At 38.2% G+C, this 67,176-nt stretch overlaps 3 protein-coding genes and 1 pseudogene across 3 annotated transcripts; all 4 read right to left on the bottom strand.

Moving 5' to 3' along the window:
- Positions 1–255: 255 nt before the first annotated feature.
- On the bottom strand, positions 256–3,609 carry LOC143588080 (receptor kinase-like protein Xa21). The gene is made up of 2 exons (XM_077069191.1): positions 821–3,609; positions 256–745 (listed from the first exon to the last, which is right to left on the bottom strand). Exons 1-2 carry the CDS (start codon positions 3,585–3,587, stop codon positions 339–341), a joined length of 3,174 nt encoding a protein of 1,057 aa, XP_076925306.1. The 5' UTR covers positions 3,588–3,609; the 3' UTR covers positions 256–338.
- A 3,882-nt stretch (positions 3,610–7,491) lies between these two features.
- On the bottom strand, positions 7,492–8,223 carry LOC143588088 (secreted RxLR effector protein 161 pseudogene; annotated as a pseudogene).
- A 7,660-nt stretch (positions 8,224–15,883) lies between these two features.
- Positions 15,884–18,747, bottom strand: LOC143588069 (receptor-like protein EIX2). Its single transcript, XM_077069180.1, has one exon. It carries the CDS (start codon positions 18,665–18,667, stop codon positions 16,010–16,012), a length of 2,658 nt encoding a protein of 885 aa, XP_076925295.1. The 5' UTR covers positions 18,668–18,747; the 3' UTR covers positions 15,884–16,009.
- Positions 18,748–27,727: 8,980 nt separating this feature from the next.
- Positions 27,728–31,487, bottom strand: LOC143588070 (auxin transporter-like protein 4). The gene is made up of 7 exons (XM_077069181.1): positions 31,294–31,487; positions 30,285–30,470; positions 29,577–29,689; positions 29,219–29,500; positions 28,914–29,121; positions 28,570–28,827; positions 27,728–28,083 (listed from the first exon to the last, which is right to left on the bottom strand). Exons 1-7 carry the CDS (start codon positions 31,468–31,470, stop codon positions 27,874–27,876), a joined length of 1,434 nt encoding a protein of 477 aa, XP_076925296.1. The 5' UTR covers positions 31,471–31,487; the 3' UTR covers positions 27,728–27,873.
- Positions 31,488–67,176: the final 35,689 nt, after the last annotated feature.

The raw sequence follows: 67,176 nt of genomic DNA on the forward strand, positions 1-67,176 counted from the left end.
GTCCCTGGGGTGGTGTTCCAGGCGCTATGGGGCTTTTTCTCCCCTCCCAAAGCGCCCATTGCACATAGTCTAAAGTCGATGTAGAGTATCTCAATCGCCCTTTATCATTTTCTAACACTCATTTTTACAAACAATTTGAGCAAATTAGAGACATAATTTTCAGCCAGTTGTCATACAGAAGAACAAAGCGTTCAGTACTTACGAACTAGAAATCATTAACTATTTGAGTCTCTTCTCATGACTATAACATGAAGTCAAACAAATATTAATTAGACTAGTTGTAAATTGCCCTTTATACTCAAATAAAAGGATGTAAAGAGTAAGGCACCTCAAGCGTTTCAAAGTGTATCCAAAGTACTCTGCAACTCGTAGACAACATTTCTGATATTCATCCGTTGTGCGGGGGAATCCAGTGAGCATAATACTCCAATCTTCAAAAGTGAAGTCACACAATGCTCTATATTCTTTGTGTTTGGGTTCTTACTATTCATAGCAATTTCATCTTTTTGATCACAATTTAGAACGCCACAATCACTTTCATCATCTTGATGATAATTTAAAAGGTCACCATCAATAACATCAGTTACATGGTCATCTTGCAAGGCCATGCTCGCAAATTTATGGAGGTTGAGACCATCATTGAAGATGTCGTATGTCGGCCTTTTCCCTGTCATCACCTCCAACAATAATATTCCAAAACTATAGACATCCCCACTACTTGTCATCCCACTCCCAAGACCATACTCTACAACGTGTAAGCATTTATTAGAGAAAAAAAGGTAAGAAAAATACAAGCATTTGTGTATGCATGAATTTTTACCTGGAGCTGCATACCCAATGGTTCCTTTAATAGCTAAAGAGTTGTTTTTGTTTGAATCATGATTTCCAAGAAATCGGGCCAAACCAAAGTCTCCAACATGAGCCACCATATCACTATCAAGTAAAATGTTGCTAGGCTTCAAATCACCGTGAACAATGGTAGTTACACAATGATTATGAAGATAATCAAGTGCACACGCTACATCTATGAGAATATGTATTCTTGCAATAATGTCAAGTCTAGATTTTCTTGCACTTGAGTGCAACCAGTCATGTAAATTCCCATTAGGCATGAACTCGTAAACCAAAGCTTTGAAATCATTGCCTTTAAAGTCAATACTTGAACATGAAGTTATTATCTTCAATAAATTTCGGTGTCGGATACTCCGCCATACTTCACACTCTGCAAGAAAGCTTCTATCGGCTCCTCGAATTTGGAGATGTACAACTTTGACTGCAACATATCCACCATGAAGGATTCCTTTATAGACAGAGCTGAATCCCCCCTCTCCAATCAAATTTTCTTCAGCGAACCCATTGGTAGCCTCAAGAAGTTGACTATATGTTAAGTTCGAGAGTGGTTCGCTCGCCGATGATTGAGGTTGTCGGGCCTTGGGTCTCTTCTTAGACCAAACGTATACAAATAATAATACAGAGAAAAGTAGGAATCCAATTAAAACAGCTAGCACGATTAATAAAGGAAACCTTTTTTTGTGTTTCTTCATCACCTTGCATTTTGGTAACCCGAGTTCAACTAAGCCACCACAAAGCCTATTATTACCGGAAACTGAGAAGGCATTTGTTTTGGAAAACACTCCTGCAACTGGTACTTCACCCTCAAAATCATTAAAAGATAAGTCCAGATATTCTAACGAAAAATGTTCCAAGAATCGAGGAATTTGGCCGGATAAATTATTATAAGAAAGATCTAGTCTTGCCACTCCTCTCATGGAACTTAATGATGGTGGTATGATTCCTTGGAATGAGTTTCTTTTGAGTGATAAAAACAAAAGGCTAGTGCAACCACCAAGGCTGCCAGGAATGTTGCCTGATAAATTATTATGCGATAAATCTAGATAAGTTAGCATCTTAAGGTCTCCAACCTCTATTGGAAGTGAACCAAGCAGGTTGTTGTGAGAAAGATTTAGTATTATGGACAGAGATGAAAGTTGAAGAATCTCTTTAGGTATTCTATCACTGAGTTTATTGTCACTAAGGAACAACCCTAGTAGTTTTTGACAATTTCCTAGGCTTAATGGAATACGCCCTTCCAATCTGTTGGAGTTTAAAGCAAGTTTATTCAAGGATGATAAGTTTCCTATGGCATCTGGAATCAAACCTTCAAATTGGTTTCCATACATAGTAACAACTCCAAGATTTTGAAGCTTACCAATAGCAGAGGGGATTTTTCCGGTGAATCGATTACCTCCTAAATGCAAATTGGTCAAACCAACTAGATTACCTATACTTGAGGGGAGGTTTCCATATAACTGATTTTCACCAAAAGATAGATAATATAGTTGATAAGAAAGATTACCAATTGATCCGGGGAGCACCGCTCGAAAATTGTTGTAAGGAATATCCAATATTTGTAACTTGCTACAGTTTTTCAAAGAATCGAGAAACTTCATTTCATCAGCTTCACCGCTTCCCAAAAAATTTCCACCTAAGGTTATTTGATATAAATTTATAAGTTTTGCAAAGTCGACTGCCAACTCCCCATTAAATTTATTGTCAGACATTTCAATAAGTTCTAGTTTTGAACAATTAGATATGGAGAGTGGTAGATGTCCAGTGAGGTTGTTATCGCTTAACTGAAGGTTAACGATATTTGGAAGTGTTGTACCTATGGTTGAGGGAAGGCTACCGGTAAGTTGATTATCAGGCAATGAGAGATCCGTTAGGAGCGAAAGGTTATAAATGGAATCAGGTATGGTTCCATTTAAGTTGCATACACCCAAGTAAAGTACTTTCAAACGTTTCCAATTGCCTAAGGTGTCTGGAATGTTCCCACCCCATGGGATTCTCGAGGCTGAGAACGATTCGACAAATGTAAGATTACCCAAGAAAGACGGGATTCCACCTGTAAAGTTATTTCTATGAATAACAATAAAAACAAGTTTTGAGAGGAAACCAATCTCCTTGGGTATGCTTCCACCTAACCTGTTTTCAGAAATGACAAGCGTATCAAGGTTATAACAACCAGACAAGTTAGTTGGAATAACTCCCTCAAATTTGTTACGGTCAAAGTTGAGCAAGCTCATCCTAGATAAACGACCGAGTTCCTGAGGGATGGTTCCTTGAAAGCTATTGTTGAATATTACAAGTGCACGAAGGAAGCTAAGATTCCCCACATGAGGAGACAAATAGCCTGCTAGACCTTGGGAATACAGTCTCACACGAGTCACTCGCTTGTGCTTCTTCCCACATAAAACACCATTCCAATCACAATAATGAAAGGAAGTGTTCCATGAGGCTAGAGCTCCGTGCGGATCATGGGTGATCATCGACTTAAATGACAACAACGCCAAATGATCAGTCTCGTTTCCTCCATAGGAAGCAGAGGTGGGAGTTGTAATTAGAAATATAACAAGGCTAAAAAGACGAAAAGCGAGATGAGAGGAAGATGGAAAGAAAATTGGCTTGTGTGGTTTCATTTTTGGAACTACATGAAAATAGTAGGACAGGCAGTGGTTTTGTATATTCATTAATGTAAGATAGATGAAAATAATGAAACGAATGCCATCCACAAATTGAGTTGAGGACATATGCCTGCCAAGTCTTTATAGCAATAAATGTCTATATAAAGATTAGAGAGTAAAATTTATATAGAGAGTCCTAAATTATTGAATCCATTAAAGCTTCTGGAAGATCTTAAATACAAAGACATTGCCTTGCAAGGATCTTAAACTAGTTACTTTGCTGATTAAATATATACTAAAAAAAGTTAAAAATGCAAGTAAAAATATATAGTACACTGATCTAATCAGCCATTAATCAAAAATAAAACTTACATGAACACAAAATAAACACATCATTTTTGTAAACACCCAAATGGCCAAATCATATTATATAAAACATCAAGATCATAAAACTAAGAATTATAAACTAGTAAGAACACTGGACACGTATAAGACAATTGTCTTTAAAAATGAAAGGAAATTTGACGCCTGAACATGATAAAGAAGTGTTTTCGACCAAAAAAATATATTTTAAAAAAATGCATATAAATTACTTACATTAAGATTGACGTTGACGTTTAATATAATTATGTCGTAATCATGAAAGACTTCATGATCTTGAAAGAATTTGATCTCAAATATAACCCGAGCAATAAGAGAGAATGGAGAAGATGCTATATTTTTACAATATTGATGCAATTCTAATGATCCCAAGCATATTATGAAATTACGGGAAAAAAATATTTTTCATGAATGTGATGCAACAATAAATATAACGATATAATGGATTGAAAAAAGAAAATTTCGTTCAATGATTTTCAAATATATTAAAAGCTTGATGTGGAAATATTAAATGATAAGATATAATAAGTTGGTTGATAGTTATATTCGTGAGTGGACCAACAATGGACGGCAGGTGGGGTTGTGGGGTTGGTGATGTGACGAAGGGGATTATATTAAACTTTTTAACAAATTGTTACAGAAAATAATATTAGAAAATACCGGCCTATTCAAAAGTGAATGGATGTAAACGAAATAATACATCTTGGAAAGTGTATGGGTTGTGTTTTTAAAACTGTATGGTTGATATATAGTAAAGATATTTCAACTAAAAGAGTGTCAGAGACTCGACTGAGAATATCATTTGAAAAATTAATACACTGAAATTTTTAAAAGTGATTGTGTGTATTTAGTTTTTTTTTTCTAAGATGGAAATTTATGGATCCATGAATGACGTTTGCAGTTCTCTGTTAAAACTTACTATAGTTGGTATAGAGATAGGGTAGTGAAAAGACCCAAATACCCATAAAATATCACCTGTGGGTCGTCCAGGACTTCCCCAAAAGTCACCTGCGGAACAATCTTATCACCCGCATAACTCAAGTCAGAGAAAGAGTAAGAATAAACTCCAGAGATTATCTGCAGGTTGATCAGGACGTCCTTAGAAATCATACGCAAGGAATTCCCTTCATGCGCAAAGATGACTAGAGGGTGACGTCAGAGAATCAGCTGTAACTAACTTCTTTCTAGAAGATTTACGCGAAGATCTTTCTTTGAAAAGCACGTGATGTAACAGCAAATTAAAAAATGACAGCTGGTCAGGTTGTTATAACCGTGCACATGGCCACCTAGCTCGTCCTATCACATACGGACACGTGTCCAGGTTGTTACAAATACATCATCTAGAAAGGGACATTTGTACCAATATTATTCTCTTACCCTTCGGCTATAAATACTTCCTTCGTCATCATAAGTTATTCATTCACTCCCCACTTATCACTCGAATTACTTATTACTTTTCTTACCTTAAGAACGGTACTTATTCTCACGCCGGATGGTGGTTACGGGAAGACCCCCCCCCCCCCCGGTTCCTTCCCGTAACGAACTCACGGTGGTTGTTTTGCAGGTTTTCGTCATCGGACTTGCAGGATTGAACTCGTATCACCGAATTGTTAATACTCGACCCGTATCCTGTGGAATCGCAGGTCAAACCTATTGGGGATTCGATCCGTGTTCTTCAGCCAGTTAAAACAACACTAGAGTAACCCACTTTCGTGAATGGAGTTTACGAATCTTGGCTAACATTCTGGCATGTGTCGCCGCGTTAGACACTTCTTTAAATGGCATTTACGGAATAACCATTAACCAAAAAATGTAACCTTAATTTTACCCGCAAACTGAAACCACCATCAAATGCAAAAAGTCCCCATTTTAAAAATATTGCAAAAAGGTTATCGATTGAAAGTTACAACTGAAATTTGATATTATTTTTTTGTAAATTTTGGTTTTGTGTTTCGTTTCTTTGTTTTTCATGGTGTGAGGATATTGCCGATTGGATGCGTAATTGGTATTGGAATGTGCGTATACGGCATTAAACACGCATAGCAATTGTCACGCGTAACCAACGCCTGAACACCCGTAACCGTCATCAAAATGTGCATAACTGGCATTAAACACGCGCAGCGACGTCAAGTGTCATCGGCGCTGGTTACTCGTACAGAGCTTGTCACATGCCAGGTGCTTAGTTAAGCGCGTACCAAGGCCGGTTACGTGCATTACGTGGCGCCACATGCGCGTTTCCCGGTCTGATACACATGATGCTCTGCCCGGGTAACCGGCATTTAAACACGGGTGACCAACGCCACACGCATACCTGGCGTCTGAATGTGCAACCAATATTAAACAAATGGAACCAATTTCGTGCACATAACCAACATTAAGCACGCGTAACCAACATGGATTACTCGTGGCGCTGGACTCACGTTTGTTAGCCTTCGTATGCGTAACCAACTCTGCACGCATGGGCGGCACTGGAATGCATGTAGCAAGCACTTAAGCACGTGTAACCTACGCTGTCCGCGTAGCTAGGGCCGAAAACTATGAAACTATAGGCAACGGTGAAATGTATAACAATTTCAAACAAAACAATTTTTTAAACCCATTTGTTTTGACCATAAACCCGTTCCAACCCAACCCCAATTAATTTAACCCGAAACCTGTTTTAACTCGACCCTCTTTGACCCAAACCAAATTACCCTTTTTTTATCAGTCCATTTCAACCCTAACTCGTTCTGACCCGTGACTCGAACCCGCCTGGCCTGACATGTTTGTCAGTCCTGCCTTTCGACTAGTTATAAGTGGAGCCAACTTTGTATTGGTTACCTGAATGATCCTAGGCGTGCAAACAAACCGAAGAATTTTATGTGTCTTTGTAATTTTTGTTTTAAATTTATAGTTTTAAAGTTTTAATATGCTAAAAAAAATTCAGAATTTCATGTTAAACTAGTTGTGTTCGTGTCAACTAGCGAAAACTTGTGTCGTGTTAGGTCTACTGTATCTTACATTATTTTTAAATCATTTTGTGTTCGAGTTCTTCATAAATTTGTTGGTTCGGGGCAGTTCAATCTGTGAGCACGACACATTTAACTCACTTAACTGTGAATATACAAATCAGAGTGAAGTGGTTGCATTGCTAGACGCCGAGACAATCGTGATGCATTACGTTTTGGTTCAAATGTTGGAACTTGATAAGGAGTTGACTTTGGGTGATGAATGAACTGGAAAATGAATGTCATAAATACTACTCACAACTCACAAGAATGAGTATGATTTCAATCTACACTTTTTATGCATGAAATTTTACTTGTATATGTTAATCCAAACTAAAGCACATTCTAAACTAAATGAAAACTCTCAAATTAAAACAGTACATTCAATTAAATTAAAACAGTGTTTCGTCTTAACAATGGACAATGGTGAACAAGAGGTAGATGGCTTTGACAGGGTCGCAGGAGATCTATATATGCAATAACTATAAACGGAAATTGAATATATTGTAGTTTTGTTATTTCATTCAAGGGTCCATATACATGCTTATAAACTAGAAAACAAGAAAAGGAAACCAATAATCTAGCCATGAATTAAGGCATGAAAACGGGATCTAGAATAATAACCATAAAGAGGAAAATACTTTCTATAATAATATTCCCCCTCAAGTTGGAGCGTGAAGATCCCGAACGCCTAACTTGCTGAGTAGAGCCTCCAACTGTTTCGATCCGAGGGCCTTGGTGAACAAGTCTGCTACTTGATGTTTGGTGTTGATGTAGACCGGTTCAACTTCCTTCGACTCGACTCGTTCGCGAACGAAATAGCAATCCATTTCGACATGTTTAGTACGCTCGTGGAAGACCGGGTTATTCGCGATGTGTTTAACAGCAATATTATCGCAAAAAACAGTAGTTGGAGCTGGTTGGGCAGTGTCAAGATCCTTAAGCAGCCATCGCATCCAAAGTATTTCACTAACGGTGGTGGCCATGGCTCTAAGTTCGACTTCAGCCGAGGATCGAGATACGACCGACTGTTTCTTTGACTTCCAAGATATAGGACCACCCCCGAGGAGGAGAAGGTACCCGGTTCTTGACCTTCTAGTGAAGGGACAACCCAACCAGTCGGAATCGGTATAAGCCACGAGATTGTTTCCCCCTGTCTTCGGCAATAGGATGCCTTGGCCCGCGGTTGCCTTCAAATATCTTATGACCCTTGTAGCGGCTTCGAGATGACTTGTTTGAGGATCCGCCACAAATTGACTTAGAGTACTAACCGAATAGGCAATGTCGGGACGGGTGGCCTGGAGATAGAGCAACCACCCGACAAGCCGCCGATAATGACTCGGATCAACCCGATCTTCCTCCTTTCCTACTTCCAACTTTAGACTTTGCTCCATAGGTATCGGACTTGGTCGACATCCAAGCATACCGGCATCTTCAATAATGTCGAGAGTGTACTTTCTTTGACTAAGTACCATACCTTCTTCCGTTCGAGCAACCTCTATCCCCAAAAAAATACTTAAGATTTCCACGATCTTTTATGCTAAAACGTTCATTCAGAAACGATTTTATCTCGCTCATTCTTGTAGCATTGTTGCCGACCAAAATCATGTCATCAACGTAAATTAAGACTGCAACATATATCTCCTTCCTCCTGAAAATAAACAATGAATGGTCGGCTTTTGACTGTCTAAAATCGGCTTCGACAAGTCCTGTGGTAAACTTATGATACCAATTTCTCGAGGCTTGTTTGAGCCCATAAAGAGACTTTCTTAACCGACACACTTTGTTTTCCTTTCCTTTATCAAAACCTTGAGGTATCTTCATGTACACCTCTTCATTCAAATCACCATGCAAGAATGCATTGTTCACGTCTAATTGATGAGCCATCCAGTTTCGTTTGACTGCAACTGCCAAAATGGTTCGAACGGTGACCAACTTGGCAACCGGAGCGAACGTGTCATGAAAATCGATCCCTTCTATTTGTGTGAAACCTTTAGCGACCAAGCGAGCTTTGTACCGTTCAATGTCTCCATTGGTCTTGTACTTAATCTTGTAAACCCATTTGGAATCGATGGCCCTCTTATCTTTTGGTAAGTCTTCAAGGGTCCATGTTCCGTTCATTTCGAGTGCCTCTATTTCTCGTTTCATAGCTACTCTCCAGTTTTCATTATGCGCAGCTTGTTTAAAGGTTCTTGGCTCATCGGTTTTATCGATGGCCGACAAGAAAGCTTTGTGAGAACGTGAGAAATTAGTATAGCAAACATAGTTAGACATGGAATGTACCGTGGAGGAGCGTTGATCGGAAGCGGATGCGGCATGGTCGAGGGACGGTGGTAGTGAGACATCATACCCATCTAGTCGTTTCGATCGAGCACGTTCCCTTCTTTCTCTCGGTTGTCGTTGAGGAGGTTCTGCCTCGTTTGATTGTTGAGCCTCGGTTTCCATGTCGTTGGGTTGTTGGGCCTCACCATTTTCTGGTTTGGAACTCACGGGCCCGGTTGGATCCATGTCATCCTCAACCACATTTTGTTCAGCCACTAGCATCTCATCATTGGTCTCATTTTCATTTTCTGCAGTGGTAGTTGGTGTTTGATTAACATTGCATTCTTCATTATGGTCTCCATAGTACCAAGGTGGGAACCCGAAAACACCATCGTCTTTTGACACACGGTTGTGTTGGCCACCTTTGTAAGGAAAAATGTCCTCAATGAACTTGACATCTCTCGAAATAATGATCTTACCCTTTTGAACATCAAATATTTTGTAGCCTTTTGTTCCGACAGGGTAACCGAGAAATACCCCCGGCTTCCCCCTTTCTTCGAGCTTGTCACCACTTGTGTCGGTATTTCTATAGTAGGCGAGACACCCAAACACCCTTAAAAGATTAAAATTCGGCTTTTCATTGTGGATTATTTCATATGGCGTTTTGTTATTTATGACTTTGGAAGGAAGACGATTGATGATGTGTGCAGCGGTTAACACGCACTCCCCCAAAATCTCTTTGGTAGGTTAGCCTCGAACCTAATAGAACATGTTGTTTCAAGAAGATGACGATGCTTTCTTTCCACAACGCCGTTTTGTTGAGGCGTGTGTGGACATGTGGTTTCAAGAATGATACCATTTTCGGCATAAAACTTGGTCATGCGGTTAGAGGTAAATTCTCCTCCATTGTCACACCGAATACGTTTGACCAACCTTGAAAATTGGGTTTTGATATATTGGTGAAAGTAAACAATACAATCGCTCGCTTCACTTTTATGTTTCAATAAAAATACCCAAGCGCCCCTGCTATAATCGTCAACAATGGTGAGAAAGTATCTTGCTTGAGTGAGTGAAGGCGTTCTATACTTTCCCCATATGTCACAATGCAAAAGCTCAAAGCAATCTTTCGTTTTAATAGAACTAATAGGAAACGGCAATCTTTTATGTTTTGCTTTAACACAAGAATCACAAAACAACATACGAGTTTTTGAAGGAAATTCAATAAAATCAAAACGAGAAAGCTCCTCATGTGAAGCGTGCCCCAAACGCCTATGCCAAGTATCCATAGTTACCATTAGCGCCTTCCTTTCACTACCCACCATGTCCACCTCGTAAAGACCATTCGTGCATTCACCCGCTCCAATCAACCTCCTCGTTGCTAAATCCTGCATCACACAAAAGGTTGGGAAAAAAGTTACTGCACATTGTAGATCTTGTGACAACCGGCTAACCGATAATAGATTACACGTGAATTTTGGAACGTGCAAAACATTATCTATTTTTAGACCATTTGGTAAAGTGCAAGTCCCTCTTCCTTCTACGGGAACGAGTGAACCGTTAGGAATTGAGACTGGCATTTCATTCAAAATTTTCACTTTGTTTTCAATCCATTCTTGCCTGTGCGTTATGTGCACCGAAGCACCCGAATCAACGAGCCACTTACCTTCGTGTCTAACGTTACCTGCAAAGTTTTCTGTCAAGGGGGTTTCGATCACTTCTTTCTTCCCAAACATGTTTAAAAATTGTTGGTATTGCTCGTTGCTTAGCCCCGGGAGAGGGCTCTCTTCGACATAGGCTGCTTTCGGGCTTGGCTTCTCGGTTTTTCCTTTCCCGGGCCACCATTCCGGGTAACCTACAAGTTTGAAGCAACCTTCGCGTTTGTGCCCATCTTTGTTACATAAATCACAGTGGCCCTCCTTATCATTCTTCCCTCCTCTAGCATTTCTTGACTGCCACTTGTTGGAATTGCCGGGCCCATCTCGTTTAACATGTGTTTGGAAAGCTACTGTGTTATCGGGGCTTATCTTTCTTCCTCCGGTAACTGCCTTTTGCTGCTCGTCCTCGGAGACGAGACGGTAAGCCTCTCCGAGTGTCGGGGTTGGCTTCATGACGAGCAGTTGGGTTCTAATGGTGGAGTAATCACTATCGAGCCCAAGAAGGAATTCATATAACCTTTCTTTGTCTCTCAAGTCACAAACCGTCTTACTAACATCACATTTGCATTCTCCACAAGAGCATCTAGGCGCGGGGAAAACCGAGCGGATCTCGTCCCAGATGGCCTTCAGCCGTGTATAATAAGCTAAAACGGAGGTTCCGTCTTGTTTTGTTAGGCTGAGAAGCTGTTTCAACTCGTATGCTCTCGGTGCGCTTACCTTTCCAAACCGCTCCCGCAAGTCATTCCACATCTCTTCACTGGTAGTTGCATATTTCACGCTTGTTCGGATCTCCTTTTCCATGGCTGTGGTGAGCCACCCCTTTATCATCGCGTCACACCAAAGCCATGTATTGTAGTTTGGGTCGGCCGCCTCCGGTTTTATTAACGAACCGTCAACGAAGCTTATTTTGTTCTTGGCAAATAGAAAGTTCTCCATCTCTTGAGACCAATCCAGGTAATTATTGTCATTGAGGGGCTCGTTTACCTGCATTTGTCTTGGGTAATCGGAGGGATGGAGGTAATACGGAGAGGAGTGATCGGTATTTTGGGTTTGGTTTTGAGTTTTGGCTGTCGTTGAGTCATCTTTTCCGGCCATTATTCTCGGTGGTCGGTGTGTTAGGGTTTGATGGTAGAGCAGTATATTACCTGCTCTGATACCATATAAACGGAAATTGAATATATTGTAGTTTTGTTATTTCATTCAAGGGTCCATATACATGCTTATAAACTAGAAAACAAGAAAAGAAAACCAATAATCTAGCCATGAATTAAGGCATGAAAATGGGATCTAGAATAATAACCATAAAGAGGAAAATACTTTCTATAATAATAATAACTAACTTACCAAGTAAACCATGGTTTTCATCAATTCATACTTGTTCCACATAACAAATAGAAAGTAATTGCACAAGCCTCACCTTCTAAACTTTCTTTCTAGTTTACCAAAACGCACAACCACAATTACATATATCCAATCCTTCATTCGACTCAACGAAGCAAAAAAGAAATATCAGCATCGACGGCTTAAAACTAAAGCACCACAAATTCCCAAAAATCCAACCGCAAACCCTGCACCCATACCTGTGTAATATGATTTCCAAAAATCATCATCTTCTTCAACTTCCTTCTTTTCAGCAACAGGTGGAACTCCACACATTTGTGTAATTGGAGGTCCACAGAGTTGAGGGTTACCAATGTAGGAGGTATTATCGAAGCTTTGAAGTTGAGTCCTTACAAAAATAAGCCTTAGGGTTACCAACTCACAATACCCCCCTTAAGCACCCAAAAGGAAAATAGAAAGAACAAGAGTGAAGCTCTGCTGGATGTACACTTTCTTGTGATAAAAAAAGTGTTTGTTGCTAGGGATCCCCAGAGCGAACTCCTCCTGCTTAGGTCTTGCATGGGGGTTGCTAAGTTGCTTTTTGGGTTACGAACATGCCACCCCCATATGATGGATGATGCGGTATCCTGTTTTGATAAGGGGCTACGAGAAGCCATCGAAGACATAGTTGTATGTGGAGGCCCGTTCTTTGGTGATCTTCAGTGGCGACTTGCATCTTTACCGATGCGCTTAGGGGGTTTAGGCCTTCTTTCGGCTCATGATGTCGGGGTTTACGCTTTTGTAGCGTCGAGGGCTCAGTCTTGGAAGCTACAGAATCACATCTTAAGGAATAGCGGAGTTGTCGACCTGGACCCAGACTACGTGCAGGCCCTGGAACGCCTAAATGGCGCTCTCCCAGACTTTGACATTGGCGGTTTCTCTAATATGGACACCGCCCCACCAAAGCCTCAAAAAACTTTGGCGAATGCCCTTTTTGGAAAAATCGCTCAGAGCCTGGGAGAAGTTTTTGGATTGTCCCCCCGACAGAAGGCGGTTTTTGAATGCTTACAAGGTCCTCATGCCCAAGATTTTCTGACCGTTATCCCGATTGATGGCTTGGGCCAAAGCATGTCTGCGGTTGAGTATAGGGCCATTCTTAAGTACCGTTTGATGGTCCCAATGTACCCCGAAGACGAAACATGTCCGATCTGCCGTAAGGCCTGCCTGGATAAATTCGGAGAGCATGCGGTTCATTGCAAGGAGATGCCTGGGTTCAAATACCGACATGATTGGGTGCGGGACGTTCTTTGGGACATCTTAAGGCGAGCTGGGATATCAGCTAAAAAGGAAGCCCCCGTAAACTTCCTTACAGACCCCACGGAAGGGAGATCCACTCTACGACCGGCAGATTTGCTCGTCTTTGGTTGGGCCGGGGGAAAACACGCTTGTGTTGACCTCACAGGGGTATCTCCCTTAGCTGGTTTGAGGGATAATGGGTTTGTAGCTGGGCAAGCAATAAAAAGGGCTGAAACGAAGAAGGTGGAGAAACATGCTAAAGCCTGCGAAGAGAACCAACATGTTTTTGTCCCTCTGGCTTTTGATACATTTGGCTCCTTGGCACCGGAAGCTATCCGTTTTCTAACCAGGGTCCAACAGGTTGTGCATAGCAATGTGTCGACTCCAAAGGGGCAGGGGTATGTCTTTAGCAGGTTAGGGTTTGCAATTCAGAAAGGGGTGGCGGCGCAGCTTGTTGCCCGCCTACCTGCTATATTGATGTAATATCTATGTTTCATCAGTAGAAATAAATAAAATTTTGGATCAAAAAAAAAAAAAAAAAAAAAACAATAATAGTTGGTTTTGCTACATTTTCTATATATATAAGAAACAACCCACTATTTTCTTCTTTATTTCAAGACCAAACGTTCAAAACTACCCATAATTAATGATTTGAATTTCACACCTACTTTTGAATAAAACTAATTCAAACGATATTTTCCACACCGGCCTGTAACATCATAAAAATAAATACAACAACAACAACAATAATAATAATAATAATAATAATAATAATAAGAGTGATTTTGTCAATATATAAATAAACGATAGAAAGTATATATTGGTGATTTAATAATTGTTTAAAACTTTTAATAACTGAGTTAATAAATATCTAAGTTTTCAAATATACATAACTAATAAGTAAAATACAGATAAATTCATCATCATCATCATCATCATCATCGTACTCAGTATATCCCACCAATAGCAATGCTATGGTAGGGTCTGAGGAGGGTAAGATGTAGACAGCCTTACCTCTATCCCATAGGGATAGAGAGGCTGCTTCCGGTGAGACCCCCGGCTCGATAGTAGTTTTGAATCAAGCCTTGGACATAAGACACATAACACTCAATCATCGGGACACCGGCTGATTGGTGCATGTGCCATTGTCTTTCGGCTATCAACGCCACCACATGATGCCTGATTAACCTTCCGCCACTTTTAACGTTATTTTCACGTGATTAGTAAAATAACGTCAAAATTAGTGCAATTTTACTTTTGCCAACCCAAGGGTTCACACATATATACATTATATGTGCGCACCGCAAGCAGGGCGTAAAAATACAGATAAATTAAATTATATAAAAAATAAATAAATTAAAATATATTCTATGAAAGAAATAGAAATAGAATAAATTAAATAAGTAAGGAAATAAAAACAGAAACGAAAATAAAATGAATTATGTAATATTGTTTGGACCTGGTCATGACTCCGCGTCTCCGCTTCCAGATCACGGCCCAGTCAACCGGTCCGGTCAAAAGATTCAAATAAAAGATGTCATTTAATTTTGTATGTCATTAATTGGATGGGCAATTTTCTTTCTGTGGTTTTTTAAAGCAACAAAAAACATCGTCTATATTGTATTAACTTTAGCTTAAGTTACTAAATCCCAAGGGTACAAATACTTATTTACCAATGATGAGTCATGAAGCGATACCGTATCATTTCTTGTCGATCGATAAATTAATCTAATTTAAATTAGTCTTTTTTTTCTTTGGATGAATGTGTGATTAAAACTTTAATGATTAATCCAACATTTGTTTTTCATTGACATTATGAGATTTTTATGATTCCATTATGATGTTATATATATTTATGAATTTTTTTATTCTATATATGAATATAATAATTTTAAATAAGTTTGTAAAAGAATTATGATTATATTGTTTTACTATATATAAATATATAAAGATCTAATAATATCCATATTTGCAAAACTAAGACACTTGCCTCTTAAATTGGAGGTCTTACACACCGGTAACTTAGGATTACTGGTGTAAAATAGGTGTAACGTTTGCTGTTAAAAAAAGTGATTTCGTCGATATAAATCTAGGCTAATTTATTAGTATGAATCAAGAGAAACATTATTTCGGTAACCACAACATTGCTAGATTTGTGTTTATGGAGTGGTTGGGAATCTTTTTTTAACATAGGGTGTTCATTATCCGATGTTTATAAGGTCTATAGCAAGAATACATAGGTGTCGAGGGTACTAATAGATTCGATATTCATTTCGTGTGGATCATTTGTGTTCGTGATAATTCAATTCTAGGTGGAATACAAGTGTGTAAATCGATCAATACTATCTCAGTTATCAAAGGGTGGGGGGCTACAAGGTATAATGCCTTGGTGTGTGTGAGTTTGGACAAGATATGGATGCTGGAAGGGTTAGTAGGGGAATGGGTTACACATTGGCAAGGTACAATCCTCATTCAGCATTACATATTCATTTGATGTTCGTGCCACTCGGTTCGATGGCTTTGAAAGGGTTACAGCCTACTAGAGGTTAATATATGAAATAATTAACTCACAATTTGCCATCACACTTTTATTTCCACACTCTAAACAACTTGCAATTCATACATTTTATACATAGTTACACATTGCTCACCTTCTAAAGTATCTTTTAAGCTTGCCAAAATGCACAACCACGATGACATGTATCCAATCCATCATGTAACTCAATGATGCGAAGAAGAAATATCTACAGCGATCATTTAAAACCAAAGCCCCACAAATTCCCAAAAATCCAACCGCAAATCCAGCACCAATACCTGTGTAATATGATTTCCAAGAGTCGTCTTCTTCAACATCCTTCTTTTCAACAACAGGTGGAACCCCACACATTTGGGTAAGTGGAAGTCCACAAAGTTGAGGGTTACCAATGTAGGAGGTATTATCAAAGCTTTGAAGTTGAGTCCCCGTTGGTATTCTTCCTGACAAGTTATTATATGAGAAATCAAGGTAACTTAGAGAATGTATTTGTGCCAAACTCAAGGGAATATGTCCAGAGAACTCATTACTTGACAAGTCAAGAGATTCAAGAGACTTCAACCGACCCATATCTTTCGGGACTTCCCCATGCAGTTTGTTGACGGAAAGATTTAACGAAACCAATTCAAAAAGATTAGTGATCTCATATGGAAGTTTTCCAGATAAGTTGTTTCTTGAAAGATCGATGCTCTTGAGTAGCTGCAAACCAGTTTTTCCAAATGAACGTTTTGTTCCTTTCCATGTAACCCATGCACTGTCTAAAAATTGTGCCTCTTTACTAGGCGGAGAACATGAAGCTCCAGAATACATTCGACATGGAGCTGATACAGTAGATGAATAAGTATGGCTAGTGATCATATCATCCACAAAACTTCTTCTAGCCATAGCCGTGAAGTTATCAAAGCATCTAGGAATACTACCTGACAATCCATTATTAGACAGGTCAAAGACATGAAGGTTATGCAGCCAACATAACTGGGACGGTAACCTCCCATAGAATCTATTGGATCCTAAATCAAGAACATATAACTCTGAAAATTCTTCACCTATCCATTTTGGTATGACACCAGATAACTTGTTTTCCCCAAGATCCACAAACCTTAGTCTTGTGCAGTTTCTCAAGGACATTGGCACTTCACCCACAAATGCATTTTTTCGCAAATCCAAAGCCTCCAGGTTAGACAAGATTCCCAAATAAGGGGGAATTTCCCCGGACAAATTGTTATTCGATAAACTAAGAATGACTAGATTTTCTTGGAATTTCATCAAACAATCAGGCATGTGCCCTGAAAACAAGTTGTTGGAGAGGTCAAGATAAGTTAAACCGGTATCAAAGTTACACAAGAAAGAAAGTGTTTCTGAGAACTTATTTCCAGAGAGGTTTATTGCAGCCAGACTAGAAGGCAATGATGGTACCCTTCCTTCAAGATGATTATTACTCAAGTCCATTCCCGGATAATCATTAAAAGAAGACGTGATATTTGGTATCATACCTTTTATTCCATTTGAAGAGATGTTAAGAAACTTCAAATAAACAGGTAGGTCCCAAAACCAGTCAGGGATAGTATCTGATATACTAGCATTCGAAATATCAATGTACTCGAAATTCTCTTGAGTTTTAATCCACAATGGGAATCCAGGTCCCAGCTTGCAGGATTGCAATTTTATTGTCGATAATTGGAAAGGGATTCTCCCGTGTAAGCTTAAAGCTAAAGAATTGAAAGACAAGTCCAAATAATCTAGTTTGGTGAGATTGAGAAAATGAACATCCGAGATAACACCTTCAAGGGAGTTGTATGAAAAATCAAGATGTGTAAGCTTTGAAACCTGACCCAAACTGTTTGGCACATTACCAAAAAACTGATTACTAGACATGTCTAAATATGAAAGGGAGTGACACCCTATGAAGTTAGGAATGCTTCCATTCAAATAATTGTGATTAACATAAAGAAAGTCTAGATTTGAAAGCTGACCCACACTGTTGGACATGTCCCCGCTTAAAAAATTACTAGAAAAATCTAATATCGACAAGGATGTACATCCTGCGAAGTCAGGCACGCTTCCACTCAAAGAATTGTTAGCAAGGTACAAGGTAATCAAGGAAGAACAGCCAACAAAGTTGGGCAATGACTCATTAAAAAGGTTTTGTGACAAATCCAAGTGAGCTAAAGATGAGGAGTTCCCAAAGGATTTTGGAATGGCACCTCCGAGCTTATTTTTTGAGAGGTCTAAGCGGATAAGAGATGTCAAATCTCCAGAGGTAAAAGAAATGCCCCCCCATAAAAAATTGTCACTAAGATCAAGTTCAAGCAAGTTGGAGAGATTGGCAAGCTGACGAGGAATAGGTCCACTGAGATTAGCACCGGAAATACGCAATTCTTGTAAGTTGGACAAGGAACCCAAAAAGATGGGTAAAGGATTGAATTGAAAATCAGTAAAACTCATATCAAGATATTGTAGTTGATTTAACACTTGTAATGACGGACTAATTTTACCCGTACCTTCCAAAGAAATTAAAAGTTTGATTACATGACCGGTGAGGCTGTCACAAGTGACACCTGACCATTTGCAACAATCCGTTTTTTCTTCTCCGCTCCCCCAATCATCTAGATATCCCTTTGGGTCAGTTAGGTTGGCTTTAATGTCAAGTAGAGCTTGCCTCTCCTTCTCAATGCAAGAACTTATGTTGGCATCTTCTTTAAGGCCCAAAGTAAGAACACCATCACTCATAACTAATGGGTATAGCAGCATATAAGCAAGAACATGCATCATTGTATCTATTGCAATAGGAAAGTGAAGAGCTTAGCTTAGTTTAATTATCAAGAATATGTGTTTGATAACAATAATATTAAATTGGAACAACCTAATGCAGGCCGGCCTCAACATCCTGCCTGTCCACTATAGACGTAATGTTATTAATATTGTTGGTCAATTTTGAGTTTTTTTTACTCCATAGACCAAGACTTCCTAGTGACAGATTTTCCGCACGCTATTTTTACATTAAATATTCTTTCATAAAGTTACGAGGGAATTCCACTTAACAGAAATGAGTTGTTTATCTATTTGTATATGTTTTTTCGACCAAGTTATTTAAATCCTTGAAGACAGCCTGAATTTCAGATAAAAAGGTCATAGCATGAGTTTACTTTTGATGTAAAATAATCGTACATTACAAAATAACAAAATTGGTGAATGGAAATATTAGTGGGCTGCAAATTAATTCACATGGTTTATACTTTAAAATGGACATTCAAGTGGTCTTCACTCCTCATGATGTTTATTTATAAATTAGTATATGGGCTGTAATGAAATTAAATGATTGGGCATTTGGGCTAAAGAGAGAGGTTTTCGAGGATTGGGAGACTACAAAACAATTTAAATTCGAATATAACCTCAATGAAGTGATGGACTATATTAATTGGGCTAAGGAATTAAAAGAGCATCGGCCCAACAAGAAAGAGAAGCATAAGAAAGTACTTATAGAGGTGCACAAACAAACCCAAACTCATAACCGAACCCCAAAAAAATACCCAAAATCGAAATATTTTATACCCGGGTTTTTAATACCCGAACCCGTTCTCGACCTACCCGTAGGGTACGAAAAGGGTATGCATTTAAGTACCAAAGCCCGTACCTGGAACCGGACCTGATTTATACACAGTAATAGCCGAAAACCGGAAACGGTTCCATACTGGAATCGGGTTTTTCCAATACTCGAAATCGGGTTCTTAAGATACTCGATCTATACCCGACAAATACTTGCAAAATACTCGAAATTATCCCTAAAAGGTGTAATTCCTTAACAATTCCAATCTATACCCGGAAAAAAAACCCGAAAAACCCAAAAATAGGGGTTTTTCAATACCCGAAAATAGGGTATTCAAATACCCGGTTTTAGAATACCATGTTCTATACATGTCAAGAACTCAAACGTAATCTTCTATAAATTTGATAAGTCGATACAAACCCTAACAGACCAATCTTTATCAAACAACTGAAGAACAGAACCAAGAACAATTACAACTAACTGCGATTGAGATTATCACAAACAAGAACTCAAATCAACAGATGAACAATACTGAACTTCACCAACACAGTGAAACCCTAAGAGAGAACTTGGTGTTTTTGAGAGAAAAAAATAATACTGCATAAAACTTGAACCGTCTTTCTTTTCTTTTAAACTGATACAAATAGCAGCCCATCCAAAAAAGCCCGTTCATCCAAGCTCCAAGCCCAAACCAGCTTCCAACCACTAGGCCCAGCAACCAGTAACCACTCGGCCCAGCAACCAGCATATTTATTCTCAAACAAAAAATATAAGAACCAATATAAGAAAATTGAACTAATGAAAAAGAAAATTAATAAAGGATGGATATAAAACTGATACAATATATATATATATATATATATATATATATTTTAACATCCCCCCTCAGGTTTATATCCAAAAGCATCAAATAATCCTAACTGTTTGCACATAAAAACATGTTGACTTACCAATAACCCTTTTGTAAGTACATCTGCAAGCTGCTTGTCCGAACGAATAGACACGGTTTTGATAACTCCTGAAGTTATCTTTTCACGCAAGAAAAACAAATCAATTTCAAAATGTTTTGTCCGGTCATGAAAAACCGGATTTGCAGCAATAGATATAGCTGCATTATTATCACAATTCAAGGATACTGGAAGAGAAACAGTAACTTTTAATTCTTTTAACAGATTTTTAATCCATATGATTTCTTCAGCACATGCACACATAGCCCTGTATTCAGCCTCAGCTGATGATCTCAAAACCGTTAACTGTTTCTTACTTTTCCAAGCAACAAGTGACTGGCCCAAAAAAACACAAAACCCAGTGACATATCTTCTTGTATCTAGACACTTAGCCCAATCAGAATCAGCGAAGGCTGTGAGATTAAAAGTATCACCCTTTTTGAACAATATGCCTAAACCAGGAGCTCCTTTTAAATATCTTAACAACCTTAGAGCTAATTGTAAATGAGCATTAGATGGACTATGCATAAACTGACTCAGAAACTGAACAACATAACAAATATCAGGTCTTGTATGGGAAAGGTAAATCAATTTACCAATTAATTTTTGATAACCCGTGATACTTTTTAATAAAGTTTTATCTTTATTGGACATATTCATAACAACATAGTTTTGTTCAATAGGAGTACTAACCGGTTTGCATGCACTCATGCCATACTCGGTTAATAACTCCATGCAATATTTTCGTTAAGATAAACACACCCCAAAATCAGACTTTAACACTTCGATTCCCAAAAAATATTTAAGTAGACCCAAATCTTTAATCAAGAAATTTGACCTTAACATTTCTTTGATTGACTCAATTGCACTAACACTGTTACCGGTTATCACAATGTCATCCACATAAACTAATAATACAATAAACACAGAATTATCAGATTTAATAAACAAGGAATAATCACATGTTGACCTTCTAAGAGGTATCTGATTTGAGGTGCCCTCAGAATTATTATTATTTTCATTTTCAACGCTAGGCTGATCTACCTCACTAGAGCCATCAACACAACTAGCATTATGTGATCCAGTTGGATCATTAACAGTCCTAGAGTTGCTACTAGGTGGCTGATCCTCGCTAGAGTGATCATTTGTTACCCTCATTTCATCATCGAGACCTAATTCATTTAAGGACACTTTGGAAATATCATTATCATAAAGATCAAAAAAATTCAAGTTATTAACAGAAGCATCGATGTTAGAATCAAAGACTTTTAATGATATATTATCTTTAAAAGGAAATATATTTTTATAAAATTTAACATCTCTAGAAAAATATAATTTGTTTAGTGTCTAAACACCACAATTTATAACCCTTTTTTTTATATGAGTATCCTAAGAAAACACATTTTTCAGCTCTTTTTTCAAACTTATGTGACACGGTTAAAACGGTACTAAAACATAAACATCCAAAAGTCCTTAAATGTGATAATGAGGGTTTAAAACCAAAAAAACATTCGTAGGGGGTTTTACCTTCTAACACAGAAGATGGAATCCTGTTAATAAGATATGCAGCAGTTAGGACACACTCGGACCAGAAAGAAAGAGGAATACCTCCTTGAAAAAGTAAAGACCTGGCAACATTTAAAAGATGTCTATGTTTTCTATCCACAACCCCATTTTGTTGTGGAGAATATGTGCAAGAAGTTTGATGCAAAACACCATTATCTCTAAAGAAATTCTTAGTTTGGTTATTGACAAACTCAGTGCCATTATCACTCCTAACAACCTTAATATTCTGACTAAACTGATTTTTAATAAGTTTAAAAAAACTTTCAATATTATAAAAAACTTCATCCTTGTTTTTCATCAAAAAAATCCAAACAACTCTAGTATAATCATCAACAACCGTTAAAAAATACTTGTAACCCTCTTTGCTTTTAACCTTATAGGGACCCCACACATCAATATGTATAAGATCACCTATAAATTTTGATTTGTGGTCACTTAAAGGATAAGGTTCCCTGTGTTGTTTAGCCAAATGACAAACCTCACAGGGATGATAATTTTTTTGAAAATTAAAATTTAACTCAGTTTGTAAAACATTTAAAGCATTATCAGCAGGATGACCTAACCTAGCATGCCACAAATTAATCATATCATGACTATTCATACACACCTTTAGAGAGCTAGTGACACCACCACAGAAGTATAGACCATCTAACTGACTATCAGTTACCAGGACTTTCCTTGTGAGTAAATCCTGGAGATAGCAATTATTTTCATCAAAAATAACTTTGACTTTGTTATCCTTAGCAAGTCTATGAACAGATAGTAGATTTACTTGATATTCAGGAACAACTAAAACATCATTTAAAATAATAGAGTCACTTAATTTTATATTTCCTATTTTAGTAACTATGGCATTAGACCCATTTGGGTGTTTAACAGTTACATTAAATTCAGAAATATCAATTTGATCAAAAATATTTTCATCATTTTTTACCATATGTTGGTTTGCACCTGAATCTACTATCCATTCATTATTGGTTAAAAAAGGAAAACTACTAGCAAAACAAAACATCTTAGGACTAAAAATACTAGCAGAAAAAGATCCTTGACTCTTACCTCCTATATGAGAAGTAGGAGCACTATCTCCTTGCTTTTCATTCAAGAGACTAAGAAGTTTTGTAACTTGCTCAGAAGTTAATGTAGCTCAAGAGCTAGAAGTGGACTGATCATTTTTACCTTGCACGGCATTATTTGAAACCACAGACTTAGATCCTTGATTAAAAGACTGGCCCCCCCTTGGTCTAGGACCTTGGGGGTATCCAACAATCTCAAAACACCTTTCAACAGTGTGCCCAATCTTATTGCAATATGTGCATTTAAGGTTAGGGTTGGGCCCTCTGTTGAATTTTTTTCTTAGTGTCAAAAGATTGACTCGACTTAGACACGAACCCCATATTTTGAGTTTGTGCCTTAGAAGTCCCACTAGAGTTTCTATGGGACTCTTCCCTAGACACAATTGAGAAAGCAATTTTAATAGTAGGTAGAGGATCCCTAGTTAACAAAGAAGTTCTAACAGATTGGTACACATCATCTAAGCCCATTAAGAATTGCATAAGTTTTATTAACTGGTTAAAATCATTAAATTTTTCTGATGCATTGCAACTACACGACGGGAGTTGAACCATAGCATCAAATTGTTTCCACATAGTATTAAGTTTATGATAATATTCAGACACAGAAGAACCATTTTGATTAAGAGAATTCATTTTTTGATAAAGGCCAAACACCACAGACCCATCCACTTTATCATAAGTTTCTTTTAAATCTTGCCAAACATCTAAAGCTTTCCTAGAAAAAACTTGTCCTAAGTATAGTTCATCAGACACAGAATTAAGAATCCAAGACAGAACCACAGAATTACATCTATCCCATTGTTTCCCAAGAACTTCGTTATCAAGTGATCTTTTACAAGAATCGTCAATAAAACCAACTTTATTTTTAACTTGCAAAGCGAGAAACATAGCATTAGCCCATACAGTGTAATTTTCTGTCCCTTTCAGTTTTATATTCACAATAGTTAAAGTGTTAGAGTCACTTGCATGCAAATACAACGGATCACTAGCCTCTAACTTACTAACAAGCGTTTCAGTATCACCCATAGTAACAATCAAGAAAATCAAGTATGAATATCACACAAGTATAAGCACATAAACTGGCCCGACTAGTCCAGCAACAACAAAGGCCTATTGCTAAAAAAAACAAAAATAAAAGCTAAAATTATCAAAGAGAAAAATAAAGACAAAAAAAATAAAAAGGAAGGAACGATATCACAAAGGTATAAGCAAGAGTATTAGAAGAAACCAGATGATCCTCAACTCCCAATTTGCCGCGAATCAGACTAATAACCCGAACTAAACAGCCTTTCAAACAGATCGTCACTTGCCGAACAAACCTAGGGTTTCAAATTGGAAACCCTAAACACATCAACCAGAGAATAAACGCGGAAGAATGGTAGATCAGAGCCTCATATGCTCTGATACCATGTCAAGAACTCAAACGTAATCTTCTATAAATTTGATAAGTCGATACAAACCCTAACAGACCAATCTTTATCAAACAACTGAAGAACAGAACCAAGAACAATTACAACTAACTGCGATTGAGATTATCACAAACAAGAACTCAAATCAACAGATGAACAATATTGAATTTCACCAACACAGTGAAACCCTAAGAGAGAACTTGGTGTTTTTGAGAGAAAAAAATAATACTGCATAAAACTTGAACCGTCTTTCTTTTCTTTTAAACTGATACAAATAGCAGCCCATCCAAAAAAGTCCGTTCATCCAAGCTCCAAGCCCAAACCAGCTTCCAACCACTAGGCCCAGCAACCAGTAACCACTCGGCCCAGCAACCAGCATATTTATTCTCAAACAAAAAATATAAGAACCAATATAAGAAAATTGAACTAATGAAAAAGAAAATTAATAAAGGATGGATATAAAACTGATACAATATATATATATATATATATATATATATATATATATATACATATATATATATATTAACAATACCCGAACCCGATGCATATGGTATGGTTTTTAGAGACAATACTCGGGCTCGAACCCGACTCGGGTATTGCTATTACCGATATTCTAATATCCGGTCATACCTGAACCCGATTTCATACCCGGAATCGGGTATTTGAAAAACCCGATTTATGCACCTATAAGTACTTACGTAACGTTCAAGACGGCATTTCATATTTTCATGAAAGGAGTAATAATTATATTTGACACTTAAATTTATATTAAATCGTGACATGAAGGTTCCTATTTATTCTGGTAATATTGTTTGGTTGGGTTGATCATCGGGCTAGCTATTTAATTGTTAATTCCATCACAGTTAAGTTAGTACATATTTTAGAAATTTACATAATTTGTGCCCGACGTTAATTAACAGTGGCCTACGCCAATGATAAGATCAAGATAAGTCAGTGAGATATTTAGATTGGGACGGGGTTTGCATAATTGGCGAGGTATATAGATTGTGGTCTACATCAAATGATATGATCAAGATAAGATGTGTCTTTGTAGTTGATTCAACATTGTTATCACCAATAAGTTTTGCAACTAAAATACTAAATAACCAAACCCAAAACCGGAAGTGATTGCTTGTTCCCTTCTCCATAAACTTTTAAGCTATCTCATGATATCTTTGTGTTTTGTTGCTTCATAATTTGTATTTTAACTCAATCTCAATCAAAGCTTTTTACGTTTGCTTTTAGTCAAACAAAACATATAGTATTAACCGCATACTCATGGATACGATACCCTATTTACCTTAGCTATCTAATAGGTTTTTGCATAACTTAGCTATGATTATCAACCTAGTTTTTCGGTTTTGTTTTAATTTTTGTTTTTGTTCTTGTTTTTTCCGCATGTGAATATAAGGATACAAATATGGTTTTACAAGACATTAGTAGAAACTTTTAGCATTATCCACTTCAAGAATATATTTTATTATATTCGAGTAAACAACAAGACTAAGGAGGTGTTTGGGATTTCTTATTTTAACCTTCTTATAATTTATTATCATAAGTCATAAGTTATAAAAGTGTAACTTATGACGTTAACTTATGACTTATTTCTCACACAACTTTTAACTTATCCAACCACCTTATAACTTTTGAAAAAGTTATAAGTAGGGTAAAATTAAATTAGCAATTTCAAACGCCCCCCTAAGAGTGTAATAAATGAAACTTATACATCAAAAACAATATGGCTATAACACGTAGTGACCTAAGTAATAATCCGCGTAATTTATTCCAAAAATTGAAAAAAAAAATCCTAGATCAAGATATGAAGTAGCAAAAGCCCAACCATATTTCTTAGTGGCCCACTACACTTGACCCAATTGTTTGGTAGAGGGATTTGATTGGGGAGAAATGGAATTAGAAATATTTCTTTTGTTTGTTTTCCACTTTTCATTTCTATTTCTCTTTCTATTTCTCTAAAACTAAAGAATTCCATTTCTCTTTAAAACAAAGAGAAATCCATTTCTCAGCAGCCTCCTCATAGCATGTCACCACCTCGTCTCCGGCCACCACCTCGTCTCCGACCACCACCTCGTCTCCGGCCGCCACCTCATCTCCAAGTCTGCAACCGCCACCTCGTCTCCAAGTCTGCAACCACCACCCCGTCTCCGCCGTTCGCAGTGGTGAACACAGAGATGGTAACCGGTTGTAGGTTGCAGGTGGTACGGGTGAACGGAGATTAGGGTTTCAAGTGGTGGTTCGTGGTAGGTTAGGGTTTTCAGATGGTCGGGTGATTGTGGTCGCAGGTGGGTGACAGTGGTGGTGGAAATCGGCGGTGGTTGCAGGTGGCTTCTGATTATCATCATCATCATCGCCACCACAACCACCACCACAAAATCTCCAAAGAGGCAGTGATGACAGATCTGAGCCTCCTTTTTCTATATCTTATGTTCCAAAAATTTGAATCTTTTTAATTTCTTGTGTACTGTGGTTGAAGAAGGGGGTTTGGTGGCGGTAGCCGGTGGTGGTGGGCTGTGGTTGAAGAAAGGGCTGTGGTGGTGGTGCTAGTGGTGTGGGGCTGTGGTGGTGGGGCTGGTGGTGGTGGTGGGGCTGTGGTGGTGGGGCTGCGGTGGTGAGTGGTGTCAGGTTGGGTGGAGGTGGGGTTGGGTATGGTAGAGTTCTCTGTTTATTTTCTCGTGTACCAAACAAGAGAAATGATTCTCATTCTCCATACCAATTCTCTTTCTCTACAATTCCATTTCCATTTCTATTTTCTCTCCATTTCCATTCTCTGTACCAAACACCCCCTAAGGTTGAGAATGATATTGGACCATGGAGCCATGGAGGTGTACAAAACCAGTTCTTTTTTCCCAAACCGGTTTAGAAGCAAGAGAGGCCGACATGGTCCAGTTCAGTTCGGTTTATAATCGATTTAACTGATTTAAAACCGGTTTTTCTCAAACCGGTTCTGTTTACAAACCGGTTTGATCGTTCAAAAGGGATTCATGAACCGGTTTGGTCAGTTCATGAACCGGTTTGGGTGAAACTGATTTTTCTTATCAAATCGGTTCAAGTCGGTTTGCCATGAATCAATCTTAAACCGGTTTTTTGGTACACCTCTATTTTGGACCATATACATGCTTGCAATATACACACATTATACATATGTTTTAAGTGTTTTGCACATGTTTTTGGTTGGTCTTATGTTGTTTACTATTATTTACCCATAAATCATAATCAATCTAACTATCAAAAGGACTTTAACTTGATATATTCATAAAAATGTCATAACAAAATAAAAACAAACCTATGTTTATATTTCAACATGACTAAAATTCATCATCCACCATTTTGCACACTACTACACCATATATTATCACTAGACTAGAACCAACACCATGTAAAACAAAAACAACCAACCAACCAAAAACAATCAAACTTAATGGTTATGAGGCGCCGATGGTGGCGGCTTGCATTGGTAACACTTCGCAAACAGACCGAATGTGTCGACTTGATTGATAAAGTTTGTCATGCTGGCCCATCCTCCAAACCCAAAACCGACCACAAACACCCAAACCACAATGAATATGTTGACTATGTACATGGCGGTCCAGCTTGGTAGAAAGAACGGTGGCTTCTCCGCCGCATTCTGCAAAAAAACAAGTTTAATGTATTTAAAGTGAGTGGGTCAATTAGCCAGCCAACTCAATGTTAACTGTTGAGAATGATACAAAGTGCAATAATAGCAAGAGTGTGACTGATGCATCTAAGCTTTATAAATCAATGATAATGAAATATCACCAAAGTTTGTCATACACCTTATTTTAAAATACAAGGTACATTTCATTATCTCAAAAGTAATCATGTGAAGTAGTCTAATTATTTGAGAGTTGCATTGGTTTTGTTTGGTACAAGTTGATGTCAGTATTGTCAATATAAGGTCGTATTCGTTGAAAGGAGTCATTAGAGGTTGAAACGGGCCGACCCACAAAACACTTTTTTGTCCTTTAAAAATATATATATATATATTTATTATTACAAATAATAATTTAAATCTTTGAACAAAAATATTTGACCAGTTTGATACTTTGATAGTGTTTTTTTTTTAATTCGTTTGAGACTGTGAAATGATTACCTGGCGAGCGGAAGCCTTTCGGTAAGTGAGCATATGTGCTAGAGCTGGAATAATGTAGACGGTGAAGCTAACCAACAGAGCCCCAACAGCCGAATTGATAGGACCAAAAAACGGGAAGATAATGGCTAGGAACCATATCGGTATCACAACAGGCAACCTAGCTAAGGCCCGTAAACATATGCTCTTTGTATCATGCATCCCCACCACTTTCTCCCACACAAAATACAATGGTGTACACGCGAAACCGAATGTTATAAACTGCCAAAATAAAATAAAAAAGGTTCAATACTAGAATTAAAACTTTAGTAAGTCATATAGTCAATTAACAGTTCAAGGAACCGCACCTGGTGGATTAGCATGAGGATAACAGCTGCGTCACGAAAACGAGTTCGTGGCAGAAGAGCAAACGCGTTAGCGTGAGTTAAAAGTTGATCACCAAAGGCCCAATACATTGCAGCAGCTGATGGGAGCGTTAATGTGAATACATATAATGTAGCAAACAAATATATGTACTTAAATTTTTGCGGCTTCCACATCGCGTGCATTATTTCACTGCAAAAAACATGTAACTCTAATTATTAAAATTATCCATTTACCCTCAAGTAACTGAAAAAAAAATCTAGTTTATACTAGGGACGGATTCACTAACACTGTGACCGCGTGTCCACCAAAAGTATAGAGTATGTTTGTGGCTCCGGTGAAGTACAACACGAGCTTTTGGGGGCCCGAATGAACCACATGTTCAGCCTGACCATGGACCAGGGCTGCAACGGCTAAGTACCAAGCGGTGTATGTTGTCATACCAAGCCCGAGAAAAGACCAAATTCGGTAGTTGTGGAAAGAGGGTATGAAGACAGTTGTAGCGCAACAAGCTCCAAATATATATGTCCATGTCCTCTTGTCCAAATTATCATTTATGTAGTATATATTGCTGCATACATGTACAATATTTAAGTTTTAACATCCAAATGTCACATAAAAACAATGTTTAAAACAAAATAACTAACCTTGCACAAGCTATGAGTTGTATGACAGAGCCAAATAGAAGGAAGGTGCAGTTAAAGGCTAACCCCACAGCCTTCCAGTGTGGGCCCAAAAGCCCATCTAGCACTTCAAACCACTGCATAAAACTAATGTGTGTAAGTATGTATGTGTCATAAGAAAATGAATCATGTAGGGCATGTAGGAGCAAGAATCACATGCATCAGATGAAGTTCAAATTGTTTAATGCATTTGTCTAGAACTAAAGTACAAATTTAAGGCCATGGAAACAGATTGTAGACAACACCCATGATTAGATACTGATTTTTTGTTACTGGTTAATGTTGGGTTTATGGAGGCTTAATTGGGCCCGGGTTAGAAGACATCTCTAGTGGCAGATTAATTAAATTGAACACTGATGGCAACCTGGCCCGTTTATTTAATTAAAGTCCACCATTAGTTTTCTTAGGTAGTAAGTTGTAAACCCTAGTATGATCTCTATTAATATTCCTTGTACTTGTAATTCCTCATCACGAGTGAGGCAGTAGCAATAATAAAATACCCTGGTTGCAGCCTGTGGACGTAGGCCAGTTTAGACCGAACCACGTTAAATCTCGCGTGTTCATCTTCGTTTTTATTTCTCTTGCAGATTATATTGTGTTTGTGTGTGTGTTGAAATACCCGAATCCCTAACAGTTAAATTATTAAACTATAAAAAAAGATTGGATTTTGACCTGAATCACATGGTTCTTGAAGCTAACATTCTCTTTCTCCTTTCTGGCTCTATACTCCACATAGAGAACACTGATGAGATAAGCAGTCCAGCTTCCAAGAAGACCATAAAACACTTGTAATATGATTCCTGAAAGCATACCCAATTGAGAGAAAGAGTATGGCAAAGTCAACAGCACTTGAGCCACCTGAAATCCCAAATCAAGAAACAAAAAAAAAATAAAATTTTTAACAACCTGTTACCCGAAAACTCACGGACCCACCAATACTCTGCTAATCATTTAACCAATTGCATTAATTTTTTTTTGTAAAAAGAGAGCACAAGCTCTAGTGTATATTTTGGTAAAAGAATCCTTTTTCTTTAACCTAAGGTTAAATTCATTTTTTTGTATTAAGAGAGTACAAGGTCCAGTGGGTTTTTAATAAATTCCCCCAAAAAAAGAATCTATTTTTCCAATAAGATTGTGTAGCGGTTTGACTAAAAAGTTAAAAAAGGTTACAGCACGTCACTACCACGTAGGCATGGAGGCTTTTACTAACTTTTTAATAAAAGAAAGTAAAATGTTTTAACTAACAACACAATTACTGTTTAAACATTTTTTAATAAAATGTGTAAAAATGGTTTGATTGGTTTAAAAAAAACTGACCCCAACATATTGAGCCATTGAGCCCCTATCTCCGTTAAAGCAATAGTGACCGAAAGGGCAAACTGCCCTCTGGCGCCCTCTATCACAAAAGTGTAATAGTGTATAGCGCGTTCTTTGATTATGTGGAGCGAGTGGGCGTTAACCCATGACACTAGGTCTACCCATGACAACCAGCCACCTGACCACCAATACATTATTAACTAATATAATATTCTAATTTTTAGTAAATTCCCAATAAAAGATTCTACTTTTACATGCTCAACCATAGTACCCTGCTAACCATTTAGCTCAAAAGAATTAAAAAAAAAAACTAGTAGAAGCAAGATTCGAACTTGGAATGTTTTTGGGTATTTTAGTAAATTACCTGGTTTGAAGCACAACTGAACCAAGCATCATAAGCAGAACCACCATGCCAAAGAAAGTTCTTGAAACCAGACATTGACTGATCTACCCCTGCCTCTCCTTCACCATTTTCTTGCTCAACTGAACCCTTCATTTCCCCTGGAACTATGGCTTCTTCAGCTTGATTGTTAGGAACCATTTTTGCTTTGTTTCTTACTTACTAATGAAAGATACCTGCAAACTGTAAACACATCACAGTATTTAAAGAGAAGAAAAAGCCTCCACCTTTGCCATTATTATGTTTGGTGGCAGGAACTATGTGAATCAATGCAAGTATGATGGAATAAAGTAACATAAAGTCAGAAACTACTCATAGTTGTCTGCTTACACATGTACAAAACACCCCAAAAATCTTGAAAAAAATCATGAAACAAAATCTTGAAAAATTGAGTGATTTTAGCATCAAAATTGTGCAAGAAAATATTACATCACATGTTTCTTGACTATATTTATCCAAAGACAACATTACCCTGAATCTGTGATGATTGTGTTGATTCCAATTTCCCAAGATTGATACAACTTTAACTAAAACACTAATTATAACTAAACCCCTACAAAACCCTCAAGTAAATCATGATAAAAATCAAAACTTTATGAGTTAAAGAAGCATACCCAAGTGAGAATCTTGGTTCTTGTTGTGATAATATTTTGTGCTATCTCTCTCTGTCTAGAAATGATGTGTTTGGTGTAAAGTGAAGAGATATTGAGGGAAGCATGAAGAGGCATTTGATGAGGTTTTAAAGAGGGAAAATGTGAGTGGCTTTTTGCAGGGTGGGAGAAAAGTGAGCTATTTTTCATGTTTATTTGTCTCTGTAAATTTTCTGTTATAATGACTGCTGCATACAGACAGAATCTTGTGCAGTTTTACTTTGTGGAGTAAATGAAACTGATGTTACATAAACTTTACTCTGTTTTTCCAACATAATAAAAGAATATAAAAGGTTACATTTTTTTTAAAAAGAAACTTCAAATTTTAGTTTGTTTTTTTTTTTTTTTTTTTTTTTTTTTTGTATTTAATAAGAAGTTGGTTAACACTTAACAGTTTAAATGTATTTTACTAAACTCAAACTTCATCTTATGTAATGTCTTGTAAATGAATTTTTCTGTCTAAAATAATTTTGATAATACATTTATCTGCTGATTAAGATAAAGAAGAAAATATATTCATGACCACAAAATATGAAATTTTAATCATCTCAATTGATTTATATAATTTATAGGTTATGTGTAATAGGTATTATAAAACAGTGTACTATTACAAATTTGAACATCCTTCTATGGTAATAATGACCTTTATGGGTCGACACCAATCATCGATAATATGTTAATAAAATTTCCTTAGAAATCCAGTAATCCGTCGATTTAAGAAAACCTTATTGGAATGATTTTAGTGTTTTTCTTACTTAAGAGCTTTAAAATCTCTTTTTTCTTTATGTTCTAGAATTAAATGTATAAAGGTCCAACATAGATCCACCGGTGATTGTAGACTAAATAGCCAATAAATATTTAAAACTTACAATATATTTTTAATGTTGGGTAAATTGTTTGATTCGACGGTAATTTGTCAGTGTTCACCGACGAACTACAACAAATTGGATCTTTTGTTTTTAGAATTTTTTTTTATGATAAATTTTTCATCTAATGAGACTAAAGTGTTTGATAAGGTTTTGTATTTTCAAATAATGAGATAAAATCTCAAAAAGAAACATTAAAAATGCACTTTAATACACACCCAACCAATAAATTCTCTTAATAATAGTGTTATCCATATTTGAGGGGAAGAAAACAGTTTCAAGACATTAGTGATCAATTAAATATAGGACAGTATAACGTAACTTGAAGCAATAACATTGTTTGAAATAAATGATCTTAGCTAACTATAAAATTGATCATCACCACATAAAAACAAATAAATTTCAAGTTCAAACTTTGGTAAATCATGTATGATAATATGAAGTGTCAAAATCAGTATAGATTATTGACATTTATTCTTAAAAAATTATTCACTCTAATTTTAAGGGTGGTTTCAAACACATTATTCCAAAAAAATTAAAAGATTTGGTGTAATTGGTATATCTCTCAAACCTTTAAAACAGGCCAACAATATAATTTAATACTTTTTGTGACAGATATGGATATTAAATTCTCTCTGCACATGCTAAGTGTGTTATTAAATTTGTAGAAGGTAGATATTCTTATTCTAGACAGGATTTAAATATACGATATACTTGTATTTATGACTGTCATTACATACATTGATTCTTTTAACAGTAATAATATTTGTTTGTTCGAAAATAGTAAGTTGATAACTATCATTTTAATCTTCTTTTCATATATTTTTATTTTTAGTTGGTTAAATTTATAAATAGAAATTAAATTTATAAATAGAAATTTATTATTGTTATACTTTTACACAGGGTAAAGTTACATTTTGTTAAAAGTTGGTGACTAAATTAAACTTTCCATAAATATAGCTTTTAGTAAATATAAAGAGCTCACTATGGCGGAATTTTACGCTTAAAATATATTTTTGGTTTAATAGTTCCATAAATCTATAATATCAAATGATAGGGGTGTGAAAAACAGAAAATACCGTTCTAAAAATCCAAACAAAAAAAAACGGTTTGGTTTTATTTTTTAGTAAAAAAGAATATTTGCATGTAATAAAAACCTAAAAAACCGACCGGGTTTCTAGATGTTTATCTTTTTATATTTTATTTAAAATAATTTATAATAATTTAATTGGTATGTAACTCAAGTATTTTTGTCAAATGCATAATAATCAATTAGTTAATAATTAACAAAATTATTTATACTTAAATTCATTATTTTTGGCCAACTTTTTTTATGTCAAAAAATTTCAAGCTCAAATAACAAAACCAAAAAAACCGAAACCAAAACGATAATCAAAAAATTAAAAACGTACATTTCAAAAATCCAAAAACCGAAAATACTGTTCCAAACTGAACCGTATAGACCTAACAAAATGTATCAATTGTTTTTATACCTTACCAAGTGAAATCATGTCATATATGTTTATGGATATATTTCTTTTACTTTTTATAACACAAATATTTGAATTTAAGCAAATGAAACATAAGATGATAAAAGTTTGAAATTTGTTTTTAAAGAAAAGACAATGAATGTGATATTAGGCATGATGACATAAGTAATGTTGTTTGGTGAGTGTGGGAGGGAGGGGCCTCCATCTCACTTACCACCAAAATTTTGCTCAACTTTTCCATAATTTCATACCACCCCTCACCCTTTGTCTCTTTGACTATTGACTCCCACCACCACTACACATAAAATACTATTGCATGTTATTAGGAATTCTTTCTATTTATTCTATATTTTTTGTTTTAATCTTTTTAATTATCTCCTTCGTTAGATTAAAAATGAATTTTTTTTTGGTTGATTATTGCATTAACTCAACAGTAATTTATATTTTTAGTTTCAAATCATACTAAAAGATCTTTTGGTGTTAAGTTTTAAGAATATCATATCATAAATCTTTCTTTCTTTTTTTTTAAGATTATTCAATTTAAACCAAAACCAAGTATGATATTTAGTCATAAAATTATTTAAATGTATGTATTAAAAGATATATATAAATGTTTATTATACAAGTATCATATAAAGTTGTTTCTTAATTTATATTCCACTAGTATTGTTTGAAATGAAGAAATCATTTCCAATCATAATACTCCACACACTCTTTGACATGCCTTAGTTGGATTAAAGATTGGTATAGGTCACAATTAAGGTAGTCATCCATTCTTTTCATGTCATGATGTGTTTTAATCCTTTGTTTTTTTTTTTTTTTTTGTTGTTGTTAAAGTTGTTACTAAACCAAGTTTCCTGAACTTTGTAATTAGTGGAAGACCAAATGATTAAATGATAAGAGAGTATTTAGTAGGGTTTAGGTATGAATAATATCTTTACTTCAATGCCATTCTAACATAGAATCCTAGATTACTACCTTCAAACTATTTTATTGTATTTAATTTATGCATGCTCTTGGTGTTTAGCTTTGTGGCCCTTACTTGAGACAACTTTCTTCTTTAAATCACATTATTTTAATATAATCTATGTCATCCACCCAACCTTTCATTATATTTTATAAAAGTTGTGAGTGTGCTAAACAACGAGTAAAACCTACTTAACTATTAAATTTTTTACATCCAAAACCTACTAAACCTTACGTTTATAAGAATATAAGCGTTCATCACTTTTATAGGAGCTAAATTCCATATTACTTGACGTCTAGGTCATAAATAGAAAAGAATATATCTGAGCTAATAAAATCAACAATCGTAATTGTAAACAAAGAAATTTATAAACGTTGATAAACAGAGAGAAGTACATTTGGTAGTCTTAAAACTTAATAGGTTATAAAAATTATGTTTAGAAAAAAAAGGAAAAATGTATATTTGGAAGTACATTTTGCTATGAAAAAGGCATCTAGCGCTGTGGAACTAATGAGCTGTCTCCCAAGACTCCGGGATCCTCAATGCAAGCTTCTTTTACTTCGAACATGTATGGGAGTCGCAAAGCTTTTTGTTCGGTTTGAGAACGTGCCAACCTATGTATGTCGGGGAAGCTGTTACTATATTTGACAATGGCCTTCGAAGGGCGATTGAGGACATCATGGTTTGTGGGGGTCCGTTCTTTGGGGATCTCCAATGGAGGTTGGCGTCACTTCCGACCCGTTTTGGGGGATTGGGTCTATGTTCGGGCGAGGATGTATCTACATATGCTTTTGTGGCTTCGAGAGCACAATCGTGGTGTTTGCAAGACCATATTCTTCGGGGTTGTGATATTTATGGGTTGGATTCTGATTATGGGTGTGCGATGGATCGTTTACGTGGGTTTGTTGTGGGTTAGGCTGCGTTGAAGGCTGAATCAGGCAAAGTTGTTAAACACGAGAAAACTTGTTTAGAGAATCAACATGTCTTTCTCCCATTTGCTTTAGATACATTTGGTTTCCTGGCCCCAGAGGTTGTAAATTTTTTGAGTAGGGTTCAATGTGTCGTACACTGAACCTCTTTAACTCCTAGGTCTCAAAGCTTCGTTTTTAGTAGGATTGGCTTTGTTATTCAAAAGGGGGTAGCGGCGCAGCTTGTTGCCCGTTTGCGTGCCACTTTATTGTAAATGTTTTCTAGAAATGAAAGTGGTTCGGAAAGGAAAAGGAAAAGAACCCCTTCTATTTCTTTAACACGGAAAACGATATTAAGATTAAACGAGTCGAGCAGTTAGATACTTAATAACGGCTTGCTAAACACTCAAATCAAGTCGAGAATATACGAAATCGAACTGAATTAAAGTGCAAATTGAAGTCCTTTTACTAAATGAGCTCAAGGTTGAACTTTTAATGTTGTAGACTCTCAAGCCAAAATAAACCTATTTACATGATCTAATACATGATTAACGATAAATAATGTCATTATATATAATTATGAAAAAAAAATAAAAATTATGTACCATTATATGTATAAGTAGGATATATATATAATAAATATGAAAACTAATTATGTATATACATATATATATAATTAAATAGTAAATAAGCTGAGCTCTAGCCATCTAGAAGATTATAAATTTATTCCACAAGCTCAAACTTTAAACAGGGCTTGAGTTTAGTCGAACTCGAGCTTCATCAAATTAAATGAGTCAAACCTACACTTCATCCAACTCTTTTGCATAAGAGACAAGTTTTGTGGCTTTGTTACTCGTAGAAAACATACTGTTTTGTAAAAAACGAACACTGTTTTATATACATTTAAAATTAAAACAAAAATGCTTTATTCCATACGTATTTAAAAAAAATCGAATGAGTAGTTTAAGAAATCAATCATCCTATCATAGTATCATATAGCCAAAATTAGTTTCGTATTTTAGGGCTCGTGAAATATAAAACTTTTAAGAAGTACATATTTGGCCCTTAAACAAGAAAGAAAATTAATGGACCATACCAAACGCTAATTATGAAATTCAATTGTGGGGTGAGTGGAATTTGTTTTCCACACTCAACAATGATAATAGGGTCAATCATATTATGATTAGAAGGAATCCTTAGTACCCACAAAAATAAAGAATATTAGATTTAACTAATCATCTTAAATTCCAAGAAAATAATGGATTTGTTTTGCTTTTTCACCAAATCTTTCAAAACAATCTTTAATAATGTGATCTTGTTTTCAATTTTATTACGGACCATGTAAAGCATACCTTTGGAGTTTCTCGTGAACAAAACTACTACTACTACAACTACGATTGTATTAAAAAAAATCCCACAAATAACAAAAAATATTTAGAGTATGAGGGTGTAATGTAGACAGATTCATGCATAGGAGTGTTATTCGGTTTAATTTTTTGAGTTTTGAGTTTTTTGGGTCGAGTGTTCGGGTTTTTGGCTAGGAAAAGTGACCCGATAACCGACCCAAATAAATTTGGGGTGGTCGGGTTCGGGTTAGTTCGGGTCAAGTTGTTCAGATTTTGGGTTTAAATCTAAAATGAAAATATATATATATATATATATATATACAAAATATCATCATACTACAAAATAAATATCATAAAAACTCAAACATCATATGATAATCTTCAAAAGTCACAAAACTAACTATAAAACATAATATTTTAAATACCAAATTACTCCAAACCAAACTAAAACACGTCCATAAGAAAAAGCAATAAATATTCAGGTTACTTTCGGGTTTCGTGTTTGGGGTTGCTCAGGTTGGGTTATTTTTATTATTTTTTTATTTTTTTTTGAGAAAAAATGACCCGATACCGATCCATTTAAGGTTCAGTTCAATCGGGTGCGGTTTCGGGTATTCTCTAATTCGGGTTCAGGTAGCTTCAGGTCGGGTTCAATATCCAGGTACGATTAAAAAACACAATCCTAAGAAACCCTTGCCTCCAAAGCAATTTCTCATGATTAAAGAAAACCAAAATTATATAAGTTTGAAAATAATTTTTTTTTCTTTAAATTCGTCATTTATTTTTGAGGGATTTGAACATGCTAACTTACAAATCACTATCCAAGTGCTAAAATGCTACCAGTTATTTATGGATTGAAGTGAGTTTTAATTATTTTAAGTAAAGTGATTATTTATATAAAAAATATTAAAATGGGGAATTCTTAGAACAAACTTCAAAGCTACTTTGTGAATGATTATTAGAGGAATATTAGTATGGTTATGATGAGTTTGAGAATCAAGGGGGTAGCATACTAATTTGCACTTTGCATATAAAGTAAATTGAACCTTTTTAAGCGATTTAGTAGCTCCAAAGGTGAAGAGGTAGGTTCCCACAAAGCCCAGTTGGACCCACAAGACTCACCTTGAAGAGGTACGTCTACGCAAAGACCAACTGGATCCGCAGGACCCACCATGCTCAGAGAGATGAAGACCTTACACGCAGTAAGCCAGCTGTCCCCGCAGGAAAGCCTCCCTTGGTACAGTACCCTGCCTGTCCCCGCAGCTGTGGGTACAAGCCAAGAATGAAGGCTACCCGCATTAACAGTAAGGCTACACGTATAAGGCACTAACTCTTAATACTTCAGTAATGTCACCTGAAGAAGGAATGAGCAGGGCGGGAATATTCCCGCCCAAAAGAGCCAGTCCGTACGCTTCTAGAAGATCTTTTGTACTATACCTACCAAGGTATGGACAAATAGACAAGATCTGACAAAAGCAACCCATGAACCAATCACAGGGTGACAGCTCACTGACAATAGTACGAGGAGGAGCACGCTCCAGTACAAAATGTCACTATCAGCCGCTGCCTACCCACCAACTCCCATCATGGCACGAACGTAGCCCATAGTTGGTGGAAAAGAAATATTATATACAGCTGGCCGTACCTGCTTGGAAACCTACCTTCGGCTATAAATACTCCAACACCCTGGAACGGTATCATCATCTTCTCTCTAGCTATTTCTCTCTATATACACTTATATTTAGAGTAACCTAGACTGATTCTCACGCCGGAGGGTGGTCACAAGGAGGAACCCCCCCCCCCCTTCTCAGTAACGAGCTTACGGTGTCTATTTTTCAGGTTGAGAAGAATAGCCATCTTTGCCGGACCTAACCCTCGTGGGAAACATCTACTTAACCCTAAGATTATCCTTAATCTGTCGGGGTCATTTAGTGTTTCTTCATTGGCGCCATTCGTGCATTAAGCTAGAACTTACTCTTCTTTTTCTCAGTTTTTTCAAACTTCTGGAAAGATGGTTAAGGTTACTCTGATGCCAAAGCCACCGGGTAACCAAGAAACTCCGGTAACCACAACCCCAGCTACTGGGGGGAACACCGGTGAATACACGATTGTTACGAACACTACCCCGGTTACCCAAGCCGGGGCAAGTGCAGTAAACAATCCTCTCCTGGGATTCATTGATACCCAGTTGGGGAAACAACAGACGAGACTTCCCCGACAAACACCAGAACAAGTTAAAGCTTAGGCGGAAGCACGTCAAAAAGAATTCCAAGCCGAGTTGGACGAACGTTTACGTTCACTCCAACAGGCCAATGACAAATTCGGAAGCACTCGACAACAGCTCAACATGAGCAATGATTGCGAGTATGTGGATGATGAAGATTGGGAAGAATCTGACAGTGACGCAAACCCACGTCATAAGGCGAAAGGGAAGCGTAAAGAAGCAGACTTCCACTCGAGAAGAAATTTCGAATAAACTTTCAAACCAAAGAACACGGGGGGAAACCCACGTGACTTCTCCAAAACTTTCAGACCAACTGTTGCGAATGCGGGAACGTCCAAATTTGCAAGGGACATTGTGGAAGCAATCGCTCCAAAGAGTGCCAAACAGATGTCCAACATAGGCACTTACGATGGCATATCTGACCCGGACGATCACATGAACAGATTTATAGCGGGGGCAACCGTCAGTAATTGGACGGAACCCACATGGTGTTACATGTTCCAAACGACGCTCGTCGGGGCAGCCAGAGCGTGGTTTGATCGTCTACCGGTCCACCACATCTACGATTGGGCAGACTTCCAGCACAAATTCAACCAGCACTTCAGTCAACAAATAAAATATACTGAAGAGCAATGGACGATCCTCAACTGCATCCGAGAAGAAGACGAATCTTTGCTAGACTTCATCACTCGCTTCAACTCAAAGAAGCTAAGTCTGGGCACTATTAGCGAAGATCTTGTTCGCGCCGCTTTCATCCAGGGCGCTGAGTACCCAGAGCTCATCCGCACGTTGACAGGTAAAGACGGCATGCCACCCACGTGGGATGCCATCATGACGACAGCTAAACGCTTTGCTGAAACGGAGAAGCAACTGGGTAGAAATCTTCCCCAGAGCACAAACCTCTACACCCAGAGAACAAGAGAAAATAACGTCTGTACCGCCCGACAAATCAAAAAGAGGAAGCTTGGTATTTGGCAGTCAAGGGTAAACTTTGACACCTCATCCAGCTCTCGCCCTCTCTTAGGCGGAAGGGACAACATGCAGTCGTCGAACCGGAATCCCAGATGGACGCCACTCACCAAAAGCGTCACCGAGATATTTGCCACCGAGAAGCTCCCATGGCCAAAGGCTCCAATAATCCGACAGCGTCAAAACGCTGATCAGAGCAAATCCTGTGACTTCCACGGAACAAAAGGCCACACCACGGAGGAATTCACATCCTTGAAGGATGTCGTCGAAACATTCGTCAAAGATGGGACACACCTCGTGGCGTCAATCAAGAACGGAGGGAGGAAAGACAATCGGTACAAGGGCAATGGACGGAAGCCCGTCGACATCAGCATTCACATGGTTCACGGCAACATCAGAGAAAGAAAACGACGAACAACAGAGCCAAGTGCGTGGAAGGAAGCAGAAGTGCGCTTCCCGCGTGTGCCAGGGGGGCCCAACAAAGAAGGCCCCATAGTCATCAAAAGCCAGCTGGGGCACTAAATCACCTCCCGCACCCTTGCTTATAATGGCGCTTCATCAACGGTCATGTATAGGCAGTTCTTCGACAAGCTAGACGACGAAGACAAAGAACGCCTAGAAACAGTTTACGCCTCGATGGAAGGGTTCGACGGCAGCACAAACACCCCCTTGGGAATCCTATCTTTCCCCGTCACTCTCACGGACGGGAAGTACTCCCGCACAGAAGACGTGGACTTCGTTGTAATGAGGAAGCCACACCACACATACGACATTCTCTTCGGGAGAGATGGGATGGCAAGATTTAATGCCGTGGTGTCTTCGGTCCATGGTATGATGGGATGGCCAACAGCTGAGGGCGTCGCTATGATCACGGGCATTCCCCAGGTATGCATCGCATCTGTCTCATCTAAACCCAAACCAAAAATGGCTAAACCAACCACTTCTAAGCCAGAAGAATGGTCCTTCAATGGCAAATACCCTGACCAGGCCGTTACCATTGGCCCAACGATCACTAATCCCACACGCACCTTACTCAAACGCTTGTTGCAAAAAAATGCCGACATCTTCGCGTGGACACCAGCTGACATGACTGGTGTACCTCGAAGTAAGGCTGAGCATAAGCTCAAGTGTGACCCGGCGTTTGCGCCGGTCATACAAAAGCGTCGCGTAATGGGTGCTGAGCAGGCTAACGCGTGTAGAACCCAAGTCAAGGAACTCCTTGATGCAGGCATCGTACGCGTTAGTAAATATCAAACATGGGTTGCAAATCCCGTCATGGTACCAAAATCCAACAAACAATGGCGCATGTGCATAGATTTTAAAGACCTAAACAAGGCATGCCCCAAGGATTGTTACCCGTTACCCGAAATTGACCTTAAGATAGATTCATTAGCACCGTTTCGCCTTAAATGCTTCCTTGATGCGTATAAAGGGTACCATCAAATCCACATGGCTGTTGACGATCAGGATAAAACCGCATTTCAGACGCCCGATGGCACATTTTGTTACCAAATGATGCCATTCGGACTAAAGAATGCCGGATCCACATACCAACGCCTGATGGACAAAGAGTTTCATGCCCAAATCGGGAAGAAATTGGAAGTTTACATGGATGACTTGGTCATCAAAAGCCTCGAGCCAGAGGCGATGTTGAAATACATCGAAGAAACTTTCAACACGCTCAGAAAGATAAACATGAAGCTCAACCCGAGCAAGTGTCCTTTGGGATGGAAGATGAGAAGTTCTTAGGAGTCATCGTTACCAAAGATGGCTTCAGAGCGAACCCCGAAAAGGTTGAAGCCATTATGAAAATGGAATCACCTACTAACATCAAACAGGCTCAGACACTGAATGAACGACTAGTCGCACTTAACCGCTTTTTGGCAAACCATGCAGAAAGGTCGTTCCCATTCGTGTCAACATTGAGAAATTGTTTGAAGAAAACGCACTTCCGCTGGACACCAGAAGCGGAAGCAGCCTTTCAAGAGATTCGGCCACGCTTGATCGAACTCCCAACACTCACAGCACCAGAAGTGGGGGAGGAATTAATTCTCTACCTCTCCACCACAGACAGAGCAACTGGGGCAGTCTTACTAGTAGAATGAAAGGGCATCCAGATGCCCATCTACTATGTAAGCCGCGTCTTAACAGACGTGGAAACCCGGTACTCCACCCTGGAAAAATTAGTCTTAGCGCTTGTACAGGCTTCACGCAGGCTAAGACGATATTTCCAAGGCCACCCAATCACCATTCTCACCAACTTCAAACTTGCAAACGTTCTAGGCAAACCCGAGTTGTCAGGGCGCCTAGCCAAATGGACAATTGAGTTGGGAGAATACGCGATAAAGTACAAGCCAAGACCAGCCATAAAAGACCAGGTCTTGGCCGACTTTATTGCAAAAGTCCCCGCTTCGCGGGAAAAAGAGTGCCAGGAAGAGGCTCAACCCTCTCCAGCACAAGACATTAACGATGTCTGGCGACTCTATACTGATGGAGCAGCCAACAACGAAGGTTCAGGCGCAGGGTTGAAACTAACTAACCCAGCAGGCCAAGAATACACTTACGCTATTCGGCTGGATTTCCCAAGTACGAATAACGAAGCGGAGTACGAAGCATTCTTGGCCGGATTAAGAATTGCGCGTAAGATGGGGGTAAAAAACTTGGAAGCCCACGTGGATTCCATGCTAGTAGCCAACCAGATAAACGGGACGTACACGGCCGTGAACGACACAATGGCCCTATACCTCGCACAAGCAAAAACCCTTATGCGCGATTTCAACGATTGCAAAGTTGTGCACATCAAGCGAAGCGAAAACAAATCTGCGGATGCGCTAAGCAAGCTTGCATCGTTAGCCTTAACCCACTTGGGAAAGGACATCCGCGTTGAACTTCTTGGAGCACCATCAGTCCCGCACAAGGAAATTTGTGTCATCCAAACCGGCACGGAAACATGGATGACGCCAATCATAAATTACCTTGCGACGGGTGTACTACCAGAGTCAAAGACACAGGCAAGAAAGATACGTTGTAAATCACTGAACTATCAACTTGTTGATGACATACTTTACAGGCGTAATTTCCTTGGCCCACTCCTCAGATGCGTTGACGACCAAGATGCCGACTACCTCCTAAGGGAAGTACACGAAGGCATCTGTGGAGTACACGCAGGTCCACGCGCAGTTGTAGCTAAGCTAAACAACGCGGGATACTTTTGGCCGGGGATGCACACGGATGCGGTGGCCTACATCAGAAAATGTAGGTCCTGCCAGCTTTACGCACCCAACACGCATCGCCCGAAGAACGAACTTGTTCCAGTCACTTCTTCATGGCCATTCCAGAAGTGGGCCATCAATGTTACAGGCCCATTTCCCACAGCAGCAGGGAACGTTCAGTTCCTAGTGGTAGTCATCGACTACTTCACCAAGTGGATAGAAGCAAAACCCCTAGCCCAAACAACCGCAAAACATATCAAAAAATTTATTTGGGAATTTATTATTTGTCGTTTTGGACTACCACAGAATTTGGTGAGCGATAACGGCACCAACTTTGCTAACCAGAAGCTACAAAAGTGGCTGAAAGAGCTTCAAATCACCCACACCTTTACCTCAGTGGCACACCCGCAGGGTAATGGTGAGGTTGAAAGAGCAGACAAGAGCATCGTCGACGGCATAAAGAAAAGACTCTTGGAGCATAGATCCGGCTGGGTGGACGAAGTTCCACATGTCCTTTGGGCAAACAGAACGCTGAAAAAAGCAAGCACGGGCGAAACCCCATTCAGCCTCACCTATGGCACTGAAGCCATGGTCCCAGTCGAGATCGGTCTACCCTCACCAAGAGTCATAAATCAACCAGAAGACAATGATGCGGAAAGACGGTTAAACCTTATGCTAACCGAAGAGCGCAGAGACTTAGCCGCAGCGCGTGAAGAGAACTACAAGCGACAAATGCAAAAGCACTACAACACGCGGGTGAAACTCTGCAACTTCAATGTCGGAGACTACATACTGCGTAACAACGAGGCTTCGAACCAGGAGCGCCCACGAAAGCTGGCCCCGGTCTGGGAAGGGCCATACATTATTAAAGAAGTTCTGGGAAAGGGCGCATACCGGCTCGAAAGGCTCGATGGCACCCCCATCCCAAGAACATGGAATGGAGCTCAATTACGCAGATGCTACATGTAGATCAATTCCAAACTTGTAACGAACAGGCCTAGAGCCACTTCTAATGGAAATGATTCTCCTTATCACATTGATGCTGATAGCCTTACCTTTATACTTATGATCTGACCACACTGATATGCCGGTATTCACCGCATAAATAAGTGAGGAAGGAAGTAAGTCGTTGCGTGTGGAAAGCGACACAACCCGCATAAACACAAATAAACAGTAAAAATTTCTAAGGAAAAGATGAGGAAAACCTTCACGCATGTCAGATATAGATGAAGTTTGGTCATCCTACTAAGTGAAAGTGACGGTCCTACCCGCACAATCATGATAGAGGAAACAGAACATTAACCTATTATCTGACACGCGTCGAAAGGTTAACTTATTCAAAACACTTAGAAAATTGCTAAGATAAACTAAAATATGCATGAGCAAATCATATAATGTTTATAAGGCAAGGCATTAGCAAAGCATTTATATTCACGATAAAAGCTGTTCAAACATTACAAAATGGCTAGGTATCTACCCGCCTACAAAAAGTGCAAATCTATCCTAACGGCTTGGAGGAATCTCAAGATTCAGGCTTCGGGACCACTCCCTCCAAACCCACTTGAACCCGCACCATCAGTTGGCTGCGGCTGTTCAAGGAAAGCTTTGAGAACAGCTAGCCCGTCATCAGCAGCAGCAACTTCATTCACCTTTTCCGCGACCGGATGAGAGAAAGCAGCATACTGGTTCACAGCTTGGTCATAGGCAGCCTCAGTATCAACATCGTGTAGAGGGAATCTGGAAGGCGAGATACCTTTCTCTGCAAATCCTAGGCCAAGTAAGAAACCAACTTTCTCTGCATCCTCATGAGAAGCGTTGAGGGCTGTGCTCATGGCATCATCATAGGATGTGTTCGCGAAAATCCGATGCACAACCTACAAAAAAAAACTTTTCTAATTATAAAAAGCAAAAAGCAAAGAATAATTGAGCTATGCGTACCTGCGGCAACGCTTCTCGTAGAAGCCAATCCTTATTGGACAGAGCCTCTTGAAGGGTGGCTTGAGCTTGATCGCGTGTGCGTTCGGCCTCATTCTTATTTAGGTTGGCAAGCAACACTTCCTTGCAGTAGCCTCCTCAACGCCTTTAAGCTTGCGCTCAGTGCGATCAAGCACACCCCTCTGATCCAAGAGCTCCTGTAGCTTCTTGGCGTCCTCCAAAGCCAAAGCCTCATGAGCCTGCTAAAGCTTCTCCAGTTTAGCTTTCAGTTCTTCATTCTCAGTGCGTAGAGGCTCAGCAACAGCTTCAGCTTTTGTGGCCCTTTCAGTCGCGTTACGTACAGTTTCCTTAGCCAACCTAAGCTGTTCATTAACAACTTGAGAAGCCTTGGAACGGGCCTCATGCCTAGCTTGCATTTCGGCCTCAAGATCCTTGAAAGCCTTTTCTCTCTCAGTAGCGATGGCGGTAAGCTTCTTGTTTTCTTCCCTCAGCGATCGCACCTGAGACCCCTCCAAGCTACGCGCAGTCCTTAACTTATCGTTTTCACGACAAAGTAATTCGACACGCGGCTGCATCCGGGCGAGTAGAATTCGGAGCTCGGTGGACAACCTGCCTTCCTGGTAACTAACCATTGCCTCCCCCAATGCACCACTTGGAGCGGCATGGCGCGTCCAATCGACGCAGTCTGCAGCCGTCCTGAGAGTTGTTCCTCGGCGGATATTCCACCTTGGGGCATAAACCTCATTGGAATCCGAAACTGCAACAACAAAAAACAGTCAAGAAAAAATGACTAAGGAAGGATAACAGGCCAAAGTAACCCCACACACCTGTAGGGTCGATAACAGGCCGATAGCCGCTAAACCCATCACCCGAACCTAAAGGATATCCATCCAAGAGGTCAAGGAGATGGGAAGGAGGCAAAGATCGGACCCCCTCATCAACAGAGGTAAGTCTAGAGGTCCCAACTCTAAACATACCTGAAGAACGGGCCAAGGACGAAGTAGTCGTTGACGCCGAATGTGACACCGTAGAAGTCACAGAGATAGAGACCATTGGAGATGAACTCATAACCGTTGCAGTCGCTGCAGATGAGCTCATCGCAGATGAGCTCATGGAAAAAGTCACCGCCGGTCCGGTGAATGACGTGGTAAATATGGCACTGACGGCTGGCGAAGAAGTTGAACTGCTCAACGCAGCAACGAAAGTGGACGCCATCGTTGGCACAGCAGCCATGACAGACGACGTCATAACCGGAACAGTTGCTTCAACAGTAAAAGCAACAGAACCAGTACCATAAACAGACGCAGCCGCCTGGGTCATCGCCTCGGATAGGTTGACCAAACCTATCGTCGTGGGTCCTGAACCAACTCCTCCCGCACCACTCTCCTCAAAAACAGATAAGTCTACTTCTGCATAAAGAAAAACCTTAAGATATCAAAAACGAAGGCGGAAGGAGATGCGGAAAAGGTACACAAAAAGTACACTTACTGGTTTTCTTGATCTTGAAAGTCCTGTTAGGCGGAGATAGACCCGATGAAAATGGCCTCTTCATGCCAGTTACCTTCGCAATGCTTAGCGGCTCGGAAGTGACAGTCGTTGTCTCAACCTTTGAGACAATGGTCTCGTCACCACCACCAAGGTTCCTCGCCGCCTCCTCACTCTCAGTCTCGGAATCAGACTGATCCCCCAAGTCAACGAAGGTAGCAACCTTCGTTTTGCCCTTCACGCTAGCCGCCTTCTTTTTCCTTACAACAAAAGGCCCATCTGCGGATCCCTCATCAGAAGATAACAAGATCAGAGGAATTCCAGCAGAAGTGTGAGCATGAAGAGGACGAGGATTAAAGAACTCATTACCTGGCCGAGTGGCGCTTAAAATCTCATGGCCTGGCGGGTAGACCTCTACGAACCTATCCGCAGTTTTCTCCAAAACGGGCAACTCGTTCTCATCAAGATCACGAGTACCCAACCGTGTTGGACCACCAGTCTCCCGTGGGTGCAAAAGCGACTGTAAGTCGTTCCCTTCTGAAATAAAAATGATAACAGTGTTAGAAGGAAAGCCCTAAATCAACACAAAAGACGGGGCGTACCATAAGGAATATAGTTCAAACCGTATTCAAGAATGATGGGTATTTGCGGCGTCCCAGACCCAGCGTCCTTCCACACGCGACTCATCCCAAGCATGACCATCCCAGATTCCGAGAAGCGATAAACAGGAGTCTGAATCTGGGAAATCTTGGTGAACCACTCCGTCTCCTGGTAATTGGAAGCCGGAAGATTAGGAAGTGCCCTCCCATTCTTGAACGTCATCGCAATGGGAACGACACGAGCGGAAATATAGAAAATTCACGCTTCCAAGAACGAAGACTACGCTCAGTAGTACATATCTTTAAACCCTTGATCCGAGTGACAAGGGTATACCAACCCTGGATGCACCTCCAAGTATAGAAGGTCATCAGGCGGTCGACTCAAGGCTCGATATCCAAAATACGGCACATCCATTCGAAATGGCGAACTTTAGCAATTGCCATTGGGTGCACCTCTGTCAAATGAACACCGTGTCTCTCTAAAACACGATATACGAACTTCGTTAATGGGAATCTTAGATTCCCATATATGAAGAACGAAGCGTAAACCCCTATCTTGCCCTTAGGGGCGTCGTATACCTTCTGGTTGGTCTCCGGCAACTCCGGCTCATAGGGCTCCAGCATGAATTTCTTGACGATGTAATTGTATACATCGAGAGAAAGAGTACACTGAAACTCGCCAGCAGTACTCTTATCGTCCTTATCGAACGTTGACGTCGGGTTTTCGGGGAAAACGTCGGACTCTTCGACGTTAACCTCTGGGTCATGAGAAGAAGAAGACATTTTTTAATGTTAAGGATGAAAGAAAGCGGTTTCAGGAGAATGCTCGCCGGAAAAGATGAGAATTCGCCGGAAATCGCTTAAAAGAAAAAGAAGAGTGAGGTGAAGATAAAGGACGAAATACACCCTCTCCACCTTATATACTCATCGCAATGAATGCGATGAAATTAATGCGAATGAGAGAGAAAGTGTAGGAGCAATGACACAGCAACACGTGTGGATAAAGCAAGCTGGCAACAGATGTCAGAATGGCGCGTGCCATGAAACTCGCGCCCACGCGCCTGAAAAAGCGTTTAGATTGACCACATGCTGTCACGTCGTCACAACTTCCTGCACATCCTGAAACCGTCAGAAGACGCCAACGTCCTTTCAACCGTTTGGACTGTCCTTATCCTTTCACCAACCCTCCGAATTTCAAAAAGATTCAAAAAGATTCAAAAATAAGAAGGAATATACCCCTTTACCTTGGAAAGCAAGAAACCATAAGACAAGTGCGGGTACAGTGTCAAGGCGAAACCCTTCACATACTTAGCACTTGCAGGGAATTGAAGCCAAGAAGATCGATCTTATGGGCCATGCTTGCGGAAAGAGAAATAACACCCCCGCATGGCGGGAACGTTGAGAACTAGATTGTTTGAAGCTTCAAGGTGGAATTGGTTGTTTAACATAACTGATCACTATGTCTAAAACTACCAAAACCTCGTGGAGAATCTACACAAGTGAAACTCAACGCTCCCGACTTGCGAAGAGGTTACACACCTACCCGCATCATACCCAAAGATCAGGCAGAAAAGTCGGGAATTTTCTGCAAGTGACATTAGGAAAACTGCGGGAAGAATCCCCACGGAGAACCTTAAAAAATGAAAACCCCTTTTTAAAGCCCCTTGCTTAAAATCCAAAAGTTCCCCTCACTTATTAACAATTCATGAGAAGAACAATGGACTGGGGGGACTTGAAGAGGTAGGTTCCCGCAAAGCCCAGTTGGACCCACAAGACTCACCTTGAAGAGATACGTCTACGCAAAGACTAACTGGATCCACAGGACCCACCATGCTCAGAGAGATGAAGACCTTACACGCAGTAAGCCAGCTGTCCCCGCAGGAAAGCCTCCCTTGGTACAGTACCCTGCCTGTCCCTGCAGCTGTGGGTACAAGCCAAGAAGGAAGGCTACCCGCACTAACAGTAAGGCTACACGTATAAGGCACTAACTCTTAATACTTCAGTAATGTCACCTGAAGAAGGAATGAGCAGGGCGGGAATATTCCCGCCCAAAAGAGCCAGTCCGTACGCTTCTAGAAGATCTTTTGTACTATACCTACCAAGGTATGGACAAATAGACAAGATCTGACAAAAGCAACCCATGAACCAATCACAGGGTGACAGCTCACTGACAATAGTACGAGGAGGAGCACGCTCCAGTACAAAATGTCACTATCAGCCGCTGCCTACCCACCAACTCCCATCATGGCACGAACGTAGCCCATAGTTGGTGGAAAAGGAATATTATATACAGCTGGCCGTACCTGCTTGGAAACCTACCTTCGGCTATAAATACTCCAACACCCTGGAACGGTATCATCATCTTCTCTCTAGCTATTTCTCTCTATATACACTTATATTTAGAGTAACCTAGACTGATTCTCACGCCGGAGGGTGGTCACAAGGAGGAACCCCCCCCCCCCCCTTCTCAGTGACGAGCTTACGGTGTCTGTTTTGCAGGTTGAGAAGAATAGCCATCTTTGCCGGACCTAACCCTCGTGGGAAACATCTACTTAACCCTAAGATTATCCTTAATCTGTCGGGGTCATTTAGTGTTTCTTCAAGAGGTTAGATGGGATGTATGTATATGCTGTTTATTTTGTAAAATACATGTTAAATGCCTACCAGTGCTACTCATAATTTGTATTTCTACTTTAAAGTTTAAGTATGTATTGCTATGATATCCCACAAACCCTTCATAGTTCGAGCAAAATATTCTTGAACGCTTAGACCGAAGTAAAAGTAAAACAAACAACAAAAGTGAAATTAGGTTTTGAAAACGATTTCCAATGACATATTGAGAGCATTCGTTATACAAAGATCATAATTAAAATTGAGTCCTTAGCATACCAAGCCAATATTAGTGACCGACCAAGGATAGGGTTATGACAATCTAAGATGTGGAACATAAAGACAATATCAAGCTTAAGGGATTATTACATTGTTGAGTCTATTCATAGTTTATGCGGTGATGAGTGACATCGTAGTTAGACCATCTCGACGTGGATGTGGCTTTGTTGGAAGCTTTAACTCGTTGACGAGGGCCTTTGGTATTTGGGATGGAGGTATTTTTGGTAAAATCTAAGAAAAAAAGTTTTTCTTATCCTAGATTTTTATTATTTGTTTTCTAAGTTGTATATTTAATTTACACTTTGGCACCTAGTTAATATTGCATGATCATTTTATTTTAAATAAAAGCGTTACTGTTAATTATTTTACTTTGACTATTAATTTAGGCGTCCGGTCTACCTTGTATGAAATGTAAAATGGGAGATATAAACACAAATAATTGATAGATCATAATGTACAATTCTCCTCTTGCATGTAGAATTCATATATGTCAAATCGTGAGAGCTGGGTTTCATCATATATCAATATTGTGTAAGTTATGTATATGTTCGGATTATATGTTATTTTCAAATATCACATTTATTCATCGTAGGTTCAGGTATTTGAGAAGTTACTTGTGTGTTTATTCTTCAATCCTTTTGTTTTGTTTCAATCGTGTGACCATATTAGGAAAGCAGAAACAAACTCAAGATTTTGTTATTTTGATAAAGAGGATAAAGTCACCAATCCCACATCAAATGTGATTTAATACCTCAAAGAAATCATGTGATGCATAAATGTATTTATTTTGTTTCTCAATGTTTAATGTAACGCAATACATAATTCAATTAGCAAGACATGATAAGAACGTGTCAATTGAACGTATTTTCTTAATGATTCATCATGTGTTACTTTTTATAGATCCATTATAATACGTAACTCTTAATATTCAACATGTGTAATACAAGGATTATAACACATTACAATATAAATATAAAGAGAAGGACATGAGACTGAATAAAGGTTGAACCATGAGGTATTAAAAAATTGGTATCATAAAAATAGAGAGGTGACATTCCTAAGTGGTAAACTGGAAAGTCAGAATGAACGCCTCAACATAGCATACATGGCTCATCCTCAAGTCCTTTTTGAGGGGACATCTCAGTCTTTTTGATTGTTAGATTCACTGAACTTGAACATATAAAGTACACTTACAAAATATTTATACATATATTGTTTTGAAACTGAATTAATGAAAACATGTTATTCGAGTAAACAAAGGTAACAATAAATTAAAACAATATTATACTCCATCGGGGTAGAAACTAGAAAACTATGCAAACCATATTTAAAATTATTAAAATAAAATTTCGTATAATTTCTGTATATAACTTTTATGCTATAATAATAATAATAATAATAATAATAATAATAATAATAATAATAATAATAAGTGTATTAGTTAAAAATAAAGACAAAAGAAGAAATGTTATGGGAACAAACTTAAACCTGATCGAACGTGTATTGGTTTCTAAATAAAGTTTATTTATTTTGGTTTTTCAGATATCAAGTTTGATGGAAGAGTAATCTTGATTAAACTTGATCGTATGTTTGTTACTTGTTAGTTTTGACTTTTGACTTTTGAGGATGGTCGGCTAGATGTCTCATACGTTGTTTGTTTTAGGCGTTTGCAATTTAGATTGTTATTTAGCTCATGTGCACTTAGACTACTCACTATGGGGCTTCTTTGGGTGATGTGGCGGGCGCCGTTAGACGTGGAACACTATAGGGGGCTCTGTTGGACCAGGGGCGCGGAAGATTTGGCCATTGCAATGGCTGGCGCGGTTAAGGAAATTTGGTGGGGGCCCTCACTTTCCTCTCTCAACCTCTCTCTCACACACACATACATACATATATATATATATGGGCGTCAATGGGCATTAAACCACAGCGGGACATTATTGGTTAGGGCTTCGAAGCCCACGGTGGTTACGTGACGCTGACGTGACACTGGGGAGGGGCTTCGAATCCCCTCACCATAGAGGATAGTCTTAGTTCTTGTTCTTGTCTGTTCGGATTAATCAATAAAATTAGACTAATGCAAGGCTTGGTTTTCCAGGTCAGTTTTGTAAACTTGGGGAACAAGGTATTAATTAACTTTTATATATAAATTAGTATTATTATTATTATTAGTATTTTTATTATTATCATCTAACTGTATAAATGATCTCAGTCCAAGTAGTTGAAATGACACATCCAAAGACTTTTATATAAAAATGAGGAGGTTTTGGGTTCAAGTCTTATATGTGACAAAATAAAGATTTCGGGTTAGGCCATGGGCTCTCACATATGGTGTGTTTCCTACTGAGTGTGGTCTCTCTCCAGTACTTGGGTATTGGGTAATGGGTAATGAAGATAAATTAACTTGCCAGTGATTCAAATGATCATTACAAAAAATTAACTTTATGTAATTGTAAATGATTTAGATAAATCCATATGAATAAAAATTTCTATAGTTTTGTAGAGTGAGCCGATCATACTCATTGTGAGAACCACACTATATGTTTGTATACTTTATTAATTCCGAAAATAAGCGTTTATGATAACAAATTTCAAGTTTTAGGTGTCATTTGCAAGAAATTCCAAAAATAGATATTATAAGGCCACCCGGGGTGGTGCGTGATGGCCTCACGCACACCGCCGCCGGTGCCCCATCTAGCGTGATGGGGGGTGTGGTGCGTGATGGCTATCACACTGTGAGGGGGGGGGGATCGAGAAAAATGGAACGTTAGAGGGGAGGGTTTTGGATTTGGACTTGGACATCATACTACACCACCACCCTTACCAAATTTCATCACATTTGTTGGATTTGGGCTTGGTGACATGGCACACCACCATTAAAATTTGTATAACAAATTAAAATTCGTGACTAAAGGACTTATGATTACTCGTTGACGTTGATTACGATGCATGAAACTTATTTAGCTGTGACGAGTAAATGATTAGTGAAATTGCTCGTTACGGTTAGTTTAATGACACGTGGCAAGTTTTAATTTGTTCTACAAACTACTCGTGTGTTATCATAATATACTCGTCACGACTATTTATGATACATATTTCCGAAATTTCTTGCAAGTGACACCTAAAACTTGAAATTTGTATTCATAAACGCTTATTTTATGAATTTTCTTTTATTTTTTTAGTCGATCCGCATTGTAATTCTCGTAACCCATAAGTGACATTGATGTAGTATAAAACTCGTATCTTTCGCGACCTCTTAACTCGTATTGTTCTAAATAGTATAATCACCCAAATGTTCTACCTTTCACAAAGGATGGAATTGGAATCACTTTACGTACAATTCTTTCCATTTGCATGTCATTAAACCTTCTCTCTCCATGCAACACAAACCTTAATTTGTTCTAACATCCGACAGATCATATACAACAACTAACAGTACCGTTGACCATATGGACAGGTGTTTTCGAAGGTTAGGTTCAATTCACAACAACTTTCACACTTTGTAGAATGAAATGTGAAAGAAATAAAGACTTTTAGTGATAGTGGATGTGAAAGATCATAAGTTTCCCATTGTTGACGAAAAGCAGCAGCAAATTCTCACTTTATCAAAAAGCAAATTAATTAAGGGAAAATCTTCACTTTTGATTTTGATTTCGATTTCCATTAGTTGGTACGTTTGATATTGTGTCGACCCTACAACCCTACTAGTGTTCAAGCGTGCTTCAATAAAGATAGATCATATGCTGGAAAAGAGACGAAAGAAGTCGCCACGAAACTCCTTGAGTCAAAAGCGAGTGTATAACGGGGTTAAATAAGAAGTGGAAACATGCAAAGTTGGAATTAACTATCTTGAAAATGAAAGTTTTGTCTATTAATAACTTGTTTAAGATCACTCGTGCATTGGGGAAGCATATTGGTGTGGACCCACAAAGATACGTGGGGCTTTAACCAAATTTTACATCGTTCTATTCGATCATTTCATAGTACGATATTGGGTCATAACTCATAAAAATTCCCAACTCAAATATTATCAAGCGTTTTAGGTGAATTGTCTACTGATGAGAAAATAACTATATAGTTAAGGTGTTCGAGCTAGTTGGAGAAATCTTAGGATGGGTGACCTCAAACTGACACAGTTTGTAAGCAAGAAAAATTCTCATTAAATATATAGCCGAAGTTATGTTCGTTTGAACTTTGAGCGTTTCCTATTTGCCACTATACAATCGATTCAATAAGTGTCTCTTAGCTCTTGTATCAGCTCCTTACGACAAACGAAAAATATTGGTTGATATATATATAAAGCCTCTTTATAACACATGTAATGTAACAGGTGGTCCTAGCTGAATCTAATGGTGACCAATTCCACCAACAAGTGACTTGACTAAAGGATAGAATCTTAAAGTCTTGGAGCCAACATGACAACAGGATGCACCATGGGTGGAAGACAATGGCTATGTGTTTAGTCCAACTCTTTTCAACACATGGTTGAAACGACAACAATTAGATTGCCAACAATTATTTATGACCAATTGCATGTGGGAGCGTGGTTATAGAAAGTGGAGCTATCTTTCACTCAAAATCAGGATAGATAGTGTTCTTCGGATTGTAGAATTGACCTTTGTTGATAACCAAGATATGTGACTACTGATATTATTTGGCATAATTAATCAAAACTTATTGATCAGGTTATTATAAAAGTTTCTCAACTCTAATTAAGCTAAACATGGAATAAATACATAATAATAACAAATGATATTTGCTAAATATATTCATCTAATATCCCTCAATTCAAACAGAAGATTGTCGGATTCAAAGACCGGATTTGAAGCGAGTGAACAGGTGACGAGGCAAAAATTTGGTAAAAATGTCTGAGTACTGGTAATTAGCTAGGATATGTAGAATTCGAACTACACCAGTTTCGAAATTTTTTATGAACGAAATAGATGTCAATTTCTACATGTATGGTTCGTCTAATATTCCCTCTCTATTGATTCCGCACTTCTTTATGTATTATTTTTTCTTAAAAGTGAAATAAACAAGAAGACAATCTAGTAATATCGTGAATCAGAATCACATATTTTAGGTCTTATATTAAATGGGAAATGAAAAAAAATCGTGTGAGATACTTTGTGAATGACCAAATTAAAACAAAGTATAAAAACTAACAAGTAGAAAAGTAAAGCTTAATCAGCCCATTGTAACAAACGCTGGCTAGGCTCACTAGATGATTTATGATGGGTTAATTAGCCCATTGTAAAGACGAAGGCCTTTTGTTTTTTCATCCGTTTATAAATGGGTCATATTATCATTAACAAAATGGGTCTTTTCCACTTGTTAGATTTTATTTTGTTTCAATTTAGTCATTAACAAAGTTATCACTAGGGGTGTGCATGGTTCGGTTCGGTTCGGTTATTAGCATTAACCCAACCTAACCGATCGATTATCGGTTCGGTTCGGTTAATTTCGGTTAATAACCAATATCAAACTTGTGCTAAAATTTTGCTTAAAAATACATGAAATGAATGCATAACTACATGAAATGAAGGTATAAATATATGAAATTGAGATATTAGTACATAAAATGGAGATATAAACACATAAAAATGATAGTATTAAATTATTAATACATATAATACATGAAATAGAGGGAAAAAGGCTAGAAAATATTAAAAAATGAAGAGTTCGGTTCGGTTAGGTTAATTTTGGTTAATTCGGTTTTCAGTTATATCGGTTCGGTTTCGTCAGTTTTCGGTTCGATTTCGGTTAACGATTCGGTTATTGCTCACCCCTAGTTATCACACAGTATTTTTTTTCCTTCACTTCCCCTTTAATATAAGACCTAAAACATGTGATCCTGATGTAGGTTTATACAATATATTCTCTTGTATTTTACTTATAAGAAAAGGTAATATATATTACTTGTTATTTGTTAGGATCATATACAAATAAATAAAACATGCTATATATATATATATCTAAAGTAATTATAATAACAATAAAGTAACTAGTATTGGGAACTTATTCTACTTAAACAATTTGTTGTGTAATTACTCTAGTTCAAAATGGCAGAGTTATATATCTTCTTGTTATTTATACGTTTACTATGCTAATTTCATTTGTACTGAATCTCATATTTCATTCTCCTTTATTATTTTTCTTTTTCATCATTTATAAAGGGTACACTGCCGTAAACATACATTGCTAAGAGAGCTATATCTAAAACTAGATAAAAGATCAAACAACAAAGAAACACAAACAAGTAGCGCGAGTCCTTTGTAAGCATTTATACTTTTTATTTAAAACTTAAAAGTCTATATGTCAAGATAGGTCGCAGGGCTAAGGGGCTGTTTGGTTCATTCAGATTTGAATGAGTTAGATCCGAATGAGCCTCTGTCCCATTTAGCAACAACAATAAGTCTGAATGATTCATACATAATTTTAACCATTCAGATGTTTTTCTGTTTGGAACTAAACAGTCTGAAGTCTGATAAAATCAGATGTTTACATCTGAATGGTTCATTTAGATGTAAACAAACAGCTCAATTCAGATGTAAACAAACAGCCCCTAAGGCAAATGCAAATGTAGAGTTAAGGCCAAACGAAAGTGTAGGATGAAGCTAAACATAATGAAATACAAGGTCTACAAAAAATTAAAATAAAATGAAATTAAATTAAATATATACAAAACGTTAAATAACTCCACCAAAAATTCATAGCCTTAATTCTATATCTTCAAGAGCTCCTATCCCATGTTATATCATTGAAACATATCAACCATTTCTAATCCGCTCTATCTCATGACTAGGGGCGGATTTAGTACGGGTTCCCGGGTTCATGGGAACCCACTGTTTTTCAAAGTTTACGTTAAGTGGTATATTGTTATTTCTCAAATTTTGATAAATTGTATTGAAACTGAATTTGATCCAACAAGTATTTTATTTTGTCTCAAAATCCATATTTTGTACTGTTTAGAATTAGAACCCTCAAGTTCTCAACAAACATATGGTAATCGGACTATGAAAAATATTGTTTAAGGAATGCGTGCTTGTGTTCGGTTTTGGTTGGATTTGCATAAGGATAACTGTACGTGATGGCAGCTATAGCTGCTTCTAAGATAACGCTTCACAATTCAACCGAATCAGCCAGACAAACATCATGATGGATATCTGTTCAATGACAGAAAATCAAGCTAAAACCTCTCAGATTCATGCATGTGGTTGCCTTAAGTACCTGTGTTTCAATTTGTTTTACTAAGTTGCTACTTTCGAAGTACCCTATGAGTACGAGGAGGAATAAAAATCTAGCTTTCATATGATGGAACGAGCCCATGTGATGTGGTGGTTGTAACATGACGTTCAAGTATAATTGTTCTTATTTCGTAGCTAGCATGTTGTTGTTATTTTGATTCCTCAGGTGCTTATCTTTTCTTGCAAGCTAATACCAATCCAAATGACAACCTCACTAACGATCGATGTTACATAAAGCATCAATAATGCATGATATAACGTCTAATCTAGTCTCTCCATGCTATATGTAATCAAACTCCCATCCAATAATAAAGGTTTATCTTTTGACATGGACCACACTTAAATTTTAAATTGGATCCCACTTGTCAAGGCCCAACTCTTAAAAATAAAAATAAAAAAAATCATCTTTTGTTATATTTTACGTGATTAGTGACGCACACTATTTTTTATCATGTTCTTTGGTCGATCTTCTAATCAAAGAATTATCTTATACTCTATCGATATTTAAATTTTATGTTGCTCTGAACGTCTAGCTTCATAGTCATCCTTTTAAGGCTATTTATAGTGGTATTAACTACACGTCACTGTTAAAATTGTATCCAATACACGTTTGATCATGCCCACGTCATTGTTAAAATTATTAAAGCACTTATATTGCAACTTGACGTCACGTCACTGCCAAATAGGCAGTGAGACGTTAACTTAACCACCATCACAACGATATAGTGGTTTTAAGTTTTAACTAAAAAATAAATGTAAAAAAATGTGTGGTTGGATTCTGAGTTGGCCCCACACAATCTTCTTTTCGTTAAAGATTGGTGAGATATGTTTTCGCGCTACACTTTGGTGCTCGAGTAGTCGCATTGGCGCCTTAGGTTACTGATTTGGCAAGTGGGTGGCACCCCCATCTTGTTACACTGCACAATAGTCTTAAGGTGTTTATATTTGAACTATTGTGTTTTCAACCTCTATTCGTAGAGATCATATCATTAAGTTTAGTTTTGAAAGAGAAAAACAGTGTCACCTCCAAACATTTCTCCCCTGTTTCTTACAAACAATTTTTACCTTTTTTATATGTGACTGAGTGAAACACTTTGTTTGACCTAATTTCATGAATTTGCTAAAGTTGTAATGAATCAAAATGTTTTGTTATGTTTCGTCATAATTTAACTTCTCATGAGTAGGTTTTAGCCGCAACCCGAAACCATACCCGAATAATTATTAACCCGAACTTGAAAGTACCCATACTCATGAAATCCAAACCCGAATCTAACGAACCCGAGTACAACCCGAACTAATACGAGTAGAGTACCGAGTACTTTTTAATAGGTTTCAGGTAAACTCGAAAAACCCGAATAACCTGTTTGGCAAAGTATTAAATTCAATTATTAAATTTCCTTTTTAAGTTGCCTATTCTATTCGAATTCCAACCCCATACATCGTTTACTATTTCAACATTCAATAATTCCAGGATTTGATTTGACTATTTATTCAACCAATCAATCGGTTTTTGGGGCTCGGTTCATCAATCGAACGGTTATTCATTCCATCAATCGAGCTATTCTTTAGACTCTTTCGATTGAATTATGTGGTATGTTATTTGCTTATGTAAGTTAAAATTTGAAGGTGAAATATTTGCTTGAATTTGAGCATATATAGATATACTTTTAGTTTTTAAGTCAAATACTCAAAACTTGAGTAACGTGTACTCATAAAACCCAAACAACCTGGGGGAGATTAGGGTTGAGTATGAGTACTCTAAATAAATTTCTAACCCGAAAAACCCAAAACCTGAAAGTACAACCCGAATAACACCCCTACTCATGATATTCCAACTCATGTTTATGTTGTTACTAGCCAGGTGCCCGCGCTATGCAGCGGAGTACGTGTGCAAACCCGATGACGGTGCGTTCGTAACTCGAAATTGAACGCGTAACACGTGCAAAGCCAGTACGTGTGTAACTGACAGTTGAACACGCATAACCGGCACCTGAATGAATGCTTGTTACATACATTAAACATGTTTAACCGACATCATTGTGTAACTCATGTTGATTACTTGTGCGTTACGTGGTGTTGGGCGCTTACCAAGGTTGGGTAATGCTCGTTACGTATGTTTGTTGTAAGGTTAAAGTCCCCGCCGCAACGCGCGGGTGGGTTTAAATACTAGTTAATTTCTAAAAACAACTAAATACATTATTATAATATAGAAAAAATAAATAAAATATCTTACACTGTTTGTTTTAAAACTGTTTCTAGATGTGAACAAGCCTCTTTTATGAAGATTTCCAAAAGTGGAATACCTTTTGCTTTGTTTATGTACTTTCTCTCGGTGTAGCTAGCATCACGGTTACCTGTTAACGCCAATAACCTGCTGGCCTTGTCTGTATTACGGCCACCCGACGGTTGATCGCAAGCTAGCAATGCCTTCAAAGAAAAATTATCTGTAAGTATGAAATTAAACTGTTTAATATAAATAAAATAAAAACATTTAACTAACCAGTGTTAAATTCGAGGTCCCCAACACTTCCACCTCCTAGACTGTATTGAACAGTCCAGGGTCAAGCATATTATCAACCAAGTTCAACTCAAAATTTTCATTAAACCTCTCTTGCAGCCGGTCAAAAATTACATCCAAGTCCAACAAGGGCTGAGCCCTTTTAAGAAAGGAGACCAAATACTTAAGTAACTCTTTCAAATATTTATGGTAAGATCTAGAAAAAAAAAGTTAAAATATTTTTTTTAACTAAGGATCTTCACAGTTGGCCGAAAACCCCCAGCTCGGCTCATTTTTCTACCTTAGGTTCCCACCTTGCTCAGCTAACTTGTTCTATGGTTCGAATCATGAACCTTTAACCCTTTATTATCATCACCCATAATCGTTTTACACTTGTTAGTAGTCCTTCATCAAGATCTAATCTATTTTAGGTATAAAGTTTGGATCTTTAATCCTAAAGCGTTCTTTAGGCTAGTTCTAGGGTTTCATTCATAAGCCGTATCTAACCATGAACCCTTTACGTCCATATTAACCATCAAGTTTGAAGCTTTATAATTAATCTAGGCCCGATCTATCATCCTATCAATTTTCATGTAAATCCGTTCATGAAAAGTAAACCTTTTTAACAAAAACGTACATTTGAGGTTTTTGTATGAAATCACTCGAGATGCTCAAAACCATATCAAACGAACTCCGATTTGAGTGATTCAAACGGTCACGGAACCGTCTCGTCCCGATCTACAAACCCATCAGCTCACCTTCGCCGGAAATGGCCGCTACAGTCTCCGGAATAGTGGAACAGCGGCCGAAAATCTTCATTTTGAGCTGCTATGGTTTTGCTGATAAAAACCGTACTTTCCGACCTCTGATCTAAGATCTAACCGGTGGGAATCTTCATTTATATACCTTGAACACTCGGTTAAAATTTGAGACCAATCCGACGGCTAGATCTTCGGGAATCTTTGTGTGTTTGTGGGTGGTTTTCTCAAAAACGGGAATTGGGTTAAGTGTGTGTTTTGATGGTGTAGGCTATGGTATAAAGATGAATGAAAATGGAAAGGATTAGGGTTTTAAGGGGTATTTATACTCCATTAAGCCCATGGACCTTAGGCCCATATTTCCTTTTTGGTTCATAATTAATTTCATCTAATTAGCCTACTTATCCTTCCATCTTTATTATTTTATTTCTCTACTAACTTAAGTAAACTTTTCCATCTTAAATAAATAATGTATTAATTATTTATTCTTAGAAATTTCGGGATGTTACAACAATCTCAAATAAATCGATTTTCAAACCAACCCGTTTTGACCCGAAACCCATCAGGACCAGAATCATTTTAACTCGAAACCCGTTTCGACCCGATACCCTTTTGACATGACCCCTTTCGACCTGAGCATCATGGCCCAAACCAAATTAACCAACTTTTGTATTGACATGTTCCGACTCTAATTCATTTTGACCCATGATTCGAACCACTCGACCTGATCCATTGTCGTTACAAACCGGCAATCACGTAAATGTTATTTTTTTAAAATTAATAAACTCAAGCAATATCATACTCAAATTAAAGAGAACAAAATGTTCGTTTTTATAGAATAGTTTTCTTAAAAAAATATTAAAGTGTGAAACAGTTATGAACGTTTAAAAGTTGTGGTGGTAGTTTATTTTAAATAAGGGGTAGATTTGTAACTATTCTATAAATTAACATAATTTTATTAAAGTTAAAGAACTAAAATTGAAACTATTATGTAAGAAACTAAAGTAACCTACATTACCTTTAAAATTTATTAAATCTATGCATAACATGTTGTACAATAAGCAACAAGTTAGGTATCTTTTAAAATTTAAGAGGTCTCTAACTCATGATTTATATATAGCAGAGATAGAGATATAGAGATTATTAACTACTAGAGTGCACAAACAGTTATTTACTTTAGCATGCTACTTGATAAGTCGGACATGTTTATTTTACCACCTCCCTTAATTCAGACCAATGTGAATATGAATTCTGAAGGTTACAAATCATTAACATGATAAGTCGCAGTTCTTTGTCTCCTTTTTTCCAGTATCGTGGAGAGGTGTGTTTGAAATTTTCAAACTTTGTAAAAGACGATGATGTTGATGTTGATGAATCTTTGGACAAAGATCATGCTCATGTTTGTTTAGAAAACTAACACAATAAGTTAGCTTTATTTTCTTGGGGATATATTATAAAAAAATACCTTTAAATTTGAAATTTCAACCATAAATTTGATGACCAAATAATTAATGCTTGATTGGTGGCTTTAAGTTTTTTGAAGTTAAGGCCTCATAAATAATTAAATATTCATTAACAACAAAAAGTGTTAAGATACCAGCTCTTCAAATGTCATTTTCCGAATTAGTTGGTATTACATCCAATACTTTTATTTGGATAAGGTGTTGATATGCCTAATTATAAAATGATTAACTGAACCTCGCAACTACAATTTTTAAATATCATTTAGGACCACTTTAACACCCGAGTAATTTTTATATGACGGAATGTTAACTGTGAATATTGGTTTTAATGTTTTAAACCTAACTCATTCAGAAATATCATTAAAAAGAAACTCATACGGTGGAAAACCTCTTAAAGTTAGAAGGCCAACTGCTTGCAAATACTATATTATTTATTAAATATTAAAAAAATAATTAAGTTGTTTGTTAAAATACTTTCATATTTATCAATAAATTTTCAAATATCTGATAAATAATTAAAGAAACCTATTCTATAATGATTTTAAAGCACACTTTTTTATTTCATCTCTTTGTAAATTATAACCTTTATAACCTGATTTGCGGGCTTTGCAAGAGGCTGAGGCGGAAACTTTGGTTGTTCCGTTCACCCGTCTTGAGGTAAAAAAGGTTGTTTGGGATTGTGATGGGGATCGTTCGCCGGGACCGGATGGGTTTAACTTCACTTTTTTAAAGCGGTTCTGGGGTTGTTTTGAAGGAGACATTGTGAAGCTTTGTCTTGAGTTTTATGAGGCGGGATAGTTTAGTAGTGGCTGTCTGTCTTCGTTTATCGCTTTTATCCCAAAGGTTAAGGACCCTCGAGCCTTGGGGATTTTCGGCCGATTAGTCTCATTGGTGTATTAACAAAATTGTTTCTAAAGTGTTGGTGAATAGGCTCAAAGGGGTAATTGGGGAGTTGATTTCGGAGCACCAGTCAGCTTTTGTTTCAAACAGAAGCATATTGTGTAACACCCCGACCAAAGGCGGATTATACATCGGGGCGCCACATATTGCTTCATTACTCGCGACACTATTGGTGTCAATATTTATTAATACACATTTTATCGCGCACGCGCAGCGGGGAAAATAAAGAACATAAATCAAACATAAATCAATATATTATAAATTATAACATTCAAACAACATTAACTTGTCTTAATACATTTTAATTCTAGGTCCAAAAGTGAAAACTTCCTACGTGTCCACAAGCTCCAAAACAGCTACTGCAAACCTGAACATGTGTTAAAATAAACGTCAAACACTTGCGTGTTGGTGAGAAATCAAGTTTAATACAATACATAGATAACAATAAATCTGCGCGCAACATGTGTATGTCTGGGTTTCAACAAGGGTGTAATCAGATCGGGACCAACTCTAAGAGACAAGACTGCCAGTGCTCACAATTGAGCTCACAAACAAGACTAACTGTGCAAGTGTAACAAAAGAGAAAATCATAAACGATAGTTCTCCCGTGTTCATCTAATGGTACCATGAAAACTGCGGAATAGACCGACAAGACGGTTAATGATCCACACATACAAATAAACAGCCAAGTCTACGTCCTCAACACATGGGATACTGCGCGACTAAAGTTCATAAACAAGTTTAAGACTCTAAGTTTGTATGAACACATGAACATCCCAAAACATTAAAAGCAAAAAGGGATTAGGTACGAGATTACTCACTTGATAAACGATGCGGTGTAAGATAAAGCAAGAACCAACTTTAAACAAGCACAAGTTAACCTATAAATAAGATTATTGTTTTAACGATCGGTTTTAAGTCTTGATTACAAGTTAGCATAATTAATAAGTTATTATATATATTACCGGAAAACAGGGCAGAGGAGAGGAGAAAACGGAGGCAGAGAGGGAGGCGGCAGAGAGAGCAAGGAGGAGGTCAGGAGAGAGTAAGTGTTTTGTGTGTGTAGTGTTAGGAAAAATAATACTATTATTTATAGAGAAACCCTAGGAGACATAAATCCAGAAAAAAAGGGAAAAGATTCCAAGACAAACAGAACAAGACAAAACAAAATATAACAAAAGATATCAAAAGATATGGCAGCTGCAGGGGGCAAGATAAAGCTGTCAGGGAACAGTAAAAAAAGCATGGGCGGTTCAGATAAAGGTACTGGTCAAGCATGGCAAAAGCAGATCTCAAAAGATAATGTCAGTCACTTTTTCTACCAACCAATGGGGTTGGTACGCATGCTGCGCCGAAAGTAACTTATTCAGACATTAGATAGGTTAGGTCAACAGCTCAGAAGAAAAGGCAACACAAAAGCATACAGGCTGGATAAAACAGGACTAGACTAAAGGGTCAAGCGCGAGAAGGCTGAGTGCGCGAGCGCGAAGGCTGGCACAACAATCCTTAGCGCACTGCGGGAAGAATCACATCCTTAGCGTGCTGCGTGAAGAACTAGAATTCTAAGCGCATCGCGGGAAGAACATACATTCTTAGCGCATTGCGGGAAGAACATGCATTCTTAGCGTGCTGCGAGAAGAGTTCTCTTCACGCATCGCAGGAACAAGATGTCTTCACGCAGGCTTCCATGTAAGGAGTCTGGCGCGTGGAGCTGCAGACATCCTTAGGCGGGAAGAACCAAAGGATAAGCAAAGAGTTAGAAAAAGAGGGAAACAAGGCGTAAGGGCGGGACGGCGACAAGAGGGAAAAGAAGGCGGAAAGAGAGAAGGAAGAGGGACGGGACGGCGGAAAGAAAGAGAGAGAGAGGCGGGAAGGAAAAGTATATTATTATTATTAAAAGTAAAATATAAGTATAAATAAATATTAAATCATAAAAGAAAGAGATCGGATAAGGGAAACGGGTACCTGGGTCGGGTCGGATCGGGGCAGATGTTACATATTGGATGGGCCTCTAGTTTTAAACGAGTTAGAGGCCTGGCTTCAAAAATCGAAAAAACGCGGAATGTTTTTTAAGGTAGACATTGAAAAGGCATACGATTCTTTGAGTTGGGGTTTCCTTGACTCGGTACTTAGTCAAATGAATTTTCCAGTTCGTTGGAGAAACTGGGTGTCGGCAATTTTGAAAGGGGGTCGGGCGTCGGTGCTAGTTAACGGATCTCCTACTCGGGAATTTACATGTTACCGGGGTCTTAGACAAGGGGACCCGTTATCACCTTTTTTATTCATTATAGCTATGGAGGCGTTGTCGGGTTTTATGAAGCGTGCGATTGAAAGGGTTCTCTTTCGATGGCAGAATTGTGGTAACAACGGACCTTTATTATCACATCTTATTTACGCCGATGACGTGATTTTTATCGGTGAATGGGGGAGACAAAATGTGTTGAATTTGCGGAGGATTCTCATATGCTTTTACATGGTGTCGGGGCTTAGGGTGAATCTGGCCAAGTGCAGATTGTTCGGAGTGTGTGTGACCCAGAGCGAAAAACAACAGTTGGCGAACTGTCTAGGATGTCGAGCGGGGGACTTTCCGTTTAAGCACCTGGGCCTCCAAGTCGGGGCTAACATGAACCTCATTAAAGCATGGGACCCAGTGGTAGAGTTGTTTGAAAAGAGATTGTCAAGATGGAAAGCGAAGACCTTGTCATTTGGGGGTCGGGTTACGGTGATTAAATCGTTGTTAAACGCCCTCCCGATTTATTTCTTTTCTCTATATCGGGCTGTCGATGGGGTGTTGGATAAGCTGGACAGGTTGCGAAGGGCATTTTTCTGGGGTAGTTCGGATGATAAGGCAAAAGTTAATTGGGTTTCATGGCATCGGGTCACGACTCCGAAAGAATACGGGGGCCTCGGGCTGGGGTCTTTACGTGATATGAATCGGGCTTTGTTAGCAAAATGGTGGTGGCGTTTTAAAGGGGAACAAGATAGATTATGGAGAAGGGTAATTTGGGCTATCCATCACTCGTCGAGGGATTGGCTGAGTATCCCCGCAAAGATTTCGGTACCGGGACCATGGAAACAAGTCAGTCTTATTTCGAACGAACTTAATTTATTGGGGCTTAGAGTGGACTTGTTGGTGAAGCAGGTGGTGAAAAGTGGGAATAAGACACTTTTTTGGCTAGATTTTTGGATTGGGGATCACATTTTGCGGGTCAAATTTCCCCGATTATTTGACCTGGATAGAAACAAGGGTTGTCTTGTGATGAATAGGCTGGTAATGATTAATGGGGATATTTGCAGTACTTGGGATTGGCGGAGACAGCCGGCGTCGGTGCAGGAAATGGAGGAACTCAGGTCTCTGTTATCTCTTTGTCAGAATGTGCAACTTGGGGGTTGAAGATGATAATGTTGAATGGGGCTTGGGGTCGGCCGGAATGTTCTCTGT

This window comes from Bidens hawaiensis, unplaced genomic scaffold, assembly GCF_021521415.1.
Source record: "Bidens hawaiensis isolate Kalapana, Puna unplaced genomic scaffold, B.hawaiensis_p1.1 tig00035977_1, whole genome shotgun sequence".
In the NCBI taxonomy this organism is placed as follows: Eukaryota; Viridiplantae; Streptophyta; class Magnoliopsida; order Asterales; family Asteraceae; genus Bidens; species Bidens hawaiensis.

Bases quoted from the DNA above. Each gene is read 5' to 3' on its own strand.
- LOC143588070 (XM_077069181.1), bottom strand. From the start codon at position 31,470: ATGGTTCCTAACAATCAAGCTGAAGAAGCCATAGTTCCAGGGGAAATG. The intron at 29,122-29,218 runs GTTAGTGAATCC...TGTTTTTTGCAG, and splicing joins GGTGGACACGCGGTCACAGT to TGAAATAATGCACGCGATGT. The intron at 28,084-28,569 runs GTAATCATTTCA...GTTTTTTTGCAG, and splicing joins GAAAGGCTTCCGCTCGCCAG to AATGCGGCGGAGAAGCCACC.
- LOC143588080 (XM_077069191.1), bottom strand. From the start codon at position 3,587: ATGTCCTCAACTCAATTTGTGGATGGCATTCGTTTCATTATTTTCATC. The intron at 746-820 runs GTAAAAATTCAT...TACACGTTGTAG, and splicing joins CATTGGGTATGCAGCTCCAG to AGTATGGTCTTGGGAGTGGG.
- LOC143588069 (XM_077069180.1), bottom strand. From the start codon at position 18,667: ATGATGCATGTTCTTGCTTATATGCTGCTATACCCATTAGTTATGAGT.